The sequence below is a fragment of the Cryptomeria japonica genome, chromosome 5 (genome assembly GCF_030272615.1).
Source record: "Cryptomeria japonica chromosome 5, Sugi_1.0, whole genome shotgun sequence".
In the NCBI taxonomy this organism is placed as follows: domain Eukaryota; kingdom Viridiplantae; phylum Streptophyta; class Pinopsida; order Cupressales; family Cupressaceae; genus Cryptomeria; species Cryptomeria japonica.
In genome coordinates, this window is record NC_081409.1 from 207,246,600 (window position 1) to 207,318,688 (window position 72,089).

Sequence of the window (72,089 nt, forward strand, 5' to 3'; positions counted from 1 at the left end):
ATGGCCTAGAACGCTCAATTTGATTGTGACAACTTTCAACATTGACATGGAGACACATGAGAAGTATTTAGAGACTTCATACATTTTGTACTTTCTTCCTTCATATTCCTTTCAAGATTGGGATGATGTTCTTCATACACCTTTGGTTTTATTTCTTCCTAAGGGGAGGAATGTTGTTCCACGATCATGGTCCATCTTCTACATCCAGTTTCGAGCATCAACCACTAGTACAATTGATTATTTTTGGGAGGGCTACATAGTCTTCTTATCCTTTCTATTTCAGAGAGGGCTTCTTCCTTGCATGGGATTCTTTCTTGTGTTGGGAAACTGCTTGTATTTTGTCTCTTTTGGGGAGGATTTTTTTCCATTGGGTTTTCGCCTTTTTTCCATTTGTGAGAGATTGTTTTGTACATGGGTACCTAACATGGCCTTGTAGCCGAGACCAATATTTGTGTGTTTCACCCACCTAAGCTACACTTAAGGGGGGGTGTTAGTGTAGGTATTTATTTTCCTTATGTTAGTGGGGAATATTTATTTTCTTACACATTATTAAGCTTACTTAGGTTATAATATAATGGTTAGGGTGAGGACATGTGTCATTCACACCCACATTTGGGTGGTTGAATGTCACACCCTCTTTTGGATTTATTAGCCACATCCCCATAACCATTTCTTGTCTTTACCTGAGTTGGCACAACCATGTACTTGGCATTTACCATGTAGGTAAAAATCCCTCCTATTTTGGGCTATAGGGAGTTATTATTCCTCTTGGTTGAATATGCCTATATTTTTCTATATAAACAAGCCCTCACCTCTCCCTACACTAAGTACTGAGAATCAGAACACTAGCTCAGATTGTGAGTCTAGTTCAGTGCTAGGAGAGTGCTGAGTTTTGTTCATCTCTGGGTTCTTGTCTTGCTATCCTTCAGTCACATTGATATTGGGTGGCTTCACAGCTAAATTTAACATTGACTAAATAGATTATCTTCTTGTTTGTGAGTCTAGGACTACTATTTAGATCTATTATATTTTTTGGTAAATTCATTTGCTTAGTTCTCTATTTATGATCTTTCTTGAAGGATCTATATATATTTTTGTTATTGAATAGTCATATTAAAGATTGTGTAGAATTATTAACATTATCTATTTAACTTTTCTTAGGTCTGATTCAATTTCTATTTTCAATTTTATATTTATAATTTTCTTAGTATATGTATGTATGTATGTATATGCCACACAAACACAATCAGTATTTGAGATTTCATACCCTTTTTTATTACAAAATAGTTTTTAATGTTTTTACTAAAATAAGTAGGGGTTTTGAAAGGGCACAAACTCTTGTACAAAGAAAATGATAGATCATGAAGCACAAGAAGACACCAAAGACCAACCAAGGGGAGAAAGAATGAAACTACTAAAAACAAATTATTACAAAACCTTACAAATTACCAACCCAAAGTTAGGATAGTTTAATGAACCATTCTAAAGAATTTTTCTTTGCCATAGTTCAAGGATCCTTTTCCCTTAAATTCCTTTTCTTGTAACAAGGAATACTCACACCAACAAATCTCTCATGCAATCTCAAAGATTTAGGAGTGGTGTCATAGTCTACATAATACTTCCCTCTATTATCATTGTTTTGTGCTTCCTTTAAGATAGTAAGAGACTCCTTAATACTAGTAGACATTTGTTCCTTTTTTTCCCAAGCAAACTGATTTTTCTTGTTGCTCAGCTTGTCCCACTTTACCACATGAATGACAAAGGATAGGAGAACCTTCAAGTTCAATTTTCTATACACATCCACCATATTTGGAAGAAAAGGTAATTTGAGTAGGAAGAACCTTTTTCTTCTCCACAAAAATGCAAAATGTTGCAAACAACAAACATTTCATGAAATTAGTGAGCGAATTGGTAGCACAATATTGGTCAACTTTTTTGGCAATGATCATAATTTTTTTTTTCATTTCAATACTCCAATTACAATCCTAGCAGATGAACCCAAACAAGAAACTTGATCATCGTATCATTCATTGGGTTGAAACTTAGAGACCACTTTTTAAGACATGAGATATTCTTTCCAAGAAACTAGGGGCCTTCTAGAAGAGTACTCGAGCAATCCTCTAGATTGGAAAAAAAAAAGAGAAAAAAATTGTTCAACATAGCATTTATCTCAACTTGGTCTTTAGTTTCCAATCCAAAGCACCCTCCTTCTAATAGTATCAATTGGACGATTGCCATTTAAACTCCCAACAAGCGAACTCCTTAGTAAAGCAGATGACTCAATAAAAAGAGAATCAATACTATCAAATTGGATATACCATTCTTCCACAACCTAAATAGAATCATCTTTACTCACATCATATTCAACTTTTCTCTAGGTTAGAAGCAATAGTATCAATCAATACGCAAACCTATGTTTCATAAAGTTCTAAAATCATAGGAATCGAAGCAAAAACAACAATAAGAAGTGAAAAAACAACAACCACAAGAACACCCTCTTCAACAAACCAAGACTTATTAAAATCAACATCAAATGTTGATTTCTTAAACCCCATCTCTCTTTGAATAGAAATCATAGACATTGATAAATCCACATTATTGTAGACCGACTTGAAAGATGAAAAACCCATTAAAAAAAAAAAGCCCTTTACACAAATTTGAAAATGAATTTCCATCAAAAACCTCCACCACAAACTCCCCAACAATCACACACCTTTGCACCTTCTAACAAACTTCAAAGACTACATCAAGGAAAAGTTCGTCCTCTTCAACCCATTCATCCTTAGATTAAAAAAAAGTTATTTATTTTGAATTGAAATTTTCCATGAGAAGAATGACCGAGTATGCATCTTTAGGGGATTGGCATTAGGTAGTGAAGTGGACAGGAATACAAAAATTTTAAGACGTGATGTAAACGTTCCCTCTGACTATATACCCACAGGCTGGCCTTCCCTCACACCATGGCCTACTTCATATTTAATGTTTACCTAATGTCTTGGAAGTTGATGACAAGACCCATGCCAGCTGAGATTTGAGATTACTTCTCCTTTGTGCTTTGTTGAATCGGTTCATAAGGTGGGTCGGCTAATAGTTGTAACAAAATTATAATATTGATTACTTCTCCTACTGCAACTGTTGGAATAAAATTACATATTAATCACTGTCATTGTTAGGTAATGAAAAGTACAATTAAAAAAGTAATAATATATCAATTTCTCACAATATATGAAATGGTGGTAGTTAATCTGGTTCCAAAAATGTCATGATTTTGGCATAATATGAGGGTAAGTAAAAAATTACAGATTTCTGCTGTGTTCGACAGATGTAATTGTCTCTTTCATTTTTCAGCTGTGTGTAATATGAAGGTTAGTCGTTTTGGGATCAGATTAGCAGCATCCTTATGAAATTATGATTAATGTTTTTGGATTTGATCATGTGTTAATTTTTGTATTAATATTTTGGATAATTTTCTGTGATCTATCGTCAAGATGAATGAATGCAATCAGAAAGTGATCCTCAACAACGTTAATGTAAAAAATAACACACAATCAAATCTAAGAATATTAATCATAAAGTAACAATAGATTTTAATTACAAAAATTTATGTTATACATATTTAAATATGATAAACAATTAATTTCAAATACAAAAATTCTATTTCTAGAGGTATATGAAATGATTTATTATCATTGAAGTGATTGTAATTATACAGAATCATGTTTTTCTAGCCCGCGTGCTATTGATTTGAACATGAATAATGCTACTAAATTTACAATAGATTTTTTTAATGTTTTAAATTTCAGATTTCCACTTATAAGAGATATTCGAAAGTCTGAATAAAATACATATTTAGCTCTATCTTCCAGATTGTTGTTTGCAGTTCCAATCAACATTATCTGAGTGCATGTGGCTCCTAGTTCTGGTTTTGTATTTTTATTATTGTGTATAATATCGTGCAGAAACAATTTTGAAGTGTGTGATGGCCTCTTTTGTTCTTTGGAGTGAGCATCTTTGTTCGTTGTAAAGGGTCAGGATCTTTTATCTCTACTTTTCTAATAAAAAACAATCAATCAAATAAAAATAACATTGTTATGTAGAAAATACAGCTGTAATTATCGTATATTTAAATAACATTGTTATGTAGAAAATACAGCTGTAATTATCGTATATTTATTATTAATGTATATCAGTTATGCTGGCAACAGTTATACATCTACCAACTCTGTGTCAGTTTTTGGAATAAATTTGTTATTCATCAATTGCATATCAATTATGCTGCCAATAATGAGTCAATTGCCATTAGTTGTGATGTCAATTACAATAGAATGACTGTACATGTAGAAAAAAGAATAAATGAATCTGAAATCAATTAAAAGATCTTATGCATGTAGGAAAATGATAACTTCTGATATATGTAACAAATATGAAAAACATAAATACATTGTACATTAGCATTAGATAAGTATATGGCAATAAAATAAATTGACATATGTTTTTTTTTAAATTTGGTATTAGTGGTTGAGTGGTTAGTGTATTATTAGATTTCATTTACAATTTTAGAGGAATTAAGAATAGTCGATAAAAGATAAGAAAAGAAGAATATAGAAAAAAAGGACAATTTTGAAGTGTCATATATATATATATATAAACATGAAATAAAAATTATTTCTAATATCTTTTCAATCATTTTTAATTGGATAAGGCAATCGCAACATTTATTACATCAATAATTATATAGCAACTTCCTTGAGATGTAACATATGTTGAAGTTTGATATATTTCATTATAGGAAATGATCTGGTAGATATTTTAGCAGTTTGATATTAAGTTCCACAAAATTTCAATTACGCCACTTTCTCTTCATATCAATTGAAGAACAAAGTGAGGATGTACTTCCATATGTTTGGATCTAACATGATAAACAGGAGTTCTTGCTATTATAATAGTGCTTTGAGTAGAACCCAATATAAAAGTTGGACAATCTTGTGATTGACGTATTTGTTCAAGTAGTCTTCCAAGCTACAATCCTTCTTGAGACACATTTGAGGGATCAACATATTCAATGTATGTGGATGATAATAAAATTGTTGATTTTTTCTTAATTCTTTAAGAAATTGGTCCTCAATCAATGTAAAAGATATACTCTAGAGTTGAATTATATAGCTTACTAGAGTAGGCCTTATCCCACATTTGTATTGAATTCCAAGTTGATATGTACCTTGAATGTATTTTAGCATTTTTTAGTTGCTTTGACAATGATCAATATGTTGATATGTCTTATACTTAAATACGTTACCAAATGCATATGTAATATCTTGTCCATTTATATTGAGGTACTATTTTTAGGGTGTAGTGAGCAATTAATTTTAGCTATACTTCATATGGTGTTAGTTTTTAGGAAATAATTAGTAACTCACCAATTACATATCAATTATTTAACCAATAATGAGTCGATTGTCATTAGTTGTGATGTCAAATATAGTAGAATTAACTCTATATGTAGAAAAATGAATAAATGAATCTGAAATCAATTTTAAGACCTTAACCATGAAGGAAAATAACAATTTCTGAATTATGTAAAAAATATGAAAGACACAAATACATTATATGTTAGCATTAGATAAGTATATGACAATAAAATAAATTGACATATGTTTTTTTGTACTAGTGGTGGAGTGGTTGGCGTATTTATAGATTTCATTTATAATTTTAGAGGAATCAAGAATAGTAGATAAAATATAAGAAAAGAAGAATATAGGGAAAAAGGGACAATTATGGGTAAGTGTCATATGTCATAATGTGGTGCAGTCACGACAGGGAGGGTCCTCAAAGAGAATAGTCTAGACAGTGCAAAAATAGTTACACAATAGAAACAACTCAATGTGATGGAGGCAATGTAGAAACAAACTATATTATATCATGAAAATCAGTTACAAACTATCGGCAACATGTGGGCTCACAAGATTTGGCTCACAGGCTTGAGTACAAAACATGCGTTTTATGCAACATACGAGATCCAACAAGAATGTGAGCCAACTATGGACCCCCTAACGTTCATATTTTTCTTCTATGCTCTAATAATTGATTAGTACATGCATTATTACATTGATTTATATGATCAAGACTGATCTGCGTCAGCCCAAGATGGAACAAATGCCGATGAACAAGATGAAACATGTTTAACAACAAGGCTGGCCTCCGCCATAGAGATCCTTCCAAAAAATCCATAGAATGAGGTGAAGACCCAAGGGAAGGTTGGCCACATGCCAAGGAATGTTGGAAACAACAAACTAAATCTCTGTAAGCTACAAAAGTGATTCACAAGATCCGCCAATAGCCAAATAGGTCCAAGCGGTTCCGGTGTTCTAAGCTAGAAAACTATCTTAGATTCTAGAAGCGATAACTTGTCGAGAAAAAATTCAAATGTCCCGCGGACTTAAGATAAGGTAGGTGAACATGTCCACAATCAAAATCTAGCTCCGCAAGATCCGGTGAGCAAATGCAAAGAAACATAGAAAGAAATATTGAAACTGCAAAATAGGAATCAAACTGAAAATAAAATATTTTTGGCTGATGCAAGATCGCCATGAACTAGGGATGCTCCTGCATTAGACATCCGAGGTTGTTGAAAAAGTGAGTTCCTCACTTTGTTGGGGTCAAAGGAAAACCAAGATGGTCTACCTCTGCCTGAGAAATCCATGATGATTCTTCAACTGGTCTGCCTTTCCACTTCACAAGATATTCTCTATACTAGTTGCTCCGTGTGCTACACCCAATCCTACTGTCCAAAATGTCTTCAATTTGATCTGGTTCCCTCTAGGGTATCTATTCCTCCAAGTCTGCTATACTATCCTCACTAAATTCTGCCTCATGGTACTGATGTAGATCTGCAATGTTGAATATAGATGAAATACCCAAACTATTCGGTAACTTTACTTCATATGCATTTCTGGAACTGAATTTCTTCAAGATCTTACAAGGTCCAAACTTCCTTATCTAAAACTTATTATAGGTTCCAAATGGAAATCACTCTTTTCTCATATACACTATCACTTCATCTCCTACTTCAAATTACTTATGTCTCCTCTTCTCATCTTCTTTCTCCTTATACTTGTTGTTCATATCTTCCAAATGTTGTTTGCCTTGAGTATGCATTGTCTTCATATGCTCTGCAAATTCTTCTGCTTCTGCACTCCTTTTATCTTCATTATATATGTCTTGCAATTCTGATATGCATCTAGGGTGTGCTCCGATAAAAATCTCAAAAGGTGTTCTTCCGGTACTCCTATTCACTGAATTATTGTAGGTTAATTCTGCGTGTGCAAGAATCAAGTCCCAAGTACCATTTTTATTTCCATCTAAGCATCTCAACAAATTTATCAAACTCCTATTCACTACCTCTGTTTGTCCATTAGTTTATGGGTGAAAAGTAGAACTAAACTTCAAATATGTCTTCATCTTCTTCCAAAGTGTTCTCCAAAAATATCCAACAAACTTAGTATCTCTGTCATAAACTATGCTCTTAGGTAATCCATGTAATCTCACCACTTCCTTGAAATAGGCCAGAAACATTCACTCTATCTATTATCTTCTTACAGGGTAAGAAATGTGATATCTTCGAGAATATATCTACCACCACAAATATAGAGTCATTTCCTCTCTATGTCTTAGGCAATCCAAGTATGAAATCTAGTTTTATGTCCTCCCAAGGTCTTTTGGAAACTATCAAAGGCTTGTACAATCCAACATTTTGACTACTAACTTTTGCAAGTTGATAATTTTTATAGATCTACACAAATTTCTTGACATCCTTATGAATCTGAGGCCAAAAGTAATTCTCACTAATTAATGCCACTGTCTAATCAATACCAAAGTGTTCGGCTAATCTTCCACTATCCTTCTCCTTTATCAAACTCTCCCTCGTAGAACTCCTAGGTATACACAACTGAACTCCTCTAAACAATGTCTCATCCTGAATAAAATAGTCCAACCACTTACTTCTATCCACCATAACTGGTTCCTTACTTGATCTTTCCAAGGTTCTGTAAAATCCAGGTCATCCTTATACAAGCTCTTCAATTCTTCAAAACCTAATACCTCCACTATCATCTCTATCAACAAATTTGTCCTTCTACTCAAGGAATCATCAACTTTATTGGACTTTCCAATCCTATACTTTAAAACAAAGGTATAACTCTGCAAGAACTCTACCCATCTCATATGTCTCTAATTCAGCTTACTCTGACTATTCAAATACTACAAAGCTTGATGATCAGTATACAACACAAACTCCTTAGGTAACAAATAATGTCTCCATTTCTTCAATGCTTGAACTATGGCATATAATTCCTGATCATACATTGAATATCTTCTTCTTGCATCATTCAAATTATCACTAAAATATGCTACCAGTCTCCCTTCCCAACTTAACACTGCTCTACTTGCATTCCCACTTGCATCACCATTCACTTGAAATACTTTGCTAGAATCCGATAAAGCTAACACAAGATTCATTGTCACCTTCTGCTTAAACAAATCAAAGCTCTTATCTGCTCTTATTTTCTATTTGAAATCCTTTCTATCCCTCTCATTGTCATAGTCATAGGGATACAAACTGAACTAAAATTTCTAATAAACTTCTGGTAGAAACTCGCCAATCCATGAAATGATCTTACCTGTCCAATGCTCTCTGGTGTAGGCCATTCAACAATTGCTCTTACTTTATCAGGATCCATCTTCAATCCATCCATAGATATCACAAATCCCAAATAAACTAACTCTTCCTTCATGAAACTGCACTTCTTAATGATCAACAACTTTTCTTCTCTCAACCTTTACAAAACTTGTCTCAAATGCAACAAATGTTTTTCCTTAGTCTTACTGAATATCAAAATGTCATCCAAATATACAATAAGAAACTTACCCAAGAATTTCTTCAATACCTCATTCATCAACCTCATGAAAGTACTTAGTGCATTAGTCCATCCAAAAGGCATCACCAACCATTCATACAGTCCTTCGTTTGTCTTGAATGTTGTCTTCCACTCATATTCTTCTCTGATTCTGATTTGATGGTATCCACTCTTAAAGTCTATCTAAAGAAGTCACTGGTTAGGAGGTACCTCAAAGAGATCAATCTGGACTAGTCAGCAAGAGTAAACACAACAAAAACATAAGAATATGATGGAGGCAATGCAGAACAGATTGAATTATAACATGAAAACCGATTACAACCAATCGATAATAACCGGGTTACTGAAACCGGATCATAGGCCTTCTAAAACATGCTCAAAATACAGAATAGGTCACAACCAGGACCTCAAATCTTAAGATCTATCTTCTATGCTCAATCTAACTTGTTGGTTACATCCTAATTCTCTATTACAATTATTTATACAATCCAAGGGGATCTGGTCGGCCCAAAAAGGGATCAAAACCCGAAGAACAAGACCTAACGTGCAAAACCAACAATGCCGACCTCCGCCAAAGAAATTCCTCTGAAAAAATCCAAAGGATAAAGAGTAGATGATGGGGAAAGGTCAACCAAATGCAAAGAAACATCGGAATCAATGCTCAGGGCTTTGCAAGCTATGGAAGGGGATCCGATAGATCACCAATGCAAATAGGTCTAGGCAACCGGTAATAGGAAATTGTCTCAGAAACCGGTAGTGATAACTTGCCAGAAAACGATCCAAATGCTCCACAGTTTGGGAATAAGGAAGATGATAAAGTCTTCAAATAAAATCCAACTCCACAAGATCCAGTGAGCCAAATCCAGGACACACAGAAAGAAATGCTGAAAATGTAAACAAAAAACAAAACAAAAAAGGAAATATTTTTGGTCGATGCAAGATTGCTATGAACTGGGGATGCTCCTGCATCAGACATCTAGGGTTGTTAAAAAAAGTGAGTCTCTCACTTTTTTGGGGTCAGAGGAAAACCAAGGTGGTCTACCTCTGCCTAAGAAATCCAAGATGAATCTTCAACTGGTCTGTCCTTCCACTTCACAAGATACTCCTTATACTGACTGCTCCGGGTACTACGCCCAATCCTAATGTCCAAAATGTCTTCAATCTGATCTGGTTCCTTCCTGGGAAACTGTTTCTCCAAGTCTACAATACTGTCTTTATTGAATTTTGTTTCATGATACTGGTGAAGATCCACAATGTTAAACATAGGTGAAATACTTAGACTATCCGGTAATTCCACTTCATATGCATTCCCAGAACTAAACTTTCTCGAAATCCTGCAAGGTCCAAACTTTCTCATCTATAATTTGTAATAAGTTCCAACCAGGAATCTTTCTTTTCTCAGATACACAATCACTTCATCGCCAACTTCAAATTCCTTATGTCTCCTCTTCTCATATGCCTTCTCCTTATACTTGCTATTCATGTCCTCCAGATGTTTCTTAACTTGAATATGTAAGTCCTTCATGTGATCTGCAAATTCTTCTACTTCTAAACTTCTCTGGTCTTCACTACTAATATCTCTTAATTTTGATATACCTCTAGGATGCACTTCGATAACAATCTCAAAAGGTGTTCCTCTAGTACTCCTGTTTACTGAATTATTGTACGAAAACTTTGCTTGTGCAAGACTCAAATCCCAACTTCTAATTTTATATCCAACTAAACATCTCAATAAATTTCCCAAGCTCTGGTTAACTACTTTTGTTTTTCCATCAGTCTATGGGTGAAAAGTAGAACTGAACTTCAAATCTGTCTTCATCTTCTTCCAAAGTGTTCTCCAAAAATAGCCAACAAACTTAGTGTCTCTGTTTGAAACTATGCTCTTAGGTAATCCATGCAATCTCACTACTTCCTTGAAAAAAAGGTCTACTACATGTAATGCATCTGATGTCTTCTTACAAGGTATGAAATGAGCCATCTTCGAGAATCTATCCACTACCACAAATATAGAATCCTTCCCTCTCGGTGTTTTAGGCAATCCAAGTATGAAATCCATGCTTATATCCTCCCAAGGTCTTACCAGTACTGTCAAATGTTTATACAATCCCACATCCTGACTACTACCCTTTGCAACTTGACAAACTCTACAACTTTGCACACATTCCCTAACATCATTATGAATCTGGGGCCAAAAGTAATGCTCACTCACCAATGCTATTGTTTTTTCAATACCAAAATGTCTGGCTAATCCTCCACTCTGTTTCTCCTTTATCATATTCTCCCTCATAGAACTCTTAGGTATGTACAATTGAACTCCTCCGAATAACATCCCATCCCGATGAAGTAATCCAACCACTTGCTTCTATCTACCATAATCAGTTCTCTACATGCTCTCCAAGGTATTCAATTCCTCAAATCATAATACTGTCACTCTCATCTCTATCAGCAAACTCATTCTCCTACTTAATGTATCAACAACTTTGTTAGATTTCCCACTTTTATGCTTCAACACAAAGGTGTAACTATGCAAAAATTCTACCCACCTCATATGTCTCTGATTCAACTTACTATGATTGTTCAAATACTGCAAAGCTTGATGATCTGTATACAACACAAACTCCTTAGGCAATAGGTAATGTCTCCGCTTTTTCAAGGCTTGAACTATGGCATAAAACTCCTGATCATACACTAAATATCTCCTTCAGGCATCATTCAATTTCTCACTTAAATAAGCTACTTCTCCCTTCCTAAATCAAGATTGCTCCTATTGTTGTTCTGCTTGCATCACAATCCACTTGAAATACTTTATTGAAATCCAGTAAAGCTAACACAGGCCACTCAGTCACTTTCTGCTTCAACAACTCAAAAAAATTGTTTTCTCCAATGGTCCACTTGAATTCCTTATGATCTCCCCTCATTGTCTCAGTCATAGGGTTACAAACTGAACATAAATTTCTAATGAACTTTCGGTAGAAACTAGCCAATTCATGAAATGATCTTACCTCTCGAATGCTTTCTGGTGTAGGCCACTCAATAATTGCTTTTACTTTCTCAGGGTCCATCTTCAAACCATCCTCAGATATCACAAATCCCAAATAGACTAACTCATCTTTCATGAAAGTACACTTCTTAAGATTTATCAGCAACTTTTCTTCTCTCAATCTCTACAAAACTTGTCTCAAATGCAACAAATGCTCCTCTTTTGTCTTACTAAAAATCAGAATGTCATCCAAATATACAATAACAAACTTACTGAAGAATTTATTCAATACCTCATTCATCAGCCTCATGAAAGTATTCGGTGCATTAGTTAACCCAAAAGGCATCACCAACCATTCATACAGTCCTTTGTTTGTCTTGAATGTTGTCTTCCACTCATCTCCTTCTCTGATCTCGATCTGATGATATCCACTCTTCAAATCTATCTTTGTAAAGTATTTGGATCCGCTCAAACAGTCCATTATATCATCCATCCTAGGCAAAGGAAACCAATATTTCACTGTGATCTTGTTTATTGCTCTGAAATCGATACACATTGTCCACTCTCCATTGTTCATAGGTGCTAATATTACTGGTACTACACAAGGGCTCAGACTTTCTCTGACTAAAGCTTTCTTCAACAAATCCTTCACTTGTCTATTTAGTTCTTCATTCTCTATCGGTGTCATCTGGTGTGCAGGTTTGTTAGGAAAACTAGCTCTAGGAACCACATCCATGCAATGACTGATACTTCTCACAGGTGGCAATCCATCAGGTACATTATCTAAAATGATGTCTTCATATTCTATCAACAAATATTTTATCTCTTCTGGTTGTTTCTCTTCATGCTCTGCATTCTAAGTCTTCCTAGGAACTAAGGCAAAACACACATTCTCATGTCTCAATCCATCTAGGAATTTCCTTCCATCCACCAAATAGATTCTAGCATTTGTACAGACTTCACTCTTCAAAGGTTCCTCCAAGGGCAACAAGGTTTATTTTATCCCATTGGCCACAATAGTGTATGCATTCTTCCTCCCATCATGTATTGCCTGTTTATCAAACTACCAACGTCTACCCAACAAAAGATGACAAATATCCATAGGCATAATATCACACAAGACTTCATCATGATAATTAACAATTTTCAATTTCACCAAGAATTGCTCAGTTACTAATAAATTATCTTCATCCTCAATCCATGCTATCTGATAAGGCTTAGAGTGTTTCAATCTTTCCAAATTCAACTTATTCACCATCTCTTCTGAAACAAGATTATCTGAACTACCACTATCAATAACAACTTTACAACACTTACCAGATACCTTAGCTTACCTCTGGTCTTGAACAAATTTTTCCTCTACAAGGGCTCTTCATTTCTCCTGGTATGACACAAAGCTCTCCTCATCATCAATAGTTCTCCATCTTCCAGTTTATTATTTGATCTGGTGGGGTTTTCTTCCACCACTGCTTCTCTTCCGATATTATTTGTCTTCTTACACTTGAAAGAATGATGTCCTTCTCCTCCACACTTAAAGCAAGTTCCTCTAAATGTTCTCTTGTCTTGTCTTCCAAAATACTTATTCCGGTAGCCATCTGTTTCTCTCCTTTGGTAGAAATTTCTATCATCTTTCTGGTATGAATTACCTTATTTTCTCACTTATTTGTCCTTGTTCTAATCTACACAAGTTCCTCTTCCTTCGGTATATCCTCTTCCTCCGGAAAACCTTCCACCTCTTCTTCTCTGCCTCTACTCATGTCTTTTCTTTATCTTTTCTTTTACCTTTAGGGCATACTGGTAAGCCTCTTCAACACTCTGTAATTTGATCAAAGTGAGTTCATCTTGTATAGACACCCATAATCCATTCTAATATATTACAACTTGTTCAACTTCATCATCAACATGTCTAGATTTGATATTCAACTTATAAAATGCTTTGGTGTATTCTTTGACACTAGATTCCTTCTGTCTCAAATTCTGCAATTTCTGGAACAAATTCACTTGATAATCAACTGGCATAAATTTTGATTTCAACTTAACAATCATCCGATCCCATGTCTTGATCTTTTCTTTACCTCTTCTCTGTCTATCAACCTGCAAATGCTCCCACCGAAGAGATGCATGGCCTTTCAACCGAGTACAGGAATATTTCACCTTCCTTTCTTCTGTAGTGTTTTCAAAATCAAAATATTTCTCCATCTCTGAGATCCAATCCATCAATTCATTTGAATCCAACTTTCCATCATATTCCGGTGGCGTAAAATGAGGTTTAGTATTTGCCCTACTCAAAACCCTCAAAAACCTTTCCTCATCTGGATCAATCGTCAGTGGGTTTACTTGTTCTGTTGGGGCTTCTTCTCCTTCATCTTAACTTACATCTTCAATGTGTCGGCCTCTTCTCTGGGCTGTCTCCACAGCTTCCAACTAGGTTGCTATTCCTTGCAAAATTTCCATCACAATATGGTCTGCATTCCCACACACTCCACCATTCCTAGTTCCTCTTTACGCCATATTTACGCCAATCCTTTGTAGCTATAGGTTGGATCCACAGTCCGCCACCCTACAACAAAATTCTTAGGACAACGCAATCTCCAAAATGAAAACTCGCTCTGATACCACTTGAAGCAATCACCGACTTGAAGGGACCTCAAAGAGATCAATCTGGACCAGTCAACAAGAGTGAAAATAACACAACCACAAGGACATGATGGAGGCAATGAAGAAAAAATTGAATTATAACATAAAAACTGATTACAACCAACTGGTAACAACCGGGTTTTAGAAACCGGCTCACAAGCCTGCTAAAACATGCTCAAAATACAAAATAGGTCACAACCGGGACCTCAAATCTTAAGATCTATGCTCAATCTAACTTCTTGGTTACATTCTAATGCTCTATTAAAATGATTTATACAATCCAAGGGATCTAATCAGCCCAAAAAGAGATCAAAACACGAAGAACAAGACCTAATGTGTAGAACCAACAAGGTCGGCCTCTGCCAAAGAAATTCCTTTGGAAAATACAAAGGATGAAGAGTAGATCATGCGGAAAGGTTGGCCACACGCTAAGGAGCATCGGAATCAATTCTCAGGGCTCCACAAGCTATGGAAGGGGATCCGATAGATCACCAATGCAAATAGGTCCAGGCAACCGGTAAAAGGAAACCATCAACCGGTAACAGGAAACTGTCTCAGAAACTGGTAGCAATAACTTGTCGAAAAATAATGCAAATGCTCCATAGTTTGGGAATAAGGAAGATGATCAAGTAAAATCCAACTCCATAGGATCTGGTGAGCCAAATTTGGGACACAGAAAGAAATGTTGAAACTGCAAATAGAAAGAAAAACATAAAGGAAATATTTTTGGTTGATGCAAGATTGCTATGAACTGTGGATGCTCTTGCATCACTATGTTTGTGTAATATCTGGCTCCACTCAAACAATCCATTATGTCATCCATCCTCGAAAAGGGAAATTTGTACTTCACTGTGATCTTGTTTATTACTCTAGATTCGGTACACATCCTCCATTTTCCATTATTCTTAGGTGCTAACACTGCTTGTACTGCACAAGGACTCAAACTTACTTTTATCAAACCTTTCCTCAACAATTCTTGCACTTGTCTATTCAGCTCCTCATTCTCTATCGATGTCATCCAGTGTGCTACTTTATTAGGAAAACTAGCTCTGGGAATCGGGTCCATGCAATGACTGATACTTCTCATTGGGGTAATTTGTCAAGTACATCATTTGAAATGATGTCTCCATATTCTATCAGCAACTCCTTTATCTCCTTCGATTCTTCTTCATGCTCTGGATCTTCAGTCTTCTTGGGGACTATAAAAAAACACACATTCTCATGTCTCATCCTATCTAGGAATTTCCTTCCATCCATCAAACAAATTCTAGCACTTGTATAAACTTCAGTTTTCAGAGGCTCCTCCAAGGGTAACAAGGTCTACTTCATCCCATTTGTAGCAATAGTGTATATGTTCTTCCTCCCATCATGTATTGCTTGCCTATCAAACTACCAAGGTCTACCCAACAAGATATGACAAATATCCATAGGCATGATATCACACAAAACGTCATCATGATAAGATCCAATTTTCAGTTTCACCAACATTGTTCACTCACTAGTCTCTTATGATCATCCCAAATCCATGCTATCTGATAAGGTTTGGGGTGCTTCAATCTCTCCAAATTTAGCTTATCACCATCTCTTCCGAAATAAGATTATTTGAACTACTACTATCAATAATGACTTTACAACACTTACCAGATACCTTACATCTGGTCTTGAACAAATTCCTCCTCTCCAAGGGCTCCTCATCATCTCGAGTATGACACAAAGCTCTTCTCATCACCAACAATTCTCCATCTTCCAGTTTATTAGGTTATCCAGTATGATATTCTTCCACCAAGGCTATCCTTCCAGTGTGCTTAGTCTTCTTACATTCAAAAGAACGGTGTCCTTCTCCTCTGCACTTAAAGAAGGTTCTTCTAAACACCCTTTTATCTTGTCTTCTATCTTCTTTTCCATAACCCTCATTCCGGTATCCATCAGGTTCTCTTCTCCCGTAAAAAATTCTATCATCCTTCCGGTATGACACAAAGCTCTTCTCATCACCAACAATTCTCCATCTTCTAGTTTATTAGGTTATCCGGTATGATCTTCTTCCACTGGGGCTATCCTTCCAGTGTTCTTAGTCTTCTTACATTCAAAAGCATAGTGTCCTCCTCTGCACTTAAAGAATGTTCCTATAAACACCCTTTTATCTTCTTTTCCATAACCCTCATTCCGGTATCAATCAGGTTCTCTTCTCCCATAAAAAAATCTATCATCCTTCTGGTATGACACAAAGCTCTTCTCATCACCAATTCTCCATCTTCTAGTTTATTAGGTTATCCGGTATGATCTTATTCCACTAGGGCTATCCTTCCAGCATTCTTAGTCTTCTTACATTCAAAAGCATAGTGTCCTTCTCCTCTGCACTTAAAGAAGGTTCCTCTAAACACCCTTTTATCTTGTCTTCTATCTTCTTTTCCATAACCCTCATTCCGATATTCATCAGGTTTTCTTCTCCTGTAAAAAATTCTATCATCCTTCTATTATGAACTACCATCTCTACTAACCTCCTTGTCTTTGTTCTGATCTACACAGGGTCCTCTTCCTCTGAAATAGCTTCTCCCTCGAAATCTTCCTCCAGGAAATCTTCCACCTCTACCTCTTTGCTTCTGCTCATGTCTTTTGTTCAAATTCTCCTCTGCCTTCAGGGCATATTGATAATCTTCTTCAACACTCTGCAGCTTAATTAGGCTGAGTTCATCTTGTATTGACATCTGCAACCCATTTAGGTACCTAGCAACTTGTTCGATCTCATCATCAATATGTCTAGATCTGATATTCAATTTGTAAAATGCTTCAATATACTCCTTCACACTAGATTCCTTCTGTTTCAGGTTCTCCAACTTCTAGAACAGGTCCACTTGATAATCAACAAGTATAAACTTTGATTTCAACTTGCTAACCATCTGCTCCCAAGATTTAATCTTCTCTTTACCTCTTCTCTATCTATCAACCTGTAAATGTTCCCACCAAAGAGATGCATGACCTTTCAAATTAGTGCAAGCATATCTTACCTTCTTATCTTTTGTGGTGCCTTCAAAATCAAAATACTTTTCCATCTCTATGATCTAATCTAACAACTCATCTGAATCCAACTTGCCATCATAATCCGGTGGGGTAAAATGTGGTCTGGTATTCGCTCTTGACAATGCTCTTATAATCCTCTCTTCATCCAGATAGATCGCCAGTGTATTTGCTCCCTATTCTCCAACTACTTCTTCTTCCTTGTCATCACTTACATCTTCAACATGTCAACCTCTTCTCTTGGACATTTCAAAAGCTTCTAATTGGGCTGCAATTCCTCTCAACATTTCCTTCACAATAGGGTTTGCATTTCCATGTGCTCCACCATTTCTATTTCCTCTTCACACCATCTTCTCACAAGTCCTTTGCAGCTGCAGGTCGGATCCACAATCCACCACCCTACAACAAGAGTTACACAGTAGAAATAACTCAATGTGATGGAAGCAATGATTTTTTTTTTTATATTATATCATAAAAATTAGTTACAAACTGTTGGCAACATGTGGGCTCATAAGAGTCAGCTCACAGGCCTGAGTACAAAACATGCGTATTATGCGACATAGGGCTCCAGCAAGAATGTGAGCCAACTCCGGACCCCCTAACCTTCAAATTTATCTTCTATGTTCTCATAATTGATTACTACATGCATTATTACATTGATTTATATGATAAAGAATAATCCGCATCGGTTGAAGATGGAACAAATACCGATCAACAAGATGAAACATGTAAAACAACAAGGTCGACCTCCACCACATAGATCTTTCTATAAAATCCATAAAATGAGGTGCGAACCCAAGGGAAGGCTGGCCACACACCAAGTAACATTGGAAACAACAAACTAAAGCTCCAAAAGCTACAGAAGTGATTTGCAAGATTCACCAATAGCCAAATAGGTCCAAGCGGTTCCGATGTTCTAAGCCAAAAAACTGTCTCAGATTCCAAAAGCGATAACTTGCCAGAAAAAGATCCAAACGTCTCGTGGACTTAAGATAAGGTAGATGAAAATGTCCACAATAAAAATCCATCTCTGTAAGATCCGGTGAGAAAATGCAAAGAAACGCAAAAAGAAATGCTAAAACTGCAAAACAGGAATCAAATTGAAAAGAAAATATTTTTGGTTGATGCAAGATCACCATGAACTAGGGATGTTCCTGCATCAGAATGTTCTATATATATGAGTGTGAAATAAAAATTATTTCTAATATCTTCTCAATTATTATTATTTGGATAAGGTGATCACAACATTTATTGCATCAATAATTATATGGCAACTTCCTTGAGATGTATCATTTGTTGAAGTTTGACAAATTTCATATAGGAAATGCTTTGGTAGATATGTTAGCAATTTGATCTTAAGTTCCACAAAACTTCAAATCCATGACTTTCTCTTCAAATCTGCCACTTTCTCTTCAAATCAATTGAAGAACAAAGTGAGGATGTACTTCTATATGTTTGGATCTAACATGATAAGTAGGAGTTCTTGCTAGTTTAATAGTGCTTTGACTAGTTAACAATATAAAAGTTGGACAATCTTGTGATTGATGTCTTTTTTCAAGTAGTCTTCCAAGCTACAATCCTTCTTGAGACACACTTAAGGGATCAATATATTCAATGTATGTGTCATGGGGGATTCACTTAGTGAGCCTGGGTTATAACACGTGCGTTCATGGCATACTAAAGAATCCCCCTATTTAAAAAAAATATTGCCCTAAACTCCTTTTTTGTCACCCCCTTCCAATACACAGCCTGAATTAAAAGCCCCCCTATTTTCACCAAATATTGTATTTTTTCATAGCCCGAATTAAAAATTCCCCCTATTTTCATCGATAGGTAATATATTGTACCCTCATTTGTGGGATATTAAACCCCCCAATATGAATGCATATGATATAATATTGCCTAGCAAGTGAAGCCCTCGTGGTATGTGTATGATAATGAAATTGTTGATTTTTTCTTAATTTTTTAAGAAATTGGTCCTGAATCAATGTAAAAGACATATTCTATAGTTGAATTATATAGCTTACTAGAGTAGGCTTTATTCCACATTTGTATTGAATTCCAAGTTGATATGTACCTTGAATGTATTTTAGTATTTTTCAGTTGTTTTGACAATGATCAATATGTTGATATGTATTATACTTAAATACATTACCAAATGCATATGTAATACTTCACACGGTGTCAGTTTTTAGGGTGCAGTGAGCAATTAATTTTAGCCATACTTCACATGGTGTCAGTTTGTAGGAACAAATTAGTAATTCATCAATTACATATCAATTATTTTTCCAATAATGAGTCGATTACCATTAGTTGTGATGTCAAATACAATAGAATTAACCCTATATATAGAAAAATGAATAAATAAATCTGAAATCAATTGTAAGATGTTAAGCATGTAGGAAAATGATAATTTTTGAAATATGTAACAAATATGAAAAACACAAATATGAATTACTTTTGAGAGATGCATGTGAACTTTCTGGTTGGTTGGCTGTTTGATGCCAGAGGTTGTGTTGTTGCTATCTAATTTTTCTGTTTTGTGAGGGTTCAGGGCCCCTTCCCTGCTAAAGTAATGAAAAAAATGAAAAACACAAATACATTGTATGTTAGCATTAGATAAGTATATGACAATTAATATAAATTGAAATATGTTTTTTTGTACTAGTGGCGGAGTGGTTGGCATTTTTATAGATTTCATTTACAAATTTAAAGGAATTTGTTGTCTTAATTTTTGAATTTTCAAAAATTAAACAACCCCTATGAATTTTTATTTAAAATTCATAGTTTAATTTCTCTATGAATCATGGGTAGGTGTTTTTGCCATCTTTGTCTAAGTTTGGGTCAATTTTGGATCTTTTTTCCTCCTTTTTGTTCCATTCCAGGTTTTAAGTTGGTCATTGCTGATGAATACTAAGAAGGGGGGGGGGGGGGGGGGGGGGTGAATTAGTATCCCAAAAATCTTTGCACTTAAACACTTTGCAAGAGTGACAGTAAACCGGTAAAACAATTTAGCAGACAAACCGGTTAACAAACATGCAAACCAAATAGCTAATAATGCATTCACCCACAGTAGCACAAACACCATAACACAAGATATTTTGATGTGGAAAACCAAATAGGAAAAACCATGGTGAGATGGAACTCACAAGTAACTATCTGCAGAATAGAAACCAGACCGGTTAAGGTCTTACAATGTTCTTTACTAGAACAAATCCTGTTAAGAATCTCAATCTCTGTTAGGAGATAAGTCCGATTAAATACTACCTTGCTAGAGGATTTTAGATTCACATATTTAAATCACCTTATTAGAGGATTTACAAGAGGCTTTTGGGCCTACCCAGTTAAGGGCTACAGACTTGTCGAAGATGTGAGTAATCAACAAGTGAGTGATCTATCAAATAGAACAGATTGCTTGGTTAGATCCTTGATAGATCGATCTTAATGCATTACAACATTACTTCAGTCTTCTATACATTCAAACTCTCTCTTACTCTTCACCTACCTTGAACCCTAGCAACAACATCAACCTCAACAACAACAACCTTAGAACCCTAGACATGATGTCCTTATAAAGGAATCTGATTTCATCTAGGTCCAATAGGATTACAATACAATTTCCTAGGTTCAATGCATCTAGACATATCTGGTATCATGACACAAAAAGCACCGCCAGAGAGTCGGCACCGTCAAATGATTGATGGATGGTAACTCATCACAAAATGTTGATTGGTAACTCATCACAGAGTATTACCAGTTCATACAAAATACCGGTTGTTGGTTTGTCAAAATGAAGACTGGTAAAAATGTGTTATGCTGCTTTAATCCCTCATACTGCTTGGTATCCACGAACTGCTTGGGGTCGACATGCCGCTTCAGACCGGTAAACACATTCTACAAAACATCAATAGTCTAAAGACTATAATACAACATACCGGTTGGAACAAATATCGGTTGTGCTCTAACTCACACGTATAAAGAGAATCTTAATGCAAGTGTGTGTCCATCAATGACAATCACAACATGAACATAAAAAATGCCAACAATCTCCCCCTTTGGCATTGATGGAAACGCTTAGGAAAATAAAATTTTGACATCTAAGTGTTTTACAACAAAAACATGCCATTAGCAAAATTGCTCCCCCTAAGCATATACACTATCCCTTTAACAATACGATGTATAACAATTTTGCATATAGAGCATAAACATTGAGATATCAGAGCATATATCAAAGCATATAGAAAAATTTTAAATCCAGATACTTCTCCCCTATACTTCTCCAAAATAGATAGAGTACTTCTCCCCCTTTGCCAACAATGACAAAGTACCACTGAACAACCCTGTTTCCATTTGATATTAAAATAATAAAAGTTTATGACAACAAGGAATAATACTTGTCAAAAACAGATTTATAGTCCTGCAAAAATTGTTTCATCGATAGAGACTAGGACTCAAGTAGGGAGGTGGCTACTTCTTTCTCTGTTTGCATCTGGGAGACTTGTTCTTCCATGGCATCAACTGTGCTCATCTCCTGTGTAACTATCAAGCCATCCAGGTTCAGGTAACACTTCTGAAGAATTTGCAGACATGGAAGTAGAACCAGTTGTAGCTCCTACAAATCTCTAGACCGTGTGCTGATCTCTTGCTCCATTTTGGCTGACTGGATGTGAAACCGGTGAACGGTTTGCCCATAAGTTGAAAAGGAATCATAAGGAATCTTGAATGAGCTCATGTAGGACTGTAAGTCTATTTGAAGCTTTTTTTTTCTGAGCTAGCACATCATCATAGAACAGATGGGGTTGACAGATTTTGCTAAGTAGCAGATTTCCCTCATCCAAAGCATCCCTTATATCCTTTTGTTCTTTCTTCAGTTCAGTCTGGAGCTCATTCAACTTCTTCACCAAAGCTATATTGAGAGATTTTTGATGCTCCTTCTTGACATTAGCCTCTGCTGCCTCTTCAAGGCTTTGCACCTGATCATCTACTACTATGCATAGGAGCTTAAGTCTAGCTAGTGACGAATCAGTGGTTGGAAGATTTGTACCGGGTATCAAATTGGTAAGTGTGTCCATAGCCACTTGAATTACATCATGCTCCTTCTTCCTCCATATGTTTTCAAGGTGCTCTTGAGCTACCTTGATGCTCTACATTAGCTCTAATTCACTTGCAGACTGGAGATCGATAGGACTGGTGAGGTCAGCCGGTTTGGCTTGACTCTCGGTTGCCTTCGGAGTCTCCATCTGTGTGCTCTTCGCCACTTCTCCTGCCTTGTGCTCTTTTTCTTTCTTCTTCTCTACTTCCTTCTTCTTCTCTTGTTCCTTATCTTCCTCTTCTTTCTTTTTCTTTTCATCTTCTTGCTTCTTTTTCTCCTCTTCCTCTTCTTTCTTTTTCTTTTCATCTTCTTGCTTCTTTTTCTCCTCTTCATCTTTCTCTTTCTCCTCCTCTTCATCATTCTTCTTCTTTTTCTCCTCTTCATCTTTCTTCTTTTTCTCCTCTTCATCTTTCTTCATCTTTTTCTCCTCTTCATCTTTCTTCTTCTTCTCCTCTTCATCTTTTCTTCTCTCCTCTTTTCTCTTCTCTTCCTCTTTTCTCTTTTCCTCATCTTCATCCCTTTTCTTTTTCTCTGCCTGTTCCTTAGCCGCTTCATGTCTATCCTTGGCTTGATCATTACCCTGTTCAGCCTGTTGCTCCTGTCCTGTTCCCTCAGAAGGTATGTCCTGAGTAACATCTTCTACATCTAGGGCATTGACATCAATAGTGTCGATTGGTTCTTCAACCAGATTTCCTTCATCATCAAATGCTTCGCCCGGTTTGGATATAAATAGTTCTTCCTCAACTTGCCGGTTAGCAAGATGTGCTTTGTGAGTTTGGACAACAGTTACCATATACTGATGAGTGTCCTTTTAGACATCATCTACTCTTCCTTCTAACAGCCAAAGTCTTCTTCTTCTAGTGAAGAAGAGTCCTTTATTTTGGTCAATAACATCAAATAATTCAGAATTTGACAGGTCGGGAAAGTACCGAGCAAAAACTTTCTCCTTAATTTCCTGTTCCTTTTCTATGGCAATGCGCCATTTATTATCTAATGCCTTATACAAAGAATCCGGTATCTGAGATTTAATCTTTGATGGCGATGGGTCATTTGTACACAAATAAACAATAATCTCCTGTAGTACTTCTTCTTTCTCCTCATCACTAAAATCATCATAGTAGTCTACTAAATCATGTAATAATTTTCTCCTAATATTCTTTATTATTCTTTGACAATGTGTCAAAGGTTTATAGGAGGAGATATCAATATTTACCGGTGTAGATGCTGCCAGTTCATTCTTTGTTTTCTTTCTTGTCTGTCTCACCTTCTTGGGCTGCTCCTCAGACACAGTTTCCTCTGAGTCCGGAGAGTTGCCTTTGTGTTCCTTTTCCTCTCGAAGAATTTAGCTGATGCTACTTCCAGTTTCTTTTTGGCTGGTGACCGCTTGGTCACTTTTGGAGTTGCAGTATAACCGGTGCGGACGCTGCAGGCACTGCCATTGCCTTCTTTACTGCAGGTTCTTTTCCTTTCTTTGCTGGTGGTTCCTCAACCGGTGCTATCCTCTCTAGGTAGGTGCCGGTTCTCTTCACCTTAGGATCAAGCAGCGAGGCAATAATGGTAGAGGCATACCGTTCCAGCATATCATAGATCACCTCATAGCCCATTGGCTCTACTTCTTCATGTCTAGGCTCAACAGCCTCCATTATGCATTTATCTACTTGGATGGTGAAGCAGATGTCATCTTCATATTTCTTGACGCTATCACTTGAGATCCTGATCCTTTGGCTCATTTTTTGTCTAAACTCATCAAAATACTTGTTCAGAACATCAGGGTAACTGGTTCCAATTGCTTGAATTCTCTCCTTGATTTTCTTGGTTACCGGTTGGTCAGGAGACCACTGCACATCTCCTACTCCTGGAAAGTATCCTTGAAAGTAAAAGAACAACCCGACCAATAGTTGTCTGAACTTAAACCTTTGCGCATTATCCTGTTTGATTGACTTCGGATTTGAGAAGAGTTGCATCTGCATATCGGTGCATAGGTCAAATGATGCGTCCTCCTTAATCATCCGGTAAGCGGCATTTACCGCTGCAGCAGATACAGAGTTAATCTGCTGGTAGAGAATGTCTGGTAGCCTATCACCATGCAGCCATACTTAACTAGATCATCCTTGATGGAGTTGACTATCATGCCTCGTGAGTCACTAACTGAACTAGTGAGCCTTGTCGTTTTAGTTTTGCTTATTGTCCTTAGGGCTGGCACTTCCCCTGTGTTGCAGAGACCGATGATTGCATGAATTGCCTGTGGCATGATATCATGCGTCCTCTCCAGGTACATCTTGTCATTGTGGACTCTGCTCAAAATGATCCTTATGTGATCTTCTATAAAATCTTCCAGGAAGTAGACAACATTATGGAGTTTCTTCTTCTCCAAGATATTATACTCCGGTTTGGTTTTCTTATCCTTGCCACAAAACAAACCTAACTGGGAGTGGATAGCTAGAGACCCTAGGTCTTCAATCTTGTAGTCTATGTAGTCAGAAATTCCCTCTTCTACTATCACACTAGCTGGAACTTGTGATAGAGAATTATACTTGGACTTTCATTGAATAAAACTTTTAGACTCAATGGATGCACTAGAACTGGTATGAGATGCAGAAGCCATGATAGAAACTTTAAGAACTTCGAGAAATACCTTTTTAAAACACGTGAATTTAGGGCTTTCTGATTCTCCTTCACTCCACACTCCGTCGGTTGTTGAATCATCGCTTTGTGTTCTCCACTTGACCGCTTGCAGTTTGAATTTGAATCTCCTTCGCGGTTTGTCAATTTCTCAAGATCTCAGTTCAAATCGCCTTTTCGTCACTATGCTCTTTGAAAAACTTTTCTTCACTCGAAATCAGATAGTGAGAAATGATTTGAAAAATGCCTTTAAACATATCTCTCACCTACCGCCATTAATGCTCCTCTATTAGGGCGTAAACCCTAATTTGCCTTTTTACTATTTCTAGTCTTCTACCAAGTGATAGGTATCACATACCGGTTAAGGTCTTTTACCAGTGTAAACCGGGGGTTCAAAACATTTCGTCGTTTGCTCCCCCTAAGCTTTTCTGAGGCTTAGTTTGCCGGTTCTAATATTTCCACACTAGGTGCAGAAACCGTTTCCTCTTGTAACACCACTAGTTTCTTCTTCCAAGTTTTGTTCATATCTGCTTGAACGGTGTCAACATCAATGTCTCCTTCAAGGAGTGACCGATATATCATCAGATATGTTCTTTCTTGATCTACAGAATATGGCAATGTGGCCCGGTTTGTTGTAGTGATAGCAAACCAATCCAGGTGCTCTCCAAGGTCCATTGTTCATGTTTCCATTCTTCCTTCTACATGTTGCAGCAGTGTGACCATGACCATGAAAAATCATACAATTTTCTCTCCATCCAATTGCCACTTGCTAGCCACCGCTTCTTGGCTGATGATTGAAGACATTAAACCGGTTGTGATTCTGGTTCACAAAAGGTTAAGGACCAACTCCTTGGGTCCTTTGAGGATATCTTCCAATGTCATTCATGACAAACCTGCATTCAAATGCTCTATCCCCATACTTGTTGCATGCATAACAGTTACCATTGAATCTATAGGATCTAGGCTTATCCTTTAGGAAATAAGGAAAATTGTTGTAAGCCTTACTCCTACACACATTTGCAGTATGTCCTTCTTTAAGACAGTTAAAGAAAACAGGTTTAAACTTTTGCTTACCTTTATCTTTTGATGTCGGTTGTTTCTTTGATGCTCCAGCGAGGTCTCACCTTCCTCATGACCAGAATAGCCAAGCCCATTGGTATTCTTGACCGGTTTGGCAGATTCAAGCTTTTGCTCAAGCTTGACATTACTCTTGTTTAACTTAGCAAGTATTTCCTTTGACTCAAAGAGTTCTTTGGAAATAGTAGTATTTGCTTCCATCAAGTTTTCATTCTCAGAGATGGCACTATTTAGTTCACCTTGCATGTTGTCCTTTTCCACTTTGCTAGCATGGAGTTGAGCAGTTAGGGCACTGATCTCTTGTTTTAGCTTGGAGATCTCATGATCTCTTTCTTTCACCAGATCTTCAGCTTTCCTCCGGTTCTCAAGCTCTTGACACATCCGGATAGTCAGTCCTTCAAACTCCTTTCTCAAGTTGGAGTTTGATTCATTCAACTTGTTTACTTCTGCAATTAGGGCTTCCATGTCTACTTCATCTGCAGAACTATTTTCAGATAGCTCCATCATCTTTTCTGCATGTTCTCTCCTTTTTGCTTGAGATGCCTTGTATTTGACCATAAGATCATCATAGGCTTGCTCAAACTGAGTGAGCCATTGAGTAAGTTCCCTCAAGGTGTATTCCCCCATATCTCTTTCCAAGTGGTTAAACTTATAGAAAGGTTGGCTCTGATAACAATTGATGAATACTAAGAGGGAGGGGGTGAATTAGTATCCCAAAATTCTTTGCACTTAAACACTTTGCAAGACTGACAGTAAATTGGTAAAACAATTTAGCAGACAAACTGGTTAACAAACATGCAAACCAAATAGCTAATAATGCATTCACCCACAATAGCACAAACACCATAACACAAGATATTTTGACGTGGAAACCCAAATGGGAAAAACCATGGTGAGATGGAACTCACAAGTAACTATATGCAGAATAGAAACCAAATCGGTTAAGGTCAGACCGGTTAAGGTCTTACAATGTTCTTTACCAGAACAGATCCTGTTAAGAATCTCAATCTCTGTTAGGAGATAAGTCTGATTAAAGACTACCTTGCTAGAGGATTTTAGATTCACAGATGTGAATCACCTTGTTAGAGGATTTACAAGAGGCTTTTGGGCCTACCAGGTTAAGGGCTACAGACTTGTCAAAAATGTGAGTAATCAACAACTGAGTGATCTATCAAATAGCACAGATTGCTTGGTTAGATCCTTGATAGCTCGATCTTAATGCATTACATCATTACTTCAGTCTTCTATACATTCAAACTCTCTCTTACTCTTCACCTACCTTGAACCCTAGCAACAACATCAACCTCAACAACAACAACCTTAGAACCCTAGACATGATGTCGTTATAAAGGAATTTGATTTCATGTAGGTCCAATAGGATTACAATACAATTTCCTAGGTTCAATGCATCTGGACATATCTGGTAACTCAACACAAAAAGCACTGCCAGAGAGTCGGCACCGTCAAACGATTGGTGGATGGTAACTCATCATAGAGTATTACTGGTTCATACAAAATATCGATTGTTGGTTTGTCAAAATGAAGACTGGTAAAAATGTGTTATGCCGCTTTAATCCCTCGTACCGCTAGGTATCCATGAACCGCTTGGGGTCAACATGCCGCTTCAGACCGGTAAACACATTCTGCAAAACATCAATAGTCTAAAGACTATAATACAACATACCGGCTGGAACAAATACCGGTTGTGCTCTAACTCACATGTATAAAGAGAATCTTAATGCAAGTGTGTGTCCATCAATGACAATCACAACATGAACATAAAAAATGCCAACAATTGCGAGTAGTAGGAGATTTTGAATGACATTACAAGTAAATGCACTTACTTGCAATCGGATCTGTAGGACCCAATTACAAGTAAGTGGGTTCATTATTTTTATAATGTTATAATATACTTGTAATCGAGGGTCTAAAGATTGATTACAAGTAAGATTTATTTCTTTTTTTTAGTTCATGCACTTGCAATCGAGGGTTTAGGGCCTGATTACAAGTATCTATTATGTCTTAAGCAATTTAAAGTGTTGCAATTGCTTGTCTTGAACTCTTCAAGAACAAATTCACTTTCTTTCTATGCCTCCTTTGTTTTGCAATTTTAGAGGGAGACTCTTTAAGTTGTTGTTTTGTAATAGGATTTTTCTTCCTATTTGCCTATTAGAGCTCTTGCCTAGAGAGTTTTTGAATCTTTCTTTTTTCTTTTGTGGTGCTGTGTAAGAGTTTGATCAATTTCTTCTTCTATCCTTTGGGTTTTTCAAGTAAGTTTTGCTCTTTCTTTCATTCCCCCCCCCTTCATGATAAAACAGGGAACGCGCCTTTCTCATTATTTTTCTCCCAATGTCATGTGAGTTTGCTTGCAATTTATCACATAAATTCTTGATTGAAAGAGGAGTATGGATGCATTTTTGAGATGAAAAATATTGGTTTTCTTTTGCATAGCATTACAGGTGCAAGTGTTTTGGCTAAGTTAGTTATTTTCTTTGCAAACCCACCCTTCTTTGAGCATTGCGTATGCACTTGCAGTCGATCTTCAAAGTCTCAATCGTAAATTATACCCTTATCACTTGCAATATTTTCCACTTGCAATCAGGTCCCTAAGACCGGATTGCAAGCTTTCTTTCCTTCCACCGTTCATTTTGCAAATATGTATGCTTGCAATCGGGTCCCTAAGGCCCGAATGCAAGCTCATATCATTTTCGCAAGCTTGCACACTTGCATTCGGGTCTTCAAGACCCGATTGCAAGTAAAAGTTTTGGCCTTTTTCCACAAGTTTAAACTCTTCTACCTGCACATTTCAAGTTCGCTCCACTTGCAATCTGCCCCTTGAGATTTGAAATTCCACCCTTGTCACTATCAAAGCCTTGTCCATAGTGCATCATTCAAGACTTATTATTTCATTCTTTCACTTTCTCCATAATAAATATCATGAAAGGTCCAAGAATATGCATGGTTTTATAAGTTCTTTCATTTGAAGCAAGTGTCATGGATTCTCCAATAGCCTGTGATGATGTTTTACTCTTTGGAGTTTTCATCGTAGCGTTACAAATTCTTGCTCAATGATAGAAGAACTAGTATCTCCTTCAAACAAGAAGATGAAGTAAAATACGACAAGTATCAAAATGAAATTTCTCCTTCTCAAGTGAGCTCTCCTGTTGATGAAATAAAAGACATGGAGATCGGGCATGTTGACATGTCTAAGTTCCTTGAAAGAGCAGAAGGATCGCCAAGCCATAGCATGTAGTTTCTCTTGAATAGTCATATTCATTTGGTTTCCACTTTCCCAATGGCTGCCTTGGAACTAGTATTTGTCCTTTCTTGTACTTCTCATTTTGACAGAGGATCTAGGACAATCTAAGATGATGATGGTAGTATTATTATCATATTAGATGCAAAAACCATTGATAAAATCTTCAAGGTTCATGTTGCTCTAGTATATGCAGATATCTCCATGAAGAGTACTCTAGATCACTATAATCAGAGAAGATTAGATTGCATAAGGCATACCAATTCTATATAGCTTAAGGCTCCCAAGACCTATTTCTCTCAATGTCCTAAGTTGTATCAATCTAATTTCATTGAAGAAATTAGTGACATGATCACACTCTTGAGTAGGATAATGGGGTTGAAACAATCCAAAGTATTTGAGATCTAGATGTACAAATACATTGTAGTAATGAGAAAAGATCAATCTCATATCTTTTGGGGGTGAAGTGATCAATGATAACCGATGTGAGAAGCTCTCACAAGTTTCAACCACTCTCACTTTCTACATGAATTCCTACCTAGTGTACATAACAACGTCACTTAGACAATTTCCTAGTCTTTCTACCAAAGGTGATAGATCATTGGTACTGGTGTGGAAATATTGTGATCAACTCACCTTGAGACCTAGCAGGATTCACTAGAGGAGAGTGCAAGATGCCTTCTTTGGTCATTTCATGTGTTTGTTTGATAAGACACTTAAGAACAAGAGAGTGTCCGAGGAAGCCTAGAAGAAGGTGAATGAATATGGATGAGCTTGTTCCTTCAATTCCCAACTTTCACTTACATGAGAGTTGGATGATTTGAAGGTCATCCACATATGCTTCTAATATATCCTACTAACAATATCATCCTGATGGAGTTGGCTAGACAATTGATGATAGTTCATGCAGTCTAGTTAGCCAACATAAGTTAGGAATCAACATATCCTCACATAATCCATTACAAATTGGTCGATATAACTTGACAACCTCAATGAGAGCCAAAGAAATGGAGACATAAATTAGTTAAATAAAGTTGAAGAAGTTCAAGGTGGGAAAAGATTATGATTATCGAGGGATGAAAGATAAAATCAAGAGAGCCTTTACTCATATTCATTGCCTTGAGGATATTTGGGTTGATCTTTGTTCAGAGGAAGACATTAAGAAGATGGAATACAACAGGCTCACTTTGGAGTAAATTGTAGATCTAGATCTAACCAATATTCTAGAAGGCGTGGTAGATGATATGAAAACCCTTGATCCAAAATATATAGAACAAAGGGTCGTTGAAGCTCCTCTTCCATCTATCCAATGGTCATAGAAGGAGTGTACTTCAATCTTTGATAGATTTCATCCCATCCTTGCCAACACCAATGCTTGGCTAAAAAGAAATAATGTCAAAACTATAAAGATCAAGGTTGGGTAGAAGATGATTCAGCAAGGCTACTTGGGCGTAAGTCTAAGGTGAGGGTCAAATCCAAAGAGGGTGCTTCTTCCTTTAGTACTAGAATCAAGGTGAGAGTTACTAGGGATTTGATTATTCCTCCAAAAGAGGTATTGCTGAAAGGAAAAGATAAACATCAAGTTCAAATTCAGTTCATTGACCCTAAGGATGAACCATAAGAGGAGAATGCGCTAGAATATACTATTGATTTGAATGTAGATTATCCTCATATGGCCATTCCCTATTTGTCTTTGGATGTTCCTATGCCTCCAATAGACACAGATGTGGATTTTGTTGGCATTGTGTTGTCATTGATGTGAACCGATATAATTGTGATGGATGTCAACCGATAATGTGTGTTGTCGAGGTCAACCGATATGCAAGCTAGAGTCACTAGTATACATGTTGATGTTGGGAGTGAAGAAATTGGTACCTAGTGAACAAGTTAGTATACATGTTGATACTAACCAGTAAGATGATGACTGGCAAGACTGCAAAGTGAACAGGCCACCGATATGCTACTATGATGTCATCTAGCAGGACTCCCACTGGTAAATGATATTATCCCTGGATGAAGAGAAGACTGAAGAAATTTTTATGGTTGAGGATTGTAAGGAAGTTGCATCTGCCCAATAAAAGGGAAGTCACACCATTGACCAATAGGTGATATAGATCCTCTCCCACCGGTGATTGGCAAATTGTGAGCCACTATGTATCTACCTCCATCAATTAGATGATAAGTGTGAGATATCATATGCCTTCAGCATGATAAACCAGAGATGTGCACTGGATCAACAAGAGGATGGATGATGAGTTACTTGGATAGAAAAGAGAGAGTAAGTAGTGAAGAGTTTTCCATTTAGGCAAACCGATTGAGAGGTGAATCGGTCAGATGAAGAAGAAGGTATGTGGTAACATTTGCAGACATAGATTCTGGTGCAGGAGCACCTAGCTTCATTTTCAGCTTCATTTTCATCACAGGTTTGATTTTTCTTAGTTTTGAGTTGGAAATTTTGTCTAAGTTGATTTTGAGTTGTTCTAAGTTGTTTGGATGAGTTTTGAACTCATTGTGTGGTCATGTTTCCCGTTTTCATCTTTTTGCTCAAAATTGCCAGTTTTGGAGTTGCCTGGCAAAATGTTGTAAAAAGTGAGTTTTTGATGTGTTTTTGTTTTGAAAAGGTTTTAGACATGTTTTATGCCTGGGTTTTAGGTGTGAGAAGTGTTTTTAGGTGATTGTTAGTCTTGGAGGATAACCTTGCATCATCTAGGCATTAAAAGTTGTCATTTTAGACATGAAAAGGTCAAATTTGTGTGCTCTTGGACATGTACCTATCTGTACAAGAGGATAACTGATTTGTGGAGGTATTTATTCTCCTGCTTGAACCATTGTAAGGGTTGATTTCGTGGATTTATGAAGCATTTTACAAGTTTGCACTAGTTTTACTTGGTTTTTCCCTAATTTTTAACTCCATGTGAACAGTAGTCCGTACACCTGCTGTACTTGGCCATATTGTTCTTGCATTTTAAGATTCTATTATGTTTTCTTAAGCTTTTCCCTTTGGTGGCATCTAATTTCATCAAGTTTTGAGTTTTTAGTAAAATTAGTTTATTTTGACAGTTTCACTGCCTTGTCTAGGAAATTGGCAAGGATGCTTGTTCATGGCTTCCCAAGAACCAGTTGGTCAACTTGAAAATTATGTAAATACATGTTTTATTTTCAAGAATGCAGGTGCAAGGAGTTTTGTGGCCATGGAGCCCTAGGCAAGTGTGCCATTTGGCTAGGGTCTTGTAAAGGTTTGATGCTTTGCTCTTCCATAGCAAATGCATTCTTCAGGTGGATAGACTTGTCTTGTTGTCCAAGATTGTAAGTGAAATTTAAGAGGCTTTCTAAGCCAAGAGAAGGAAGGTTGCATTTTTAGTTTGTGCAAATTGTAAACAAAAACAGTGAGTCACTGTTTTGGTGATTAGTTTCCATTCAATTGTTTGCTCTCCACCATACTTTGGTGTTTGTAAAACCTTGAATCTCCTTAATTTGTTTGCAAATAAGAACAAGGAGTGGCTTTTGACCCTGCCCATGGGTTTTTGATTGCCAAGATCAGTCAATGGTCCCTTTGGCAAGGTTGTAATGCCCAACATGCTGTCACGGTCAATTATGACTGATTTTTGCATTGTAAATGAATGGTTTATTGTAATCTTCCTCTTCCAAATAGCAGGTTTGAAGAACAACAAGAAACCAAGGATAGGGAATTGATAGAAAGCACCAATTAGACCTTTAAAAAGGTGTTTTAACAGTGGTTCAGTGTAGGTTGAAAAGGAAAAAAAAACAGTGAAAGGGCAAAAAGTGTAGTGATAGTTAGTTTTGACAGTGAATGGTCCACTGTTTGTAATTGCATAATACTTTTGTGTAGGACTAATGTGGTTCCCTTTTGTCTCTAATGACATACATGTTTACATGATGGAATGTAATTTGTATTTAAGCAAAGATGTTTTTGTAGAAAGCAAGAATGGAAAAGTTGTCAATTGTTGCTCACTCCTTATGAGCAACTTTTTGTAAAATCTTGTTCTCCAATCTTTTAAGTGTAAATCTTCTTTATTGTGGCCTGATTAGTCAGTAGCATGATATAACTAAGGTTTCTTGTTTCATATTGGAGGTCTCTAGCTTGAAGATTGATTTTCACCATCAAAACCCTACCAAACCCTCCTTTTTCACCCATTTTGGGGATAGTCACGGAGAAGGCCTAAGAGACCCCGAGACTTAGAAAATATTCAAGAACTCCCAAAAGGGTGTCCGAATATCAACTTATTTTTGTCTATAATTCCATCGCTTGAGCTGGGTGAGCACAAAACCCCAAAAGGAGGGCTAATTCCTAGTAGCCCGTTTTAGGCCTAAAACTAGGTTTTTGTCAAATCAGGTATGCCAAAGAAGGTTGAAAAGCATGAAACCCAACAAATCAAGTTGAAATAGGTTAACCTAACATGAATCCAACATATTTGGTGAGTTTGACTTCATAAGTTAGTTTTGTAGCACTTGAAAGGATGACAACAACTATGGAGTTGAAGCCCTTGAGTAACCAAGGAGAGTTTGACTTAGGGAGGTGGAACAAGGTGAGTTGCTAGATTGCCTTTGAGATTTTTGCACTTTGACCTTGGTGACTACACCTTGAAAACAGTAAGGATCTATCACTTAGCAAACATACTAGCCACTTGGCAACCACCTTGCACTACCTCCCTATCAGATTCACTCCAAAATGCAAATATAGATCGGTGCAGGACAATGGAAGATTGATGGAGTGGTACCATCAATGATACGACCAGTAAGAGAACTAAGAGGCAAAGTGAAGCACTCTCAATCAGATGAAAATGCACATGGTAAGTCACCGTAGATACCTACTGAGGACCGGTATGTGTGATGACTAGATTGACATGATCCACCGGCACAAGGAAGGTGAAGGCATGAAGGTTAACCGGTAAGGGAAGATATACCAGCAGGGTTAGAGAGTCGGTAGGAAATGATGGACCAGTAGTATGAAGAATGCACCGGTTGTGTTTTATTAGTTAGTGACCAAGTCAGATCGACATAGTGAGCTAAGGTTGATGATGAGATTGTGGACACATGGACTCCAGGTGGCGAACATGCATGAAGTGTTAGATGGAGTGTGCATCAACAAGGTTGTTACAAAGTCAATCGACATTAAATGAAGACCCCAAAAATCACGGGATGTGTTGCAAAAGGTTTGCAGATGGAGGCAAGTCAAACAAAGCAGATAGATGGGATGCACTGATCAATGCAGAGTGTCCGGGTGCAGATCGAAGTAGGTGATGAAATTTACCAGACCATTTATGGTGATTGACCAAGTGCCAAGCCGATGGACAATCCGTGTTTGCTAAATATAGAAAATGTGCTCTGGAAGAAAGCAGATATGGTGGTGATGTCTGATGTCTTGCATGTTGTCAATCTTCATGCATAACGAGATCTGATTGGATTTGATACTCCTCGTGATCGGTGGAAGAAACCCTAGGGCACCAAAGTTCAACCTTGAGTTTTGGTGGGAAAGTTCGGTTATATATGTGCACATTAAAGATAGAGATTGATTGATGCTGCCAGAAGGTGTGATGCTAGTTGAAAGAAAAGAGTTGATCTAACTGAAAGAGTGAAGCAACTAAGAATTTGGAGGTGAAACTAGTAAGTTTTTAAAAGTGATTTAATCTATAAGGCCAAGGCAACTGATAAAATATTATAGAGTTTAACAGTAGCATAAGTCGGTAATGTTTGTAGCGGTAAGAAGGAAGCAAAGAGAGTGAAGCATGCAAGGAGAGTGTTGAAGGAGATCCAGCAAGGTGAAGGACATAGAAGGGTTTAACTCATACTATGGATGTCATTGGTAACCAAGTGCAAAGACAGACAACTGGTAGAGTCTGAACCGGTAAGGCAACAAAAACAAGCAAGAAGAGAGACGAAGAGAGTAAGCAGAGATCAGACCAAGAAGAGGCAATGTGACAGGTGATAGGAGTGAACCAGTAAGACAGGGGAGTGTGAACCAATAGAGAGGAGGTAGAGTGGAAGATAGAGAATACTACTGATAAAGCTGAGTAGGATAAAAATCGGTAGAGAGAGATTACTTGCAAAGGTTACAGAACTCATTTGTAACCGGGATATTACTTTTGCATTGTATACAGACTTTGTAATCACTGAGTTGGAGCTCAGTGAAGGGGTTGGTGCTTCTTGGGTTGATTCCCTAAATCAAGGGTTGGTACTCTAAATCAGTAGGGGTGGTACTCCTTGGGTTTGTACTCTAAATGTTGTAACTAGTGTTTTCATTGTGAGGCTAGATTGGAGCAGTAGACTCAAGCAACTTTTCTCACTGAGGTTTTTCCCATCTTGTTTTTTTCTCATATACATCAGTGTTATGTGATGTGCCTTTGTGTGGTTGCCTTGTGATATCTTCCTTTATCTCACCGATAGTTTTACTTAGTGTTTGCATTGATAACCTGTACTCACTCTTAGGATTAAATGGTTAAGAGTTTTGGAAACCACTAATTCACCCCCCTCTCAGTGGCACATTGTGTTCAACAATTGGTATCAGAGTGTAGGTTCCCAATTGATGAGATTTCTCTAGCTTGGGTAGATTCTGGTATAAGGACACAATGGTTTGTTTTGAGTCAGTCTTTGCTCCGATGTTTAATGGGTCTAACTATTCCATTTGGGGTTACATAATGGAAGTCTACCTATCCTCATTAGGGTATGATGTCTGGATGTTAGTTGTAAATGGTCTCCCTAGTCATGGCAGTCCTCCCACTAGTTCACAAGTAGAAAGAAGATACAAGTGTAATGATGAAGCAATGAAGGCTATACTTTGTGGTCGCTTAGATGATGTTTCTTTACAAGTGGATAGGTACAAATCGACAAAAAGCCTATGGGACAGATTGAAGAAACTTTATGGCTATGAACCTAGCACTACAAAATCGGTTTATGGAAGCAAGAAGATCAATGAAACGAACACATGTGCACATGATGAAGAAGAAACTTATCTCTTCACGACACAATAAACTTAAAGTGAGGAGCACACATCAGAAGGTGATAATGAAGATGAATCCCACCGGAAATATTTTTTTGGAAGTGATGAAGAAGAAGATGAAGCAGAAGTCAACCTTGAGAGTGAGCTGGTAAGTGCACTAGAAGAGCTGCAAAATGTTAGAAATGAATTTAAGAACTATAAAAAATCAGTTCATGATGAATGCAGTCAGTTGAGAATATGTCTTGAGGAATCAAACAAGAACATCAGTGTGTTGACAACTCAAATTGAAGAGGCCAAAGGAATGGATGATGATTTGAAATCAATCTTGGATGCCAAGGATAAAATATGTGAGGAGCTACAATTAGAAGTGGAGACAAAAGACAAAGAATGTCAAGACCTAAAAGGTGAAATGGAGAACATCAGGAAAGACCTTAAGAAGTGTTAAGATGAGCTCAAGGTAAGGATCCGATATGATGGCAACATTGAAGCCTTGGACAAAATGTTGAGTAAACAAAAACACTCCAAGGATATCATAGGATTAGGATATGCTACCAGTGAATGCTCAACTAGAAAGGATGTCTCCCACAAAGACATTTAGTTTCCCTCCTGAAGTGGAGATAACAAGGGTTAGACCTTCATAGTCAGAAGTGCTCCAAGAAAGAAGGTTGACCTAACTACAACCGGTGAGGACATGAGGCTAAAGATGAAGACCGGTAGAATAAGAAGAAATATTGTAGATCCTAAAGGAAAAAGAAAGCTGAGAGAAGATAGGTTCACCAGAAACAAGAATACAAGAAGGAAGCCTACAATATCTCCTACCGGTAGAAGACAAAGAGATGTTGTTGTTCCCAAGAACAATCCCTAGAGAAGAAGAAATGGATAAGCCAAACCGGTAAGATCACCTCATGTTTGGTAGAATAAATTTGCAAGTAATAAGCCTCCACTCTTTGGTTACTTCTTTTCTTACAAAGGATATGGCCATAGGGAAGAAGAATGCAAAATGATGTCTAGGAATAGCAATCCAGTTTGTAAAGATGTAATGCATTTGGGCATAAGAGATCAAAATGTAGAAACCTGCATATGCTCTCTCCTGGTTATGCTAATAAAAGTCCATTTGTTTTGCCAAGAAAAGAAAATGTTATATGTTATCATTGTAATGGACTTGGCCATAGAAGTCATGAACACAAGAAGAAGGAAGTTCATTCATATGGAAACTTGCATAATAGCTATGCTCAATATGGAAGTGGCTATAGAGCATATGCGAGTAAAAGAGCAGAATGGAACCAAAGGAGAAGTGTTCCTGCAAGATCAAGAAGTTAGTTGAAACCAGTAGCCAGTTACAACAACATGATCATAAGAAGTAGATCAAACCAGTTTAATAGAAGGTCCTCCAATCATCCAGCTGGGATGAACACAATATGTTTCTATAGAAATGCTTTTGATCATACTGTTGAATCTCGTAAAGTGAATATTAATCAACAGAAGAAGACAAGACCTACTCCAAAGGTTGAAAATGAGAAGAGGGAGACCAAGAAGGTATGGAGGAAGAAGGAAGAAAACATGACCATGGACTGACACTATGCATTCAATGCACATGTGATATCTCCTAAAGGTTAGAGGAGATGCAAAAACTTAGGGGGAGCTAAATGTTGATCAGATCATTCACCCCCAATGTTGAAAAGGACAAAGGTAATGATAGACTGCTACCAGTATGAGGGAGAAGTTGAGATGATAGAGTGTGTAATTACTATCTTGGCAACACATTCACACAGGTGAGATGGATCATTGCTGCAAGTGTCAAGTGGATGGTTCAAATTGCAAAATGATAGCAGTGGGATGTGACATAGGAAGAAAGGCTAGTGGAAAAAGTATACTAGCAGAGATATTGGATGGGTATAGTAAACTGGCATGTGTAGTATGTTGCTCATAGGGATAGTAACCGATATTGTAGAATATGTGATTCAATGTATTCTGGTAACAGTACAGTGGCTCTGGTGGCTTGGAAAGAGTAAATTTTGCCTTAGGCAATATTGGAGAAGCATTGTTTGGCAATGTGTAGGACCAGTAATTGATCTCATGTATATAAATCCGGATGAGTCAACCAGTTGGATATGTGACATGATGTTGATGTAGGCTGGCATTGTGGTCATGAAAGAGGATGTCATAGGATTGTGATGGACATCATGGAAGTGGTATATCATCTATAGATCATAGACGCTCACTTCTACCGACACAAGGTACAGATTGAAGAACCGGGTTAAGACCTGACAGGCAAAGAAGACTTGAGATCTATGGTTTAGGAGGAGTTCATAGCCATATCATCTTATTGGTTTTAGACATACTGAACATAGTGGTAGATCAGGTAGTTGTTTGACCATACCGATATGTTAGTGACTTTGGGAAGGTGCCTATTCAATTTGTCTATCTATCAAAGTCACAATTAGGTTCCCCGAGAGTATAGTAGAAAAGGAAAAGGATTTTCTCATCTGTCATTGGGTCACTGGGTGACAGGAAGTACAATTTGGGTTACAAGTAGAACAACCTGCAAAGGAGGAGAAAAGGGCTCACCTAATCAGTGTTGAGCACAAAGAGGGAGAGTTACCTACACAGGGGGAAAATATATCATATTGGTACCTGATTGCTATCAATGGATTGGTGTCAGAGCAACCCTCACGGATTAAGAATGTAACATTGGTATCAAATTAGCACCAATTGGTATCAGATGCAATAGATGCAGTCTGACCGATAGGTAAGTAGTATTCACTGACACACCTTTCAACAATTTGGTGCTTCTGCAATTGGTATTAGACTGATATATAAAATTGGAGTCAGTTGGTGTCTGAACCCTCCATCTCAAGTGTTGTTGTTTGAGATGATGCAAAGAATAGTGGTAAAAAATTGAGAAGTACTAGTGGAGAAAAGGGAGAGAGAAAATCTGTTAGTGCCCTTTGCCATTGTTGTCAAAGAGGGAGAGAGAATCTATAGTATCTAGCATACTACATGTGTTGACATCAATTCCAAAGGGGGAGATTGTTGGCATTGTGTTGCCATTGATGTCAACTGGTATAAATATCATGGATGTCAACTAGAAGTGTGTGTTCTATTGAGGTCAATCAATATGTAAGCTAGAGTCACCAGAATACATTTTGATGTTGGTAGTGAAGAAACCGGTATGCAATGAACAAGTTAGTGATGTAGCGTGAGTTGTCTCTCACCAATTTGTGCTACCTTGTCTAGGTATCTCCTCCAAGCTACACAAGAACTATCCAATGATTATATAGCTCACACCCTCCAAGGGTCTACAAGAATTACCCTCTCTAAACTTCCCAAGGTCCTTTGGCTAAGATAAGAACTTGATGTTTTGTGAGTTCCATTTTCTTTCTTCAGAGACCTTGTTTTCCCACCCCATTTCACACTCAACTAGAGAGTTCAACCCCTCTACCATAGGTTCTTCATTCCCCACACTGTACACATAAGGATAGATGATTTTGGATGGATTTCCAATGCTAATCCTTTCTCAAGATCTTTAGACATTTACCAATTTGGTGTTTTATCCACAAACTGCACTTTTCGGCCTAATAGGAGACCTAATTCTAGTAGCCCTGTTAGCGAGGTATTTTGCATTTACCGGTTAAAATTCCTTAACAACCCTACAAGATCTTTTAGATTATAGACACCCTTTTGGGGTTTACCTACAATATTTCAAAACTAGAGGTGGGTTTTGTCCTTAACATATCTAACCCTTACTAGTTAAATTAGGCCTAATTGCCCCTTTCTAGGCCTAAAAAGTAGGGATTGGTTAAAGCTCCTTCACCGGTCTGATTTACTTTATGAACTGATGTTGGTTTGAGGTATGTACTTCCATATGGAATTCCAAACTAGTCATACTTCACCTTCACCCACCGGATTCACCCAATTAGGGCATGTTATCCATGATTCTTAATGCTTGCCAACTCAACGTGCCAAGCTTAGGGTATGGTGGCAAATCTTTAATTTGGCTTCCCCTATCTCAAAACCAAAAAAAATAAAAATTATACAATGCAACCTAACATTCCACAAGGTTTCAAAGAGGAAATCCACCATGGAACGTTAGGTTGGAGCCATTTTTCTCTCAAAACCCTGGTTTTTAGGACTCTTGCACCCACCTGCAACAAAATGAAGATTATAACCAAACTACAACACTTCAAGACTCAAAATAAAAATAAAATGAAGGTAAGACACCAATCTAACAATCCATGACCCTGTCTTGGATGTGAAAATCCGTACAGGCCATACAAATTTGTAAAGAACAACAAAAACTCAGTAGAACAGACCCAATGGGAAACCAAAACTTGTTTATTTGTTTTTAGATGTTCAACAACCTTCAACCATTTATCATCGGTCTTTCCAAGCCTTATACAGGCCTTGGAGTAGTTACACACACTCATAACCAACTATGACAACCAACTAGTTGTTGGTGTATGAAAATGTTGCAAAGTTGCTATGAGCAACTTTTGCAACTTTTGCGATTTGTTGCATAAGTGAGCAACTTTGCTCAAACCCAAACTTGGTCTTTGACTCATATAGCGTTAAAAAACTCAAAACAACAACAACCAACCTACATTAACCTAAAAACAACTTATCCTTTTAAGTGCTCTACCTAGCACCCTTAAGAGCTCACAAGCCAACATTGGTCAAGAAAAGACTCTTAGGGTCCTTACAATCATTTGAGCACACATTCAATGGCCTCTTGGCCTTATTACAAAACTAAAATCATGATTCCAACATCCTAGAAACAAACTCAAGAAAAAATTACTAAGTACCCCTGCACCATACTACCGGGGTAGGAAAGACTCGAGCCCCTTGAGTGGATAGGGCTTGAATAGTGGTTCCATGCTATAGTATATCTCCTTCAAACATCCATGTAGCTTCATATTCAATGAGACCTATCCATTTAACCAAGTAGTCTGTATAGACTCCTTTCCTAGGCCTTTTGACAATCTTGGAATCTAGAATGCATTCCAATGTCACCGGTTGGCTTGGAGGTAGGTCTTGTATCCAATCTACATCTTTAGTAGCAGTAGGCTCTTCTTGGTTTGTAGCTGACTGAGTTCCTTTATACTGATACAAATCACATACACTAAATATTGGCGATATACCCAAGTTTGGTGGTATCTCCACCTCATAGGTATTGTTGCCATACTTATGCACAACCTTAAGAGGTCCAATCTTCTTCATACATATCTTTCTAGGCTTCCCCTTAGGGAGTCTCTCCTTTCTCAAGTAGGCCATAACCAGATCACCTATCTTGTAGTGTACTTCTCTTCTTTTTTTGTTTGCTTGTCTCTTGTATTTCTCATTATTCTGCTGCAATATTTTCTTGACTTGTTCATGGATCTCCTTCATATTCTCTGCAAAGTTTTCACCTTGGGCACTCATGTGGGCCATGGAAATGAGATCTCTGAGTTCTAAAATACCCCTTGAATGACATCCATATACAATCTCAAATGGACTCTGACCTATGATCCTATTGACAGAGTCATTATAGGCATACTCTGCTTGTCACAATACTAGATCCCAAGCTTGACCATGTTGTTTGGTGAGACATCTCAACAAATCACCCAAGGACCTATTAACTACTTTAGTTTGACCATCAAATTTTGGATGGTATAGAGATGAAAAAGAAAGGTTAGTACCAAGTTTCTTCCACAAGGTTCGCCAAAAGTGGCTCACAAATTTTGTATCTCTATCACTCACAATGCTAAGGGGTAAACCATGGATCCTTACAATCTCTTTGAAGAACAACCCTGCTATGTAGGAGGTATCATTAGTGCATTTTCAAGGCACAAAGTGTTCCATCTTTCTAAATCTATCCACTATGACATAGACACTGTCATATCCTCTTGGATTTCTAGGTAAACCAAGAGCAAAGTTCATACTCACACACTCCCATGGGCTTGTTGGTATGGAAAGAGGCTGATATAAACCTGCATTGCTGGAGGTACCCTTAGCCCTTTGACAAATAACACATTTCTCCATAAATATTCTAACATCTGATTGTAGTTTAGGCCAATGGTAGAACCTACCAACCTACTCTAAGGTCTTGTCAAGACCAACATGTCCACTTAGACTTCCTTGATGCTTCTCCTTGATGATATTGTCTCTCATGGAGCACTGTGGTATGCAAAGTAGGTGTCCTTTAAATTATAAGTCTTCCTACAACATAAAATCATAATAGGCAACCTGACAAGCATTAGCAAACTTTGAGAAAACATCATATGCTTCACCAAAATATTTGCTACCTTGGTAGAGGTCTTTGAGGTCATTTAACCCCACACTTTGTAGCTATACTTCTTGAATGGTTAGTACCCTTCTGCTACCTTATTGGTGACTCCTTTCTTGTGCTTGATGGAAAAGGTGTAGGCCTAGAAATACTCAACCTACTTGAGATGTATTTGATTCAATTTCTCCTACACATTTAAAAAACTAAGTGCATGATTATCAGCGTAGACTATGAACTCTTTAGGTATCAAATAATGCCGCCACTTCTTGAGTGCTTGGACCATGGTATATAACTCTAGATCATAGGTAGAATACTTTTGTTTTGCCTCATTTACCTTCTCAGAGAAAAATGCAACTGGGTGACCTTCTTGGCTCAAAACAGCCCCTATAGCCAACTTGCTAGCATCACACTCCACAGTGAAGAGATGATTAAAATCAGGGACCTAAGGTAAGGAAGTTCTGCTACCTCTTGTTTTAACAACTCAAACCCCTTGTCTATTGCACTAGTCCACTTAAATTGACATTTTATTCCACCTTTTATGGTGTTCAAGATAGGTGCACGCACATGGCTAAAACCTCTAATGAATTTCCTATAGAAAGAAGCCAACCCATGGAAACTTCTTACATCTCCTATTGACTTAGGAGTAGGCCAATTCACTATTACTTCCATTTTTGATGGATCCATTTTTAAACAACCTTGATAAACTACAAAACCAAGATACACCAATTCATTTTTTAAAAACTCACATTTATCCAAGTTGATCATCAACTTTTCTTGATGTAGCTTCCTCAAAACTTGATTCAAATGTTTGATATGCTCCTCCTTTGACTTGCTAAATATCAAAATGTCATCAAGATAAACAATGACAAAATTACCAATGAACTCTGCAAGAACTTCATTCATGAGTCTCATGAAGGTGCTAGGTGCATTTGTGAGCCCAAAAGACACCACCAACCATTCATAGAGCCCTTCATTTGTTTTAAAGTCTATCATCCATTCATCACCAGGTACGATCCTAATTTGATTATAACTGGATTTCAAATCCACCTTAGAAAAGTAACAAGCTCCACCTAGGTACTCCATTATATCCTCAATCCTTGGCATTGGAAACCGATATCTAATTGTGATTTTGTTGATGGCCTTGAATCAATGCACATCGTCCACTTGCCATCTTTCTTCGATGCTAAAACTGTAGGCACTGCACATGGACACAAACTCTTCTTTATCAACCCCTTATATAGAAGTTCCTGCACTTTCTTTGCTATTTCCTCATTTTGAGTAGGTCTCATTTTGTTAGCAACTTTGTTTGGCAAAGTTGAACCAGGTATGAGGTCTATCTGATGGTTAACATCTCTCATAAGGGGTAAGGCATCAAACATCTCATTGACAACTATGTATTTGTACCGGTCTAGCAAGGTCTGCACCTCTTGAGGTATCACTGATTTGGTTTTAGTCTTTGTCTCTTCTTTGGGATTCACTATGAGTGCACATCCTTGGTTCCCTTCATGCTTCAACAACTTCAAGAACTCTTTCCCACTGAGAAACATAACACTTGATCCAACATGTCTTTCTTCACTCTGATCAATCAAGGGATCCATTTGAAACTTTCTACCCTCCTTGGTGATAACATAGGAATTCTTCTCCCCACCATGCATGGCTTTGACATCATACTGCCAAGGTCATCCTAACAACAAGTGACATGCATCCATGGGTAATATGTGGTGCAGGAGCACCTAGTTTTGAGCTTGTTTTTCTACATTTTGGGGTGTTAGTCTTTAGGTTGGTTTTGTTTTGTGAATAATGGACTAGTCATAGGTCCACATGTGTGTTTTCTATGCATTTGGAATTTGAATGTCAATGAGATCATGTGTTTACTCAATTTTGGCTTATAAGCCCTTGTAAGCCTAAAATGGCATAAACATGCATTTTGGTGTCAAACATCTTGAAAAGCCTTGTTTGGAATTGAGACATGTCATGTTAGTGGTTTTAAGTCATTCTAAGTGGTTTATAATGAGAGACAAAGCCTGAAATACAAAAATGCACTTTTTGGCAAAAGTTGTTAATGTTGCTTGACAACATTTTGCAACTTTTTACAAGTTTGAGAAAATCGATGGTTAAAGAAACCGATGGAAGAGTTAGTTAGGACCAAAATGGCATATAAATTCCCCGAGTATGAATGTAATCAGGTTGGTGAACGTCTGGAGAGAAACACAATACATCTTTAAGACCTTTTTCCAATTTTTACCTTGTATTTTCTCAAATTCGGAGTAGTAGTTTGTACTTCATGGATTAATTTCATTGTTGTTATTTGATAATTGATTTGCATATTTTCTTGTAGTGCTCAGGAAGCATTTAAGTTAGTCTTTGTTGCAGGGTTGAATTGAGTTTTTAATTTTGATAGCTCTTGGCTTGAGCAAGGGTTTTAGAGGCCCAAACATAGCTTGACGTCCTTTGAGTTTCTCTCAATAACCCTTGGGAATTGAGCCATGGAACCTTTGTATAGTGTAAATAATATTTTTTTTGATTTGGAGGTCATTGAAAGTCTATTGGACATCATTTCCTAGGTGAGCTCAGTCATAGCCCGGTTAGGAAGTGATTGAAATTTTGCAAGTGTTTGCAGAGATGAGTAGGTTTGGAGTTTTCAAGTGTTTGGAATGGGAAAGTGGGGTGTGGAAGAGCCTATGTGGAAGTTTTGTGGTGTGGAAGATCAGGGAAGACATTAAAACCTTGGAAAAAGACCAAAAAGACCTAAAAACCCTTCAAATTTGCCATTTTCGGGTTCTGTACCTGTACGGACAGACCTAGTTTCCTCACTTCATGAATCTTAGAGTTCTTCTAAAAGGGTACTCAAATCATAAATGATGATTCTTGGCCCTTTGGGAAAATTTTTAATATTTCCAAAAAAACTAGTTAGGTAGGGCTAATTGGGGCTCTAGGCCTAGAAAATAGGGAAAGGAAGGAGCGATGGAGAAATGAGTGAAACCTAAACACAAAACCAGCTGATTGGTTTGGAAAAACATTAAGGAAACCTACTACAACCCCTGCAATCATATATTATAAGTTTGATAGAATAAGGTTGGATTTACTCTTGTGAATCTTAACCATGTTTGAGCAATCAGTGAGCACATTTTGGTTGGGAGCGCTCCTAAAGAGTTTGGATGTTTAGATTGGTTGATAGACCAGAGTAGAGTGAAGAGAACTCACTAAGACATCACTTGACTTCCCTTTGGAGAAGGATTGACTCTCTTTGAGTACCCTTCCCCATCATAGTGGTATCAGAGCCACCAAGATTTGGGAAGAAGCCGGTACATGACAAACACTGAATCAGTAGGAGAAAATAGTCTAAGGATGGTGACCAATGCAGAGTTAGCCAAGAAGGTAGAAGACCAAGAGGATGAGAATAGACTCCTAAGGGAAAGATTACTCAAATTGGAGAGAAAACTTGACGCAGTTGAAGACAAGACTAAGAAAGTGACAATTAAGGTCAATGAAGGGAAGGGTAAAGAAGTTGTAGAAGAGGATAACACACCTGAACCATACCCTATTCTACCTAAAGAACCTTTCCTTAGAGAAATCAAAGCCTTAGGAGGAAAATAATTGGAAGGAGTGCCACTTTTGGTGGAAAAATGGAACCTAAAGTAGTCATGGAATGGATTCAAGGATTGGAGAATCACTTTGAATGTGATGGAATCCGCGAGGCACAAAAGGTGAAGGTAGCCAAGTCTAGATTGAGAGAAGCAGCCTTGACCTGGTGGAAGTTCATCCAAGAAGAGAGGAAAAATGAAGGTAAGAACCTAATAGCCACTTGGAAAGGAATGTTAGCCAAGGTGAAAGAAGCATACATCCCTGAAGATTATGAGATCCAATTGCACAAGAGGAGACAAAACTTGAGTCAAAGAGACTTGGATGTGAGCAGCTACACTTAGGAATTTTAGAAGTTGTGCCTTAGATCAATGTGGTAGAGGATGAAAGCATCAAGGTATCTAGATACTTGAATAGCTTGAGATGGAATATTCAAGAGGAATTGAGTTTGTTATGTCCTAATACCATTCATAAGTGCTATCAATTGGCACTCAAGGTGGAAGGACAGAGCAAAAAGAAACAAGAGCAAAGCAACAAAGGCAAAGAAAGAGGGAGAGATGGCAAAGGTCAAAGAGGTAGCTTTGGTGAAAGAAGTGTAGACCAAAGATCCCAAGGGGAATCCAAGTTGGTTGAGCAAAGTGGGGATTCCAATAGCAAGAGTAGCTATAAAGGAAGGGGATCTAGAAACTCTGGTAGAGGGAGGTCTAGTGGATCAGGATGAGGGTCCTATTTTGCCATAATGAAGTGCTAAAATGGCCATCAACTTAGACACCCGACCTATAGATGTCCTGAGAAGTCTTCTTCATCCCAAGGAGGTGAGAGGAGAGTAAATTATGCTCAAGAGGACGCAACAAACATGAAAGCATCAGAAGTGAGTTGGATTCAGAGGTTGGAGAGAATCTTATGATAAGAAGACTCTTGATTAAATAACCGGTTAAAGAGGAACCTAGCCAAAGGAGATCCTTGTTTAGGATAAAATGCAAGATCATGGGAAAGGTATGTAGAGTGGTGGTGGATTCAGGATCCACATATAACACAGTTTCAGAGGAAGCAGTGAGTAAGCTCAACTTACCAAGAATAACACATAGTGATCCTTATAGGGTTACATGGCTCAACAAGGGGCAACATGTTCTTGTGAATGAACAAACTTGGGTGGAGTTCACTATAAGAGGCTACAAGGATAGAATCTTGTGTGACATCTTGCCCATGGATGCTTGCCACCTACTTCTAGGTAGGCCATGGTAGTTTGATAGAAAAGAAATACACCATGGAGAGAAGAATGCTTATACCTTTCAAAAGGATGGAACCACCTACAAAATTCAGTCCATAGGAGACCAAGTAGAGGGCAGATAAAAATGTTGTAATGTGATGTCAGTTGGTGAGAAAGAGTTCATCAACACACTGAAGGAAGAAGGAGTGGGGTTTGCCATTGTAGTAAAGCCAAAACAAGACAACAAAGAGAAGAAAGTATGCATTCCTAAAGAAGTGCAGCAGGTCCTAAATTAGTTTAAGGACATTATCAGTGATGGAACACCAGCAACATTGCCTCCTCAATGTGCCATAAGTCACCAAATTGATTTCATACCTGGAGCTTCATTGCCCAAAAAGGAAGCTTACAAAATGACACCGGATCAGAACAAGGAGATAGCAAAGAAAATACAAAAACTCTTAGACAATGGACTAATAAGAATAAGCATCAACCCATGTGCAGTACCCACCATTTTGGCCCCAAAGAAGGGAGGAACTTGGAGACTTTGCACCAATTCTAGACCCATAAACCAGATTACTATCAGGTATAGATTTCCCACTCCAAGGATTGAGGACTTGATGGATTGTTTGGGAGGTGCTGAATACTTCACCAAGATAGATCTCAAGAGTGGTTACCACCAAATCAAAATCAAGGAGGGTGATGAATGGAAGACAACCTTCAAGACCACATAAGGACTTTATGAATGACTTGTTATGCCATTTGGACTCACAAATTCTCCTAGCACATTCATGAGACTCATGAATGAAGTACTCAAGGAATATATTGGTAAATTTGTTGTTGTTTACTTAGATGACATCTTAATTTTTAGAAAGTTTAAAGATGAACATCTTAAGCATATAGAGATTGTATTGAGGAAACTATTTGTTGAGCAACTAACCATCAATTTGGAGAAATGTGAGTTTATGAAACAAGAGTTGGTTTATCCTGGGTTTGTAATCTCAAGAGGTGTTTTGAAAATGGATGCTTCCAAGGTGGAAGCTATAATCAGTTGGCCTACACCTAAGACAACAAGTAAAGTAATAAGTTTTCATGGCTTGGCTCAATTCTATAGAAAGTTCATCAGAGGATTTAGTGAAATATGTGCCCCCATGCTTGAGACAATCAAGGGAGGTATGAAAATCAAGTTTCAATGGACAAAGGAAGCACAAAGAGGATTTGAGCTCTTGAAGAAAAAGGTGGTTACTCAACTGGTACTCATTCTTCCAAGCTTTGACAAGCTCTTCACCATTGAATGTGATGCAAGAAACATAGCAGTTAGAGCATTTTTAAGCCAAGACAATAGACCGGTTGCATTTTTCAGTGAGAATCTCAATGATGCAAAGAAAAGGTATTACTCATATGATTTGGAGTTGCATGCACTTGTCCAATCCCTTAGGAAATGGAGGCATTATTTGATGCCTAAGGAATTTGTGGTTTATACTGATAATCAAGCTCTTAGCTTTCTCAATTCTCAAGAAAAGTTGAACCATAGGCATATTAAATGGGTATAGTATTTGCAGTCATACACCTTTACCATTAAACAAAAGAAAGGAAAATTTAATAAAGTAGCCGATTCATTGAGTAGAAGGTTATTAACAGTGCAAGAAGTGCATCTCAAAAGCATTGGAGTGGAAAGTTTCAAGGATTTGTATGAAGATGATGAAGATTTTGTTACTGCCTACAAGGTTTTCAAAGAGTTTGGAAACCATTTTCATAGTGAATATGCAGATTACACCTTACAAGATGAACTTTTGTTCAAAGGAGGACAACTATGTGTACCTATAGGGTATATGAGAGAAAATTTGATGCAAGAGAAGCACAATGGATGCCTAAGTGGACATTTTGGTTTGAACAAGACTTTGGAACTTGTCCAAAGATTCTACTATTGGCCTAAGATGAAGAGAGATATCAGGAGATATGTGGAACAATGTGTGGTTTTCCAAAGAGCTAAGGGTACCTCTTCCAATGCTAGTCTTTATCAGCCCTTACTTATCCCAAACTGGCCATGAGAGTGTGTAAGTATGGATTTTGTTGTTGGTTTGCCTAAAACCAAATCAGGTTTTAATAGCATCTATGTTGTGGTAGATAGGTTTAGCAAGATGGCCCCTTTTATTCCATGTAAGGTCACTCATGATGCTAGTTACATTTCTCATTTTTTTTTCAAGGAAGTTATTAGGATTCATGGTTTACCTATCAACATTGTATCAGATAGAGATGCAAATTTTATTGGTCATTTTTGGAAGACTTTGTGGCAGAGGTTGCGTACTAACTTGTCTTTTAGTTCAGCCTATCATCCTCAAATAGATGGCCAAATAGATGTGGTCAATAGAACACTTGGAAAAATTCTTAGATGTCTAACAAAAGAATGTGGACAAGTTTGGGATCAGATCATCCATCAAGTTGAGTTTTCCTACAATGACAGTGTGAATAGGTCTACCAGTAAAATCCCTTTTGAAATTGTGTATGGCCTTCATCCTAGAGGTGTTTGGAGCTCAAAGATGTTGGAAAGATGGGACAGTAGAGGGGACATTATTTGGACATGGCTCAATCCATGCAAGAGGTTCATGAGAAGGTTAGGACAGCCCTATTAGACACCACTCAAAGACTCAAGGAAATAGTAGATGAGAAAAGAAAGGATATCCAATTTGCAGTTGGGGACATGGTCATGGTTCATTTGAACACAACAAGGCTTTAGAAAGGTGTCCCTAGTAAGCTTTAGATGAGGAGGATTGGTCCTTGCAAAATCTTGGCCAAGTATGGCAACAATGCTTACAAGTTGGACCTACTCAGTGATATGGCTTTATCTCCCATCTTTAATGTTACAGATTTGGTGTAGTCTAAGGGCACACTTCTAGAAGAAGATAGTAGAGTCTTAGAGGTCTCTCAAGAACTTTCAGACCTTCCCTTACCACCTGCACCCATTCCACAAGCCGAGAAGGTGTTAGACTCTAGAGTTTTTAAGAAAACAAGGCATATAGTCTATATGGAGCACTTGATTAAATGGCTGCACCTTCCAGCATCTGAGGCTACTTGGGTACCTAAGGTAGACTTTTCTAAGCTTGGATTTCCCCTTTCTTTGTTGCCTCAAGGAGTCACTTGACTTCTTTCTCAGTGGGGGAGTATGGTGAAGGAGCACCTAGTTTTGAGTGCATTTTTCTACACTTTGGGGTGTTAGTATTTAGGTTGGCTTTGGTTTGTGAATAATGGAATACTCATAGGTCCACATGTGTGTTTTCTATGCATTTGCAATTTGAATGTCAATGGGATCATGTGTTTACTCAATTTTGGCTTATAAGCCCTTGTAAGACTAAAATGGCATAAACGTGCATTTTGGTGTCAAACATATTGAAAAGCCTTATTTGGAATTGAGACATGTCATGTTAGTGGTTTTAATTCATCCTAGATGGTTTAGAATTAGAAACAAAGCATGAAATACAAAAATGCACTTTTCGGTAAAAGTTGTCAATGTTGCTTGACAACATTTTGCAACTTTGAGCAACTTTTTACAAGTTTGAGCAAATTGGTGGTTAAAGAAACTGATGGAAGATTTAGTTAGGACCAAAATGGCATATAAATTCCCTGAGTATGAATATAATCAGGTTTGTGAATGCTTGGAGAGAAACACAATACATCTTGAAGACCTTTTTCCAAGTTTTACCTTGTATTTTCTCAAATTTGGAGCAGCGGTTTGTACTTCATGGACTAATTTCATTAATATTCTTTGATAATTGATTTTTACATGTTCTTGTAGTGCTCAGGAAGTATTTGAGTTAGTCTTTGTTATAGGGTTGAATTGAGTTTTTAATTTTGATAGCTCTTGGCCTGAACAAGGGTTTTAGAGGCCTAAACATGGTTCCAGCTTGAAATCCTTTGATTTTATCTCAATAACCCTCAGGACTCGAGCCATGGAGCCTTTGTATAGTGTACATAATCTTTGTTTTTATTTGGAGGTCATTGAAAGGCCATTGGACATCATTTCCTAGGCGATCTCAATCATAGCTCGGTTAGGAAGTGATTGAAAGTTTGTAAGTGCTTGTAGGGATGAGCAGGTTTGGAGTTTCCAAGTGTTTGGAATGAGAAAGTGGGGTGTGGTAGAGCCTTTTTGGAAGTTTGGTGGTGTGGCAGATCAAGGAAGACATTAAAACCTTGGAAAAAGACCAAAAAGACCCAAAACCCCTTCAAATTTGCCATTTTCGGGTTTCATACCTGTACGGATAGACCTAGTTTCCTCACTTCATGAATCTTAGAGTTCTTCCAAAAGGGTACTCAGATCATAAATGATTTTTCCTGTCCCTTTGGGAAAATATTGAATAATTCCACAAAAATTGGTTAGGTAGGGCTAATTGGGGCTCTAGGCCTAGAAACTAGGGAAAGGAAGGAGCGATGGAGAAATGAGTGAAACCTAAACAAAAAACCAGTTGATTGGTTTGAAAAAAACTCAAGGACACCTTCTACAACCCCTGCAAGCATATAATAGAAGTTTGATAGAGTAAGGTTGGATTTACTCTTGTGAATCTTAACCATGCCTGAGCAGTCAGTGAGCACATTTTGGTTGGGAGCACTCCTAGAGAGTTTGGATATTTAGATTGGTTGATAGACCAAAGTAGAGTGAAGAGAGCCCACTAAGACATAACTTGAATTCCATTTGGAGAATTATTGAATCTCTTTGAGTACCCCTCCCCATCAATATGTCACACAACACACTATCCTTGTAATCTCCTAATTCAAAATCTACCCAAGCTTGCTCATCTACAAGCACATGTTGACCTTTACTCAACCAAGTTATCTTATAGGGAGTGGTATGTGGCAACCTTTTCAATTTTAGTTTGTCTACCATCTCAACTACTACAATGTTCTCAGTAGACCTTGAATCCACTATAACTTTATAAATCTTACCATGAGATCTACAGGTGGTTTTGAAAAGTGTCTTTCTTTGTGTAGGTTCTTGGGAATGTGGTAACTTCAATAAGGTCCTTCTTAGCATAAGATTCTCTCCATCTAGGACTGGTCTTGCCTTGCTGATTGGTGAGGTAACACTTTGAAAATCCTCTTCTTGCACCAACTGAGTTCTCCTATCTCCCATGTGAAAGACTAAATTATTTTCAATACACTGGCCCATGGTATGCCCCACTTGAAGACAATGGTAGCATTTTCTAGTGAAGACTATGGTTCCTCTTCTTGAATTGCCAAATCTGCCTCTATAGCTATTTCTTCCTCTAGAATTGCCTCTAAACTATCCTCCTTTGTTAGGATTATCACTACCATTCTCTGATTGATTGCCTTCTTCATTCTTCTTGGGATTATAGCCCCTTCCAAAGGTGCCTCTTCCTCTGTAACCTCTACCACCTCTACCTCTTTGATTATGTCCACCTTTCCTTTTGATCTTATCTTCTACTCTCAAAGCTAACTGAAATCATTTATGGACCGTGTCAGGTGCTATCATGCTGATCTCATCTTGAATGATCCGTCTAAGACCATTTAAGTACCTTGCAACCTTCTCCACTTCTTCCTCTTGCTTCCTAGCTCTTAGGGTAACTTTGTTGAATTCCTCTATATAGGCACTCACATCCATTTCTCTTTGTTTCAAATTCTGCAACTTCTTGTGCATCTGCACCTTATAATCTATAGGTAGAAATTGAGTTTTAATCCTAATCTTCATTCTCTCCCAAGAGGTGATCTTCTTTCTCTTGGTTTGTTCTATTTCTTCTTGCATCAAATTCCTCCACACTAGATCTGATCCCTTCAATCTTGACTTGGCCAAATTGACCCTCTTTTCTTCTGCAACTTCCTTGTATTAAAATTTATTGTTCAAGGCTTATATCCAATCCAATAACTCTTCTCCATTTAGGCTTCCATTGTAGATAGGTAAACCTTCTATGTTGTCTTTATTGAATGACTTGAGGGAATGTAAGAATATTTTTTGATCTTTGTCCAACTCCTTCTTTTCTATTATGACTCCTATCATATTTGCATCTTCATCATCAGTTTCATCACCCCATTTAGTGACCTTGTCCTTGCCTTTCTTGGTTTCTTGCTCTTGGGATTCACTAAGCATGTCTTGGACCAACTTCCTAATGACCTCTTGACTCATTGCCTTTGGTGGCATGCTGCTAGCTTCTGACTCTACCTCTAGGTATGACATACGCCACTTTTTTTAATCAATTGGCTCTGATACCAATTTGATGTAGAGTGAGTTGTCTCTCACCGATTTGTGCTACATTGTCTAGGTATCTCCTCCAAGCTTCACAAGAACCATCCAATGATTATACAGCTCACACCCTCCAAGGGTCTAGAATAATTACCCTCTCTAACCTTCCCAAGGTCCTTAGGCTAGGATAAGCACTTGTTGTTTTGTGAGTTCCATTTTCTTGCTTCGGAGACCTTTTTTTCCTAGTCCCTTTCACATTCAATCAGAGAGCTCAACCCCTCTACCACATGATCTTCATTCCCCACACTTTACACATAAGGATGGATGATTTTGGATGTATTTCTAACCCTACTCCTTTCTATCATGCTTTAGAATTTTATCGGTTTGGTGTTTTATCCACAAACTGCACTTTTAGGCCTAATATGAGACCTAATTATAGTAGCCCTGTCAACGAGGTATTCTGCATTTACCGGTTAAAATTCCTTAACAACCCTACAAACTCTTTTAGATTCCAGACACCCTTTTGGGGTTAAAATACAATATTTCAAAATTGGAGGTGGTTTTTATCCTTAACATATCTAACCCTTACTGGTTAAGTTAGGCCTAACTGGCCCTTTCTAGGCTTAAAAAGTAGGGATTGGTTAAAGCTCCTTCATCGGTCCTATTGCCTTTGTGAACTGATGTTGGTTTGAGGTCTGTACTTCTATATGGAATTCCAAACCAATCATACTTCACCTTCACCCACCGGATTCACCCAATTAGGGTATGTTATCCATGATTCCTAACGCTTGCCAACTCAACGTGCAAAGCTTAGGGTATGGTGGCAAATCTTTGATTTGGATTCCCCTGTCTCAAAACCAAAAATAAAACATACTATACAATGTAACCTAGTATTCCACAAGGTTTCAAAGAGGAAATCCACCATGGAACATGAGGTTGGAGCCATTTTGCTCTCAAAACCTTGGTTTTTAGGGCTCTTGAACCCACCTGCGACAAAATGAAGATTATTCACAAACGGTAATGCTTCAAGATTCCAAATCAAAAAAAATGAAGGTGAGATACTAGTCTAACAATCCATAACCCTATCTAGGACATGACAATCCGTACAAGCCGTACAAATTTGCAAAGAACAACAAAAAATGTGGTAGAACACACCCAATGGGAAACCAAAACTTGTTTATTTGTTTTCAGATCTTCAACAACCTTCAATCATTTATCATCAGTCTTTCCAAGCCTTATACTAGCCTTGGAGTATTTACACATGCTCATAACCAACTGTGACAACCAACTAGCCATTGGTGTATGAAAATGTTGCAAAGTTGCTATGAGTAACTTTTGCAACTTTTGCAATTTGTTGCATAGGTGAGCAACTTTGCTCAAACCCAAACTTGGTCACTTTAAAATGAATCATATGACCTTAACAAACTCAAAAAAAAATCAAACAACCTACATTAACCCAAAAATAACTTATCCTATTAAGTGCTCTACCTGGCACCCTTAAGAGATCACAAGCCAACATTGGTCAAAAAAGGACTCTTAGGGCCCTTACAATCATTTCAGCACACACTCAATGGCCATTTGGCCTTATTACAAAACTAAAAATATGATTCCAACATCCTAGAAACAAACTCAACAAAACATTGCTAAGTGCCCCTGCACCATAGTATACATGTTGATGCTGACTGGTAAGATGATGATTGGTAAGACTGTAGAGTGAATAGGCCACCGATATGCTAGTATAATTTCATCTAGCAAGACTCCTCCCACCGGTAAATGATGTTGTTCCTAGATGAAGAGAAGACTGAAAAAAGTTTACTGGTTGAGAATTGTAAGGAAGTTGCATCTTCCCAATAACAAGGAAGTCACATCATTGGCCAACAGGTGACATAGATCCTCTCCCAATGGTGATTGGCAGATTGTGAGCCATTGTGTATCTACCTCCACCGACCAGATGATAAGTGTGAGATATCATATGCCTTCAACATGAGAAACTAGATATGTGCACTGGATCAACAAGAGGATGGATGATGAGTTATCGGGACAAAAAAGAGAGAGTAAGTAGTGAAGAGTTTTCCATTTAGGCAAACCGGTTGAGAGGTGAATCGGTCAGATGAAGAAGAAGGTATGTGGTAACATCTGCAAACATAGATTCACTCCAGAATGTAGATATAGATCGGTGCAAGACAATGGAAGACTGATGGAGTGGTACCATCAAGGATACAATTGGTAAGAGATCCAAGAGGCAAAGTGAAGCACTCTTAATCAGATGAAAATGCACATGGTGAGTCACCCTAGATACCTGCTGAGGATTGGTATATGTGATGACTGGGTTGACATGATCCGCCGACACAAGGAAGGTGAAGGCATGAAGTTTAACCGATAAGGCAAGATATACCAATAGGGTTAGAGAGCCAGTAGGCAAAGATGGACAGGTAGTACAAAGCATACACTGGTTGTGTGTTGTTAGTCAGTGACCAAGTTGGACCGACATAGTGAGCTAAGGTGGATGCCAACAATGTGGACACATGGACTCCAAGTGGCGAACACACATGAAGTGGTAGATGGAGTGTGCACCGACGAGGTTGTTACAGAGTCGATCAACATTAAATGAAGACCCAAAAAAAATGGGATGTGTTGCAGAAGGTTTGTGGGTCGAGGCAGGTCAAACAAAGGAGATCGATGTGGTGCACTGATTGATGTAGAGTGTTCGGGTGCAGATCGAAGTAGGTGATGCAAATTGCCAGACCATTTATGGTGATTGACCAAGTGCCAAGCCAACGGACAATCCGTGTTTGCTAAATATAGAAAATATGCTTTGGAAGAAAGGAGATATAGTGGCGATGTCTGATGTTTGCAGGCTGTTGATCTCCGTACATAATGAGATCTGATTGGATCCCATACTCCTCGTGATCGGCAGAAGAAACCCTAGTGCGCTAAAGTTCAAACTCAGGTTTTGGCGGGAAATATCAGTTATATATGTGCACGTCAAAGACAGAGATTGATTGATGCTGCTAGAAGGTGTGATGTGAGTTGAAAGAAAAGAGTTGATCTAGCTAAAATAGTAAAGAAACTAAGTATTTGGAGGTGAAACCGGTAAGAGATTTTAAAAGTGATTTAACCTATAAGGCCAAGGAAACCGGTAAACTATTATAGAGTTTAATAGCTGCCTAAATGGGTAAGGTTTACACCGATAAGAAGGAAGAAGAGAGAGTAAAGCATGCAAGGAGAGTGTTGAAGGAGATCCAGCAAGGTGAAGGATAGAACAGGGTTCAACTAGTACTATGGATGTCACTAGTAACCAGGTGCAAAGACAGACAACCGATAAGACAACAACAAGCAAGCAAGAAGAGAGAGGAAGAGAGTAAGAAGAAATCAAAAAATGAAGAGGCAGTGTGACAGGTGATAGGAGTGAACTAGTGAGATAGGGGAGTGTGAACCGACAGAGAGGAGGTAGAGTGAAAGACATAGAATACTACTGGTAAATATGAGTAGGAAAGAAACTAGTAGAGAGAGATTACTTGCAAAGGTTACATAGGTCATTTGTAACCGGGAGATTAATTTTGCATTGTATACAAAATTTGTAATCACTAAGTTGGAGCTCGGTGCAAGGGTTGGTGCTCCTTGGATTGGTGCCCCAAAATCAGGGGTTGGTGCTCCTCAGGTTGGTGCCCTAAATCAGTATGGGTGGTACTCCTTGGGTTTGTGCCCTAAATGTTGTAACAAGTGTTTTTCTCATCTTGGTTTTTCCTCGTATACACCGGTGTTATGTGATGTGCCTTTATGTGGTTGCCTTGTGATATCTTCCTTTATCTCACCATTTGGTTTACTTATTGTTTGCATTGCTAACCAATACTCACTCTTAGGTTTAAATGGTTAAGAGTTTTGGAAACCACTGACTTACGCCCCCCTCTTAGTGGCAAATTGTGTTCAATAGATTCTTTCTCTACAGTTCATGTTGATCCTGTTGAGCCAAGTACATCTGTTTACAGTAATGTATCATCATTAGTTGTAGACATACCTGGAGAAGTTTCACATGGAAACTTGGAGATTGTTTTTGATGTAAATCCTTCACATGTTGTTATATCAAGTGTGTTGCTTCCTAAAATTGACACCTCTGTCATAAGCTTTGATAAGTTCATGACCGAAGCTAGCCACGATTTGCCATCTGAGAAAACACTTGTCGTTGTCCAGACTGAGGCTTCACCTAGAATGGAAACTATGGTACAAGCAGGGCCTTTTTCTACACAAACCACATTTGTTGTTACAAATGTAATCTCATTACATTTACTCCCATGGTTGAGATCAATCACTCCTAAGAAGAAAAGTCAGGAGATTTCTCCTAATGTGTTTGATTTTTGATAGCTTGGAGTGGTTGTAGATAGTAACAAGATGAAGTATGCAGAGGTAGTAGAACCTCTTGCTAATAAGCCACAAGGAGAAATTTAATTGTCTAGCTAGACGTTTACAAGGGTGGAATTAGGAAAGCAAACACATGTTGGAATGATGCATGATGCTCAAGACTTAGTGGCTTCATTGGTTCAGAGTTATGATGAGCTCCTAGCAAATAAAGATAAGCTCAAGGAGGAAAATGTAAAACTCATCTCAGTGATTCAAAAGATCACTAATTCTTCAGAGAAGGTTGATCCCTTAACCTCCTCTACTTATGAAGAGTCCATCAAACAGGTTGAAAAGGCTGCTCAAAAGGTCAGGTTATTAATTTTTGGGTAGATCAACTGGCAGATCGAAGTACTCAAGTAGTAAAGAAAGCCTTATTGGTGTTGGATAATGTAAGGGCAACAAAGATAAAATTGAACTAGACTATAGAATCTTTAAAGAAAAGTCTGGAATCCACAAAAAGAGATTTGAAAATTTGGCATGAAATGGATCAAGTCAAATTGGAAATCCTATGCAATCACACTGTGATACCAAGTAGGGAAAGTTATATTGAGTTTGAAGAGCATATGATCAATAGGTCATTTAGTTGTTAAGGACTTAGTTAAGGATATTGAAGATGCTCTTGAAATGAATGCTGAAGTGGAGCAAGATAAATTATCTCCAACTTTGATAAAATGTCTTGCAAGACGGTAAGTCAAAATGAAGAGTTGCTTCCTGAGGATATAATATATTCCGAGTTGGTATCAAGGCTTCATCATGAGCTTGAATTTGAGCAATTTACGGTTACTTCAATCAACATATTTGTGGATTGCCAAGTTTTCTTTGACAAGATGCAGACTATTCTTGAGGAACAATGAGATGTTTCGATGTCATCATCAAAAATGTTGTTGTTGCAAAGAATACAACAAGCTCGATTCCTGATGAATTTCAATAATCAATCAAAAAAATTCAAGCTTTCATGGTCAGGGAAAGAGAAGAGAAAGCATTGTCTCATGACATTTGAGTTTTATTTTTGTTTTTAGTATTTTCTTTTTGACAAATTGCATGTAATATCAAAACTTGTAACTATAAGTAGCCTCATTACTTATAATTACATGTAAACAAATAACAAGTTGAATAGAAATTTGATTGCAATTTAGAATAAGTCATAGTTAATTATAGTGTTTGTGGATTAGGTCTTAGTTAGTTGGAATTCTCCCACTTTTTTATCTCACCCCCTCTCCTATTTATATTAGAGGGTGCTCTTTGTAATTTTTATCTTTTGAGCAAGCAAGAAAACTCTTTAGAAATTTACAGTCATAAGGACTTTGTGTTTTATACTTGTAAATTGGTTTCTTAAGAAATATCAAGAAGACATTTTGAGTTTAATACTTTGTGTTGAAACCTTGTTCTTATATCCATTGTGTTCTTATGTCATAGTGGTATATTTTTCTACATGTACTTGAGATTCTAGTGAGATTGATAAAAGGATCTTTGATCTAATTTCTTGTAGACTTTGTGCTACAAGTATTGAAGATTAAAATAGCTAAGTGTCCATAATACAAAGATATTATAGGACTTTGTTGTTGTAATTACTCCTAGTTATAGTAGTTTAGAGGTGCACCATATCAATAATTTTGAGTTGTTGTAAGTTGCACATTGTTGTCATATTAATCAATCTGGAAGGTAGATAGGATAGTAGGAAAGTAAAGACTTTGAGATTTTGTTTCTACATTTCCATCCCAAGGAAGTGACAGAAGACTTTGAGCTTTCACAAAAACTTCACTTCCTTTTTCGTATAAGCATCTTTGTATTTGTTAAAGTTCCTTAAGTTGTTGTATTTATTTTCCTAATTGCAATTTATTTTATGAAAAGAGAAAAGAATATCATCTTTTCTAAAAAAAGAGAAAAGGATAGTGTCCCACCCAAGTTAGATTAGTGTTATAGTTAATTTGTAATAATAGAAAAGGGGAGCCTTCACTTGGAATTAGGAGAGTTTTTAACTCACACACTGTGGATGAAACCATAATTTTGCACACCTCCCCAGGTGTATGAAATTTTCAACCAACAAAATCAAGAATAGTAGATAAAAGATAAGAAAAGAAGAATATAGGGAAAAAAGGGACAACTATGGGTAAGTGTCATATGTCAGAATGTTCTATATTTATGAGTGTGAAATAAATTTTTTCTCTAATGTCTTCTCAATTATTATTATTTGGATAAGGTGATCACAACATTTATTGCATCAATAATTATATAGTAACTTCCTCGAGATGTAACATTTGTTGAAGTGTGGCAAATTTCACTATAGGAAATGATTTGGTAGATATGTTAGTGATTTAATCTTAAGTTCCATAAAACTTCAAATCCACCAGTTTCTATTCAAATCGATTCAAGAACAAAGTGAGGATGTACTTTTATATGTTTGGATCTAACACGATATATAGGAGTTTTTGCTTGTTTAATTGTGCTTTGAGTAGCACACGATATAAAACTTGGACAATCTTGTGATCAATGTATTTCTTCAAGTAGTCTTCCAAGCTACAATCCTTCTTGAGACACATTTGAGGCATCAAAATATCAATGTATGTGGATGATAATGAAATTGTTGATATTTTTTAATTTTTTTTTGTCTTTTAAGAAATTGGTCCTAAATCAATGTAAAATATATATTCTAGAGTTGAATTATATAGCTTACTAGAGTAGGCTTTATTCCATGCTTGTGTTGAATTCCAAGTTGATATGTACCTTGATTGTATTTTAGTATTTTAAGTTGCTTTGACAATGATTAATATGTTTATATGTCTTATACTTAAATACATTACCAAATGCATATATAATATCTAGTCCATATATAATATATGATATTTGTAGTGCGCAATTAATTTTAGCCATACTTCACATGGTGTCAGTTTTTAGGAATAAATTAGTAATTCATCAATTACATATCAATTATTTTGCCAATAATGAGTCAATAGTAATTAGTTGTGATGTCAATTACAATAGAATTGACCCTACATGTAGAAAAATGAATAAATGAATCTGAACTAAATTGAAAGACTTTAAGCATATAGGAAAATAACAATTTTTGAAATATGTAACAAACATGAAAAACATAAATACATTGTATGTTAGCATTAATTAAGTATATATGGCAATAAAATAAATTGACATACATTTTTCTGTATTAGTGACAGAATGGTAGGTATATTTTTAGATTTCATTGACAATTTTAGAGGAATCAAGAATAGTAGGTAAAAGATAAGAAAAGAAGAATATCTAGAAAAAGGGGACAATTATGGGTAAGTGCCATATGTCATAATTTTCTATATATATGAGAGTGAAATAAAAATGATTTCTAATATATTCTCAATTATTTTTTATTTGGATAAGGTGATCACAACATTTATTACATCAATAATTATATAGCAACTTCCTTGAGATGTAACGTGTAATGAAGTTTGACAAATTTCACTATAGGCAATGCTTTCATAGATATGTTTGCAATTTGATTTTAAGTTCCACAAAACTTCAAATTCACCACTTCTCTTCAAATCTATCCAAGAACAAAGTGAGGAGGTACTTCTATATGTTTGGATCTAACATGATAAATAGGATTTTTCACTAGTTTAATCGTGCTTCAAGTAACTCACAATATAAAAGTTGGACAATCTTGTGATTGATGTATTTCTTCAAGTAGCCTTTCAAGCTATAACCCTTCTTGAGACACATTTGAGGGATCAATATATTCAATATATGTGGATGATAATGACATCAAGTTGATTGCTTCTTATTTCTTTAATAAATTGGTCTGTTAAATCAAGATAAACAATATATCTTCTTCAATTCCAAGCTAATGTGTACATCAAATGTATTTTAGTATTTTCAGTTTCTTTCCAATAATCAATGTGTGGATAAGTCATACACTTAAATACAATACCAAATGCATATGTAATATCTAATCTAGTTATACTGAGGTATAATAGATTTCCAACAAGTTTTTAGTATAATTTACCATCAACTATTTTTAGGGTGTAGTGGGGAATCAATTTTAGTCATACTTCAGATGGTGTAATAGGTAGCTTACTCTTAAGCATCTTAAATTTTATTATTACATTAGGAGAATATTTGGTTTGAGAAAGTAAAATCCTACCTTCTTGTTGCCATACTTATGTATATCCAAAAAAAATAGTGTATCAATCCTAGATCTATTATATAAAATTATTGTTTGAGTTGTTCCTTAGTACTTTGCAATGTACTAAATATAATTTCTTGTAATGATTAAATCCATACATAGTACATGAATGACAATTTAACCATCATTATGATTTACATTCACATTTGGATCAAATTTTCATTTTTTAAACCTTTCTTCTTAAAAATATTCATTTATTTTTGAGTAATTTGCATTTAAATCTAAATACTAGATGTTCTTCTCCAAGTTTAACAAATATTAGTGGTTTTTGCATGTAAATTTCTCCATTTAAATAACCATGTAAGAATGCACTTATATGTCCATTTGATAAATTGTCTTTGCAAATTTGTAAATTTTAGTAATTGGAGAAAAGGTTTCAATATATTCAATACCTTTTATTTATGAGAAATATCTAGTCACTAGCATTTCTTTGTGACTTTAAATAGATCTATCTATTGTGAACTTTATTTTGTAGGTCATTTTAAATCAACTAAGTTTTTACCTTTTGGTAGAGATTTCGATTTCCTAGTGTTATTTTTATTACAGTTGTACTCATATTTCATAATTTCTTCTCATTCATATTTTCCTTTAGAATAATCATACATTTCATCATCAATTTCACTTGATAAATCAACATGAGTTCCTTCTTATCCCATAGAAGGTGGTACACCTTTATTTGTATCAGTAGGACAAGAAGACATGTTGATCAATCAAGATTAGAAAGGAACATGATGTATTAGCATTATCACTTTCAATATCTTCATGAAACCATAAATTTCTTTTGACATAAGTTTCCTTTGTTTTAGGTTTATAAAACCTATATCGTTTTGATTCTTTACTATACCCAATCATTATACACTTCTCATTTTCTCATCTCTCTTGTTACTCTTCTCATTAGGCATGTGGGCATAGGCATTAACTCCATATACTTTAAATGTTACATTATAGGATTTCTACCACTTCATGGGTCATCTAGGATTATGTTCATAAATACCTTAACATGAATTCTATTCAAAATACATACTATAGCATTAATTATTTCGACACAAAATTTAGGTTTTGTATTTTTAGATAACACATCTATTCATTTTTATGATAGTTCTATTCTGTTTATGGAACTCCATTTTATTGGGTGAGTAGGGAATAACTAATTCCTTATTTATATCATATTTTTATAAAAGTGCAAGAAATTTCTATTCACATATAGTACTCTATTCATCCTTATTATCTTTACAAATATTCCACTTTTCATTTTAGTAAAAAAATTGAACTCTTTGAAACTATAAAATAAATTGTCTTTGTATACTATCTCCCCAAATTTTTCTACTATAGTCATCTATGAAAGTGATCACATCCATTGACCATGTACATGAATGTACTATAAAAGGACCTATCACATCACAATAAACCAAATGCAAATGAGATATTTCTCTTCGAGATTTTCTTTGTGGGAATTTGTTTGCATATTGTTTTCTCATAGCACATCCTACATGTACCTTATGTTTTGGTGATCTAGAAACTTGATACAAAAAATAACACACAATCAAATTCAGAAACATTAATTATAAAGTAACAATAGATTTTTATTATAGAAATGTATGTTATACATATTTAAATATAATAAACAATTAATTTCAAACACAAAATTGTATTTCTAAAAGTATATGAAATAATTTATTATCATTAAAGTGATTGTACTTATACATAATCATATTTTTTAGATCACATATTATTGATTTGAACTTGAATAATACTACTCAATTTATAATAGTTTTTAACTAAATAATTTTTTTAAAAATGTTTTAGATTTCAGATTTTCACTTATAAGACATATTCGAAAGTCTGAAATAAAATACATTCCAGATTGTTGTTTACATTCCAACCAACATTATCTGAGTGCATGTGACTCCTAGTTCTGATTTTGCATTATTTTAATTATGTAAGATTACATTAATGTATATCAGTTATGCTGGCAACAGTTATACATCTACCAACTCCGTGTCATTTTTTAGGAATAAATAAGTAATTCATCAATTACATATCAATTATTCTGCCAATAATGTCAATTGCCATTAGTTGTGATGTCAATTACAATAGAATTGACCCTACATGAAAAATGACTAAATAGATCTGAAATCCATTAGAAAACCTTAAGCATGCAAGGAAAAAATATGTAACAAATATGAAAAATATAAATACATTTTAAATTACCATTAAATAAGTATATGGCAAAAAAAAATAAAAAATTTGAGATATGTTTTCTTGTACTAGTGGTGGAGTGGTGGAGTGGTGGGTGTATTTATAGATTTTATCAAAAAAGTTTAGAGGAATTAATAATAGTAGATAAAAGATAAGAAAAGAAGAATATAGAAAAAGAGACAATTATGGGTAAGTGGCATATGTGGGAATGTTCTATATATGATTGTGAAAAAATTATTCCTAATGTCCTCTCAATTATTTGGATAAGGTGATCACAACATTTATTACATTAATAATTATATAGTTGTATATGGTGAAAATGGATAACAATAATAACAATATTGAAAGGCTAAATGAATTCAACCACAAAACCCTAGCCTAACAATCAACAAAGATCCACCATAACATATGAAGATTACCTAAGACAATGCAAATCAAATGAAATCACAAAGATTATACCATCACATGTCCAATAGGGTTTGGATCTCCATTCTTCCTATCTCCATTGATCTTGTTTGATATATTTGCTCTCAGATTTTATGTGCACAAGAGCTCAACAAAGAATGGAATGTGGTTGCAAGTAGGATCATAGTGTAGTCAATTGCATAAAAGATGATTTAGCATGAATGATTAGGGTTCGATAATGAATGAAGAATCTCCTTATATAGAAGACACAATATGAAATGGAGGGATAAGATTGAGAGGTGTAAAAGGAGGTCGGCTATGATTAGAGGGTAGGTAAAAGAAATAATAAAATAATGAAAGGGGTAGGTAGTGTATGAATTAAGAGATGAATGACATGTGTCATGAGTAGAAAAGGTTAATGAATTAATTAAATAAATAAAGATTTATTTAATTAATAGAAGAAGTGGGATCAATTAAATAAATAAGATATTTATTTAATTTAAAAAAAAGGATAATTTAAATAAATAAATGTATTTATTTAAATGAGAAATAAGGCTAGAAGAGGATAAACGAATTAATTAAATAAATAAAGATTTATTTAATTAATAGAAGAATTAAGCTTAGATAATTAAATAAATAAAATATTTATTTAATTAGACTGGACAATTTTAGGTGTCTACATGTTGCCCCTCTTTGAGACAATGCGGCTTGTCGCGTTGTTTCAAAGAAGATAAGATGAACTGATACAGAGTTGCCCCAGGATGGGAATGATATGCCCCCTCGAGAGATTGGATGAAAATGTCTGGAAAGATTGCAAACAATCTCTCGATAAGAAAGAAAGGCTAGAATGGACTGACCAGATAAAGTGACAAAGTCATGGGATAAAGAAGACTGACTCGGGAAACGAAGGCGAGGGCTAGGCTATAAGATAGACCACGGGGGAAAATACATCCTCATTGTCATCTACACATCCACGAGAGCAGATTGCAGAGCGAAGATAGAGCAGTAGCAGTCAACAGCGATGGCCTTCATTCATGGATTCGACCGCGTTCGTCGATTCCAGAGGCCAGCAGAGGCAGGAGAGCCGGTAAGTACCACCAAACCTCCTCGTACTTTGACGCATTTAATTTTGTCATTAATGCATGCTAGAGAGGGTCATAAATGCGCTTAGACTAGGGTCTAAAAAGTGCCAAAAAAATGTCCAGGCGCGTCTGCGTTGGTGCCAGGCGCGTCTGTGCTCGCGAGGCACGTCTGTGTTTGTGCTAGGCGCATTTGCGTTGGAACTCGCGTCTGTGTCAAATGCGACCACATCTGTGATGGTCAGTCGCGTCTGTGCTAAGAAGGCACATCTGTGTCGCCCAGGCGCGTCTATGCAGAGCATAGGCACGTCTGTGTCAATCAGGCGCGTCTGTGTTTTTCAGGCGCATTTGTGCAGTCTGAAAGCATGTTTATGTCAGGTAAGTGCGTTTGTGTTTGAAAAAATGTGAATTTGCATCTTCTAGGTCAAATCGACAGTTCTATGATGAACATACGCTGTCGATTGGATAAGCTGCTAAGAGGATACACTCAAGCAGGTCCTCTAGGGAAGACTAGGATAGATCAAGGCACTTTGTGATGAACAGTGAGTACCAAGATAGAGTACTTTGTGATGAACAGGGAGTACTAAGATAGAGCAGTACTTTGTGATGAACAAGGAGTGCAAATGTGAGTAACACTTTGTGATGAACAGGGAGTGCCACACACGTAGTACTTTGTGATGAATAGGGAGTATCACTAGGATAAATAGCAACACTTTGTGATGAACAGTGAGTGTCACTAGGATAGAATGCCATATGCATTTGGATAAAAAAGTAGCATTTTGTGATGAACAATGAATGCCACTATGACTGACATGAGTGATTCGTTTGACTACAGGAGTATTTTTCGATGCTGGAGTCATGGGAGAGATTCTCGTCTACTCAGAGGTTGCGACCTGAGTTGACAGCCGAGGAGCGAGCTGCTATCGAGGAGATGGGATTGAGACATGTGCTATATGTGCCCGAGTTTCGAGTGAACATGGGATTGCTGACTGCATTAGTTGAGAGATTGCACTCTGAGACGTGCACATTCCATTTGCCGATGGTGAGATGACAGTCACCCTAGAGGATGTATACAGGATATTGCGGATATCGATCGATGGGGAGCTGATCCCATATGATCGAGATGGAGATAGGGAGGCCCTGAGATGAGTATTCCAAGACCTAGGACTAGAGATGAGGGCAAGACATGTGGCATGGGATGCCATGACAGCCACAGGGTTAGCATTGCTGATAGTGATAGGAGGAGCCATCAGTGGGTTCCTGTGTCCGGATAGAGCGACACGGGGTTCGGCTGTGGGCTGGGGAGGAGCACTGAAGATGCTCGCAACACACTAGATATGCTTGGGGACCATGTGTGCTGGCCCATTTGTATTATGAGCTTCATCAGTTTGTTTATCATGGATCAGTAGGATTGGGCTACAAAGTTACATTATTGCAGGTATGGGCCTATGAGAATCTGCCGGTTACCCGACCGATACACTTCAGGGGTAGGGGTCATGGACGCAACTTTGTTCATTTGTATAATATGATCACATCGCAGCCACGGATTGGCAGGCTAGAGCATTGGCGGCGAGTGATAGACAATATTGATGTGGTCATATGGAGACCATATCTGGGCTGCGAGCAATGGGAGGATGACGCAGTTGAGCTTCCCTACACCTTCCGGAGCAAGTATTTGATGCTAGAGAGATAGCTTGTGGACAGGATTGGCCAACAGTTTGGCTGGATTCAGAGGATGCCCCGAGGCTCAGGCTGGTATGCATGTACAGTTAGAGATCAGGCACAGTTTGGGCCCTTGCTGTCATATGATCAGGCAGTGACTCAGCTGATAGAGATGATACCCTTACCTTGGGACATGTGGCCAGAGATCGAGGATGCTGGCATGGATGCCGAGTATACAGCTTACTGGGCAGAGCATCCCTTCCCATGGTTGACAGATCCGGGAGAGGCATTGGAGGGAGATGGGGGTGGAGATGATGATGATGGTGGAGGTGATGGGGGCTGAGGCTGACAGAGGAGGAGGGGAGCAGTTGGAGAGAGGCGAGTTGCACCTCAGAGGGAGGGTGGCGAGGAGAGGCAGGCTCGGGTGGTGAGGGGTCGCGGTGGATTGCCGCTACAGGTGCCAACAACATAGGGTCCCAAGAAGGTACAGATATAGGGACAGGGACAGAGACAGGTACCTATACAGGCACCAGTATAGGTACAGGTACAGGCACAGGGGCAGAGGCAGGCACCCATACAGGGGGAGCCATAGGCAGAGGCAGAGGGGGCTGACCCAGTGGAGGATGAGCTTCTAGATCTGAGGGAGATCTGCCAGGGCCAAGTAGATGAGATCCAGGAGTTAGAGAGGGAGAGGGATCAGCTTAGGAGGAGGCTTAGAGATACTGAGCGGGAGCGAGATCAGGCTATCCAGCGCTATACAGAGGCTGAGATAGCACTGAGGGCAGGGAGACAAGCCGCAAAGGATATAGGGGTAGGATATGCTTATGTCCTGCGGGCAGGGGAGGAGATAGCCTACTGGAGAGACCTCTACTATGGTGCAGTACCAGCAGATCAGCGGGTGAGGAGCTTCCATAGACCGTCGCGGACAACGACAACTACGGGAGGGAGCCGAAGGAGACAGGCATCGAGTGCTGGGGTTATGGGTCCTCCACCACCACCAGATAGAGGGGACAGGTAGGATGATCCTGGGGCAGGTCCTTCAGGGGCTCAGATTCCACCGAGGCCAGGTGGCTCCGAGGGGGGGAGTTCATCATAGCCTTAGAGGGCTCCCTTTGTATCAGTTTTGTACCATTTTTGTATTGTAGACACATGCGGGTGCTTTTTGTAGCCATATGATTTTTGACATCATTGTATCATGACACTTTTGATTATATATATGAGATGATTCATTTTTGCGGTAGCTATATGCATGCGTACCTATGTGATGAGATGTTCTTATGTGATGTTTGCTTATGATGTGGATGCAAATATGTATATGATGCAATGCAATATTTGTTCTTTTATGTTTTATATGTTATGCCAATGCAAATGTGAATGTATGTAATGCAAATGAATATGATAATGCAAATGTAAATTGTGCTAATAGGTGTTGTGTGCAGGATGTGATGCAGTTGTGATATATATATGTATGTATGAAATGCTTATATGTGGTAATGTAGGTGAAACTACATGAAATGCAAATGTTTTTGGTGTGTCATTATACTCAGTCATGTGATAGCAAGCTACGCGGACTCGAGAAGGATGATGGAAGTCAATCAAGAAAGGGGGATGAAAGACAGAAGATATGAAAGTGAAAGAGCTTCTTGTGCATTATCATCATTGAGCTTTATTATGGCAAGTAGGCTATGACAATCGAGGCATATGTTTGACCCAGAAAGTCATTGTACCTGTTTGCATAGAGATAAGACAGTCACAAACAAGGAATGCCCCAGTTCACACTAGACTCACAGTGTCCTCATATCCTTGGACAAGTCATAGCATTACTAAGAGACAATCCACAGACAGCAAATACAAATAGGTGACGATACCCCATCCTCGCCTTTCTAGCCAAAGACATCTTGGAGATAGAATCTCTAGTCAAAGACATCCCGGAGATAGAATCTCTAGTCAAAGACATCTCGGAAAAGCTAAAAGACATGTCACCAAAAGATAAAATCAAAAGAAAACCAAGACTCGACACCAACATCCACTGCAGTCCTCAAGTTTAGTGTCTCTTGTCACTTGTATAAGTCTTATTTGATTGTGGTCACAATGTTTACTTTCACATAAAGGATAGATAGCACTGAACCATATATTGTCTGAGTCTGTTGAAAGATTTGATTTGTTGAAGCTCATTGTTGTTGCTGTGTCTCATCTGAAACCTGACTGAATCCATAAAACTGAAACTTTATTGTGGATCTGCGATGCAAATGTTGCTTTATTGTGAATTGTGCGAGGATAGACTGAAGGAAGCTAGAAGAAACTGTACTCCTCGAAACATGTGATGTTCTCAATTCCACACCCATCACTAGACGTAGGATTTTGCCTTAGCCACAGATAGGATTTGATTTATTATGAATGGAAAGGGGTGAAAAGGGAGGTTTATTATGAATGGCTAACCAATCTTAGGGAGATCAATAACAAGCCATGATGGGAATGGGTAAGTTTATTATGAACGAATAGGTTGTGAGTGTGTGCAAAGTGAAATGATGAAAGAGAATCCTAAAGGAGGGAGGAGCAATGTCTCTACACATGGCGTTGGTGACCCAGTTTTCACCATGGTACTTGCCCAGGGCGCCACCAAAGTGGTTTTCACCATTGGACGAGATTATTTCTCTTTACTTTTTTGATTTTTCAATGTTTTTTGTGTCACAAGGCGCCTGTTTGCCAGGTTTTCACCAAGTAACGATTTTTTTTTTTAATTTTTTTTTTTGTATTTTTGAATTTTTTTTATTTTTTTGTATTTTTGAATTTAGGATATTCCAAAGAGCTATGTGTAGAACCTGCGAAGGTGCATGTTGTTGATAGGATTCTCCAAAGGTTCACCTTCTGTAGTTGAAAGCTGATATGCACCAGATCCATATGCTGCTGTAATAATGTAAGGACCAAGCCAGTTTGGTTCGAACTTGCCCTTCTTCTCTCTGTCTTGTTGATTTTTAGGATTTTCTCTGAGAACTAAGTCACCCACCTCAAATGTGCGAGGCTTGACTTTATGATTGTAGCTGCGACTCATTCATTGTTGGTAAGCCTTGAGATGACTAAAAGCAGTTTGTCTTCGTTCATCCAGTAGTTCTAGCTCTTGCAAGCGAGAGACCCTATAGTCTTCGTCACTGATGATGTTTTGGAAAGAGACTCGTAAAGAGGGTAACTCAACCTCAATAGGCAAGATAGCTTCAATGCCATAGACAAGTGAATAGGGTGTAGCTCCTATAGGTGTGCGGACACTTGTGTGGTAGGCCCAAAGTGTAGGATTAAGTTGGATATGCCAATTACGACCAGCATCGTCGACTGTCTTCTTTAGGATTTTCAGGATTGTTTTATTAGACGCCTCAGCTTGGCCATTACCTTGGGGGTAATATGGTGTGGAGAAATGATGGGAAATATGGAAGCGGTCACAGAGTTCACAGACATCCTGATTTTTGAAGGGACGTCCGTTATCAGTGATAATGGAAATAGGAATACCGTATCGGCAAATGATATAGTTGAGGATGAATGTAGCAATCTGTTTTCCTGTGATTTGTGTGAGAAGCACGGCTTCAATCCATTTTGTAAAATACTCTGTGGTAGTGATAATGAATTTATGACCATTGGAAGAAGGAGGGTGAATCTTGCCTATGAGATTGAGTCCCCACTGACAAAAGGGCCAAGGAGACGCAAGTGGTTGAAGTTCTTGTGCTGGCGCATGTATGAGATCTCCATGAATTTGGCATTGCTTACATTTCTTGACAAACTGATATGAGTCTTTCTCCATATTGGGCCAGTAATATCCAGTCCTGATGAGTTTCTTGGCCAAGGTAGGACCACTAGCATGTGGACCACATATCCCTTCATGCACTTCCCGTAACGCAATCTGAGCTTCGTCGCTTTCTAAACATTTAAGAAGAGTGCCATCTAGACCTCATCGGTATAGGATATCAGCTAAAATGACATATCGAGAGGATTGGTGAATGAAAGTACGACGTTGGTTATTTGATAGATCAGGAGGTAGAGTATTGTCACGTAGGTATGTGAAAATGGAACCATATAACTGGGATTCGGGACCGACAACACATATCGTCTCAGTAGGCATGATCTCATATGAAGGGACCAAAAGGTTATCCACCAAGAACTCATAGCGAGTCTCGTTTGGAGGTAGATCAATCAAGGAAGCAATTGTAGCCATGGCATCTACGACGCGATTCTGCTCTCTTGGTATCTGCTCAAAGTCTATCTTCGTGAAGTGTTGTTTCAGATCTTCCACCATTTGTTTATAAGGCATTAACTTCTCATCTTTTGTTTGGTAATCATTAGTTGCTTGACGGATGACCAGTTGGGAGTCCCCAAAAACATGAAGTTCTTGGATCTTC